At 48.0% G+C, this 58,785-nt stretch overlaps 1 protein-coding gene across 1 annotated transcript; it reads right to left on the bottom strand.

Annotated features, from left to right (window-relative positions):
- Positions 1–17,953: 17,953 nt before the first annotated feature.
- SEC11C (SEC11 homolog C, signal peptidase complex subunit) lies at positions 17,954–33,890 on the bottom strand. Its single transcript, XM_045457561.1, has 6 exons — positions 33,334–33,890; positions 26,054–26,163; positions 22,735–22,884; positions 20,600–20,719; positions 18,816–18,873; positions 17,954–18,151 (listed from the first exon to the last, which is right to left on the bottom strand). Exons 1-6 carry the CDS (start codon positions 33,418–33,420, stop codon positions 18,098–18,100), a joined length of 579 nt encoding a protein of 192 aa, XP_045313517.1. The 5' UTR covers positions 33,421–33,890; the 3' UTR covers positions 17,954–18,097.
- Between the last annotated feature and the right edge of the window lie 24,895 nt (positions 33,891–58,785).

Below are 58,785 nucleotides of genomic sequence, written 5' to 3'. Positions count from 1 at the left end.
GAAATTAACTGTTAATCCTGATGAATGGAGTGGGGGTTATAGACCCAGCTTCAGCTTGGCTGGAGGGGCTCCCAGGCACCTTCTATAATTTTTGAATCGAGGCGTAAATGTAATCACAACTCAGACTCTAAGTCTCCTTGGTGTTGAGCTTTCATTCTTCATCTGAGGCTTACATATCCTAAAGAAGCAGGTTGAATTAACAGTAGAGTTGGTTCATGAGGAAATTCTTTAATTGGAGCCAAAAAAATTCACGACCTTTTAACTTTCCTATAGTCTGAAGAAACCAGATAAACCAGTTTCAGTTGAATTAAGAGTATGAATATCAAGGAATATCCCCCCCCCCCCCCCCAGGTTGAAGGAAGATGCTTTACTGTTTTTGTTTTTGTTTTTTCCAACCTCAGGCAAAATGATCCAGGAGTGAGCTTGGGGACATCAATGGCTTTCATGTTGGCAATTTCATTGCTTTGCCATTAAAGTGGTATGTAGGGAGATGACAAAAACAAAAGATGAAAACTGCCACGTGTTTGTCGTCATTCAACTTACAACATTGTAGCTACAGTGACTTCCAAAGGATGGGGATGATATGAACTGAATATGCGTTAACGGACACAGTTGTCTACACCCGCTTGATGCAATGGAGGGAAAGAGCCACAAAATGGAGTCAGACAACATACCAGGTCAAAGTCTTTTTTTTTTTTTCCTTGTGTAGACTTATTGTCTGATTTCCCAGAAGTTTGTGATCTTTATGGAGAGTTGATTGATGTATATATTAACATATAAATATGTATTATATATATATTAAGTTTATTTACTTATTTTGAGAGACGGTGCAAGTGGGGAAGAGGCAGAGAGAGAGAGACGGAGAGAGAGAATCCCAAGCATTCTCTGCACTGTCAGCGCAGAGCCCAACGTGGGGCTCAATCTCACGAACTGTGAGATCAGGACCTGAGCCGAAATCAAGAGTCAGATGCTTAACCATCTGAGCCACCCAGGTGCCTCCTTATCGTTGTTATTAGCTGTAGAATTTGTTCTCACTTTATTTTTTTATTTTTTTTTTATTTAAAAAGAAATTTTTTTTAACGTTTTTATTTATTTTTGAGAGAGGGAGAGACAAAGCATGAACAGGGGAGGGTCAGAGAGAGGGAGACACAGAATCGGAAACAGGCTCCAGGCTCTGAGCCGTCAGCCCAGAGCCCGACGCGGGGCTCGAACTCACGGACCACGAGATCGTGACCTGAGCCGAAGTCGGCCGCTTAACCGACTGAGCCACCCAGGCGCCCCTGTTCTCACTTTAAAGAGCAATCAGGAAACCTTCCACCGCACCTGGCCCTTCCCCACTCCACCTTCCTCGACTCAAGTGCCACCTTTTCACCTGACAACACCCCTGCCCCATCCTGCGTGCTCCCCGAGCGTGTCCTGTCCTTGTGTTTTCTGAGGTGGTACCTCGGCCCAGGGGAACCCTGCTTTGCTCTTCCTGCCCCTTCTATTCTCTCAGCTCCTTCCCCGCCCCTCAGGAAACCAGTGCGTCTCCCCCAGACCCCCAGGAACCTGACTCTGAGCTGCCCCTTGCCAGGATCTTCGCTAGGTTCAGCTGGGACGGACGTGTCCCCAGCACCCTGAGACACAAGCAACTTCATCCGGGGGCAGGTCTCCCCACCATTGTTCAGACTCCCCCTTATTCTTGCTGTTCTGCCCACAGGAATGCTCTTTCCATGTGCTCCGGTGGTACTGACCCTACTCTCCAAGGCTCAGCCAGAAATGCCACTCATCCTGGTGGCCTCCCGCTGTCCCAGCCACAGGGCCCCTGCTCCCAACGCAGGGGCGAGAGTCCACTGCACCTTCCCAGTTCACCCTGCTGGTCTCCGTGTTCGGCCGGTACTTGACTTCCCCACTCTGACTGCATATGGCTTGAGGCCAGAGATCAAGTCTCAACCTGGGCTCTGTTTAATTAGCAGTTGGCCTGGGAGTGAGTTTCCTTTACCCAAGCGAAATATCCACGGAAAAGACTGGAAGCCGAGCCACCTGCTTCTGTGACTGACAACATGAAGATCCCTCGCCGAGTGGCTCATGGGATCCAGACGTACCTCTGGGCAGGGTGGGGAACCCCACGCATCTCTGCCCTCTGTTGCCAGCCGTGGTCGTCTTTGCTAACTTCCCCTTCTTATTCTCCCCCTTTGAGCCCCTCGGTGTCTTCTGACGCTCTCTTTGCTTGTCCTCTTATATAAATAGAGATCCTGTCATGTACCTGTCGATCAGCGAACCTTTGCCAGTCAGTGGCATGGGCCGGCTGCCAACAATTGCTATGTGTCGGTGGCTGACCAATATGACCGCACCAAAAAGCACATTGGCCCCTTTAAGCCCTACAGGAATCCCGTAAGGAAGGTGTACATTGGGGTCCCCCATCGGAGAAGATGAGGCTCAGGGAGTGACAGCGGTCACCTAGGAAGCGAACGGCCGAGCTGGGATGGATTCCAGGCCTCGCTGCAACCCAAAGCCTGTGCTTCTAAACCCCACGTGGGCTGGCCCTGCCGTGGCACCTGCTGTGTCTCAGGCCTTCTCGCAAATTATAGTGTAAAGGTGTTTATCTTTGCCGCAGACGTTTGAGGCGGTGACCAAAAGAGACATTGCCTTTTCACGGGGAAGGAGAGGGGGGCATCGAGGGGTTTCTGAAATTGTTACTGGCTGAGGTATGGGGGGCGCCTCAAACTCCCACGCGTTGCCAGGCCCTCTTACAGACAGGCCCCTGACCCACCAGGAAGCCTGTCTGCAGCTAATAACGCCTCGTCCTGGGGTTATGGGGGGCCTGTGTCCTTTTCCATGGTCTCTCAGCACCTGTGGCCCCCATGCCACCTCTACTCCCCACTCACTGCCTCACCCCTCCGTTCAAACTCCCCCAGCAGCTGGTTCCGAAATCAGGCCCCTCTCTCATCTCCGACCCAAACCTCCCTCCCAACCGCCCCCAAGACCCCCGGGTGTCGGAGGCGCCCCTGCACGTGTGTGATCCGACATCTACCGGCTATTCCTGTAGCCGACAAACACAAACACGCTGCCCGCCCCGCTCCCTCTCTGCCTCCCATCCTATTTCTTCCTTCGCCCAGGACATCTCTCAGAGGGCAGGCCGCCCCGACAGCACAGCCGGCTCATCAGCCAAAGCTCGCTGGCCTTCCTCCTGGATCCCACAGCGACGCTCGGAGGCTACAGCTCAATAAATGCCTCTTCGGGGCGGGATGAACCACAGCTCAGGGCAAAGCCGGTCTCTGTTTGCTACTGGCTGCGAGGATATAAAACCTGCACACACACAGCCCTGAAGGCCCAAGAAGAGAAACCCGCAAGAAACACATGTGTTTACGCCCCTGGCCAGCTACAAGCACAATAGGTTGTCATCTCGTCCCCGATGCATCCCGTCCCAGGCTTGGTGGGGGCTGGCGTCAGCCCTGAGTTCTTTTGGCGGCCACATCTGTGAAAGCCCCTCCTCTGGCGGCCACCTCCAGAGGGCGGGTTTCTGGGTATTGATTGCCAGCCTTGCAGCTTAAGAACTCCCGTTCTTTCCCTGTCTATAAACACCATCTGTTGGGGAGAAATGGTACCAGGAAAAGGAGAGAGGGCTAAGCGGTTAGAGAAAGGCGGCTGTGGGTATGAGGGGGTCTACTGCCCTTACCCGGAGGCTCCAGAAGGAGGGGCCCGGGGTGGGATTTTTCTAGACCAGAATCCCACAATGGGGCAAAGGTGGAGGAAAGCAGTGACATTGAATGACCTTCACTGGGACGTTGAGCAGGTCTGCGATAAATTAGAATGATTTCATGTTAGGATGAGACGGGGGGGGGGGGTGTCTCCACCTGTGTCTCCTTCCCCCAAACCCATCAGTTTCGCCCCTCCCCCACTGCATAGAGGGACCATGTGCCCAGGGGACTGGTCCTCATGCTCTACCTCCCACCACACACCCAAAGCTGGCCCAGGGATGGTGTCACGGTGGCATCCGAACACACATTGATGTCCCTCTTCTGCAATCATGTTTCCTCCGGGCGCTGTGCTTGGAACCCACACCCTCGGGCTCAGTCCTTAGCCTTGTGTTTTCCCCCATGGCCTCAACCAGTCTATGACCAAAACAGGTGCTTCTCAAGGGTGCTTGTCCCCTGGTGCTACCGGGAGTCGCTACTGCACCGGATGACACGGTGATCGTTCCAAAGGCCCCCCCAGGCTGGAGCTCAGGGTTGGGCTCAGTGGGGCGGAAGAAAGTGGGAGGTTCGCTAGGAGTGAAGTAAACTCAATTGTCGCAGTAGTATCTGCAAAACAGACAGAGATTTGGGGGACCGCTTGCTAACAGAACCTCGCTCTCTCCTACTGTCACGTAGCTGCTAGAGAAGCGAAGACCATTTTGGGCCATGTGTGGACAATTGTAATACTTGAATCCAGATTAACTAGGGTGGGACCAGTTCTTAATGCTGCTGAGATCCTGGATCATGGAGACGCATCTTGGCACCACGCAAAAACTCACCGTGAATGGGAAGATGTGGGTTTGCCATCCCAAATCTGCTACTCAAGGGTTGGTGGATGTCTTTGTGCCACCCATCTTGCTGAGCGTGTTTCCTGACCCACAGTATGTGAGTTTTGATGCCTTTCTTGCATATTCAAAGGGCCGGAGAGACGACCGAGTAAGCTAAAACATCACAAAGGGCTATGAGCTCACTGTGTCGTATCTGGTTCTTGGTATCACATCTCAGGAGCTTCATGTTAGAGCAGGAGAAGGCGGGGAGGGCTGCAGTGTCCTCTGAGGGCCCCACGTCTCACAAACAGCCTGGTTAGTGAGCTTGGCTCCTTTTTTTTTTTTTTTTTTTTTTTTTGCCTTGTGGTCTTAGGCCAACTTACTTAAATTCCCTGAGCCTCAGTTTCCCTATCTGTGATGTGGATAATCATGGGGAATTTGAAGAGTCTATAAAACCCTGGATATAAACCACTTGGCATATAAAACAGGTATTCAAGAATTGCCAGATTCTTTGCTTTCTGAAGGAATTGAGGGTGCATTACCAGGAGGAGGGAAATCTGAAGAGGGAGCAGATTGTTGTTTTCAAACATTTGAAGGGTTGTCATGAGGACGCGAGTAAACTTTTTATGTGTTGTTTTGGAGGCTAAAGCAGTGGGTGAGAGTCACACGGGCTTCTGTTCAATAGGAGTTGAGCACTTTCTATGCTCTTCCACGGAACACTCTGCTCCAGGAAACAGTATCAGTCACCATTAGGTGTAAAAGCAAGGCTTGATTCACTACCTGTCAGGGACGTTGTAAAACACCCCGCTGCCATGGGAGAGAGCGGATGAACGGGAGTTTCCTTTCTACCTTAAAATTCTATGATCCATAACATTATGTTCTTGTAATTCCCTCCTATATGTTTTCACTCACAGAGATAAAACTTATAAAAGCCATCCCTTAGAGGGTTATGAACAGCTACCTCCACGTACACGTGGCTTTAGAAAATAAACTCCCTCAGCTCTACCTATAGGAGGATTGCCAGAGTCATCGGGGGACCTTCTTCTGTCACCTTCTCTATGGCAAGAATAACAGCCCTGATGTCTCTGATGAAAATCTGAAGAGCAGACCAAGAGCCAATGGCCAAAATCAGACTCTGCCATTAAAAATCTGGAGTAAACTCAACCTGGGCAAACCGTGATCTAGGCAAAAGTATATTTTAGCCCTCTCACCCTCAGTGTTTTAATTTACTTTTTTTAAACACACAGAAATGTACAGAATAATATAAAATACACTTTATGTATATATCAGGCAGATTTACCATAACTTATGCCATATTTGCTTTAGATCATTTAAAAAAAAATAGCACTGATCCCTCTGAAGCTTACTTGGGACTCCTTTCCAGCCCCATCTCCTTTTTTCTATCCCTAGAAGTATCGACTATCCTAAAATAGAAACCACAGCCATGCATGTTTCCCTCCGTTTTCATTACATATGTATGTATCTATAAGCAATGCGTATGCATTCCTTTTCCACTTCTGTGTAAGAAAGTGCCCTAAAACATAGTGGTTTAAAAGGACAATAGTCACTTATTTTCTCAAAATAAATTCCATGGGTTGGGAATTCAAGAATAGCTTGATTTGGCCATTCTGGTTTGGGGTCTCTCTTAAGGTTGTAATCAGATGTTGGCTGGGGCTGCGATCATTTGGGGGCCGGAGGCTGAGGCTACAGGGTCCACTTCCCAGGTGGCTCGATCACAGAATGAGAACGTTGTTAGTCATTGGCAGAAAACTTCAGTTTGTCTGTATAGGACCTCTCCACATGGCTACTTGAGTGTCCTTATGGCATGGGAGCTGGCTTCCCCAGACCAAGTGATGAAAGAGAGAGAGAGAGATGAAGGGACAGAGAGAGAGACAGAGACCCCAACGCTTGGTGAGATTAGTTCTGTTGCAGTGTGCTTAGGTGGGAATGTTGGACTGGATTTATCATGTGAAATCTGCACCCCCACTCACCCCCAACTACTTTCCACAGGAATGTCCAGAAGACCCTCTCAGCTGAGGCTTTGAGAAATACCTAAGTGAGGGAAGAATCTGAACCCTTGAAAAGTACGTGGTTGGTCTCCTTGTAGAATAGGTATGGAAGCACTGGAAAACACCATTGAGTTGGGTTCTGCGACCTCAAGGGTGATAAAGGAACCCTAGAGTAGCAGCAAGGAGGTGGCTGCCTTTAACTACCAAAGTCGAAGTGGGCACCTCTGTAAAGGGCAGCAGGGATGTACCGGTGATAAGAATGCCTTGGACTTCAAAGATCTTTAGTGGTGGTGAATTGATCCTGATATCTCTAGGAAGACAATAGATAGCCCACTAGAGTATTGTCCTGGGTTATGTAACAAGAAAAACAAAAACAAAAACAAAAACAAAAAAACAAAAAAACCTCTAGGTCTGGTAGCCCAAAACCTGACTTGAGTAACCAGTCATAATCATTCACTGAATTTCCAGATATAAATCAACGACCAGACCCAGAGTCCTTAGCTGCGGGGAAGCTGTGTCTCCTTGAGGAAGTACATAAATATACACATTATAAATGTACATAAAAGTACCTATTATAAATGTACAAATAATTGATATACATGTTATAAATCTTCCTTAAAGCTTTCTGCAAAAGGATCTGAAACTATTTACTAGAGAGACGGTGCATTGGGGAAATGGAAGTATCTAGACTTAGATATTTTGGAACTTACTAGACCCTGGCTCTGAATTGACCTTGATCCCTGGAGACCTAAATGTGACTGTTCTCACACATCAAAGTGAGGGCTTATAGTGGTCAAGTGAATGATTGGGTCTTAGCCCAAGTCTGACTCACAATGGAATTGATTGGTCTACAGACTCAGGTTATTTCCCCAGTTCTTAGATGTATATTTAGAATGGATGTACTTGGCCTCTTCAGAATCTCCAAATAGTCTCTGACACGTAGAGTAAGGGTCATTATGGTAGGAAGGGCTAAGTAGAGGCCTATAAACTCTCCCCTCCCTACCAAGATAGGGGAAGCATAGAGAGCAAGGCCATCATCAAAAGATTGAAAGAAATGGTGGTGGGGGGGGGGGGGTGATATTTATCACCATTTAACTCACCTGTTTGTCCTGTGCAGAAGTTGGGTAGGTCTTGGAGAAAGTCTATAGACCATTGTAAGTTAAAGCAGGTGGTAATCCAATTACAGCCCCTCGCCCAGATGTAGTATCTTTACTTGAACAAATCAACAGAGCCCTGGGACTTGGCACACATCTGTTGACCTAGATAATGCCTTTTCCTCCTTACCAACGTGCAAGGACCATCGAAAGCAATTTGCTTCTACCTGGCAGAGCGAACAGCACACTCTTACGGTCTTGCTTCAGGGCTTTGTCCATTGCCCCCTGCCATAATATGGTCCAGACAGATCTTGGTCATTTTGACAGTCCACACAGCGTCCCTGGGATACCCACACTGACATGCTGATTGAATCTGATGAGGAAGAAGTAGGAAGTGGCTTTAGATGCCCTTACTAAAGGCCCACGCACCTCAGAGGGTGAGGATAAATCTCGCGTGATTCAGGTGTCCCCCACTTAATTGATGATTCTGGGGGTTCGATGGCCTGGGACATGTCAAGCTTTTCCCTCTCTAGTAAGAGATTAATTGCTACACCTTGCATCTACTAGGAAAAAGGAGGCACGGTGTTTGATTAGCCTTTTGGATTTCAGAAGCAACGTATACCACATATGAGTGTGTTACTTTGACCAACCCACAGAGTCTCCAGTTAGGCTGCTAGTTTTGAGTGGAGACCAGAGAAAAACCAACATTTTACAGCCTATTTGATATATATATATATATGTATATATATATATATATGTTGACCATATATATAATATGTTGACCTATCAATAATCCAAGAATTCTGAAACAGCCAACTGAAGCCTATCACACTGTTGCAAATTCCAAGGGACAAAGTTAACGGAGTTTCAAGCAGGCTTCAAATATGATTTCATAATCTGCAATTTATTGCTATGCTCTGGCCTCTAATACTGTTTATTAACGTGCCATTTTCCTCCTGGTACAGGAATTTCACTCTCGTTCTTAATTATTTCTGCTTTAGTTGGGGCTGTCAGTAGTTATTTCCTTGTGATTAGAGATGCAAATAGCCTCCGCCTTCCTCAGAAGTGGAATCGCCCCGGGGATCTCACTGCCTTCCTGCTAATTCCTCTCCCCGGACGGATGGACGGGCTTCCAGAAGAGACTCAGAACTCACAGCTACATAAGCCAGTGTTTGGGGAAGAAATGACATCAAAGACACCCCCTTAGTGGCAGCTATCCTGGAGACGTGTGCGACAGGGGACCCTGCTTAATACTTCCTGTTAAATGACACCGCTGTGTCCCGAAGCCGGTTCTTCCGAGATGTTGAGTGGAATATTCAAGCGAATTCTTGTATTCACATTCCCCCAACAAATGTATTTATTGAGCAGCCACTCTCAGCTCAAGATTTTTATATACTTGTTTCCTCCAATCTCTCCTGGAGTGCTAAGGAAACACATAGGAACTGGCACTTGGGGGAAAGACAGGTGATGATGGCAGGTGATCACAGCACAAGCAGGTCAACGTGAGCTCAGACGGTAGCCTTACACGGACAATCGCAGAGGGCACGGACAGGAGAGGGACTGTCCTTTCATGCTGCCTCGAGGTCATGGTTGGTTTTCTGTGGATAAGCTTCCCAGCCCGGCTACCTGGCTAGGAGAGGACGCCCCCCCCTCACCTGGGCTCTGGTCTCCGTGTGGCCTCAAGACCTTGCCTGAGTCAAATCAGTACAGTCACATCCGACCCTGCCCAAGCAAGGATCCCAGGTCCCCCTCGGGCCCGCTTCCCTCACCTCTGAAGCCACATAACAAAGTTGGCCCAAATTTAAACTCCAGAAACTGCCAAGGAAGGGGTGGGAGGGAAGTAGCTTCCTATGGCCTTGCTCTGCCAAGAGGCCCAATGACCGGCACCAGCAGCCGGTATGTGTGTTAGGAATGCACGATCTCAGGCCCCACCCGAGTCCTCTGACTCAGAATCCACGTTCTTTTTTTTTTTTCTTCAATATAATTTATTGTCACATTGGTTTCCACACCACACCCAGTGCTCATCCCAACAGGTGCCCTCCTCAATGCCCATCACCCACTTTCCCCTCTCCCCCTCCCCCATCAACCCTCGGTTTGTTCTCTGTATTTGAGAGTCTCTTATGGTTTGGCTCCTTCCCTCTCTGTAACTCCCCCCCCCTTCTCCTCCCCCCTGGTCTTCTGTTGAGTTTCTCAAGATCCACATATGAGTGAAAACATATGGTATCTGTCTTTCTCTGCCTGACTTATTTCACTTAGCCTAACACTCTCCAGTTCCATCCGCGTTGCTACACATGGCCGGATTTCATTCTTTCTCATTGCCAAGTACTATTCCGTTATATCTATAACCCACGTTTCTGCACTGCAAAGGAAACAATCAACGAAACTAAAGGGCAACCGACGGATTGGGAAAAGATATTTGCAAGTGACATATCGGACAAAGGGCGAGTAACCAGAATCTATAAAGAAGTCACCACACTCCACACTTGAAAAACAAATAATCCAGTGAAGAGATGGGCAGAAGACACGAATAGACACTTTTCCACTGAATCCACAGTCTGACAAGACCCCCAGGTGATTCCTATGCACAGTCGAGGTTTGAAAGCTCCGACTTAGGGCCCCTCATGCAGGCGGGGAGCAAAGTGCCCACCCCCCTCTCCTCCCCAAGTCCCTTGTATACACACACCCCCTTCTCAGATGCTGAACTACTGTGGGCCTAGAGGGAGTTGGTCATAGTGCCCAAGGAGGCGAGTAAAGAAGCAGTTCTCCGGGAAAGGCATTTACGCCATGGTAAAGGCCAGGTGGGTGGATCAGGTTCCAGAAATTCTGGTGAATGGAGAGGATGCAGGGCTGCCTTGGCCTGGAAATCCCTTCTGGAAGAGGAATTCCTGACCTGCTTAATGGACACGCTTCCCACACAGGGGTGAGAAAACTGCTCTCACGTCCGTGAGGAACAGCCCTGCCCGCCCAGTTACAGTCATCTGGGCGCTTCACAAAATGCAATGTCTGGTCCCGCCTGCAAAAATGGGTGGGAAGGTTCGGGGAGGGTGTCACATATCGGGGGGGGATGGGCAGAAATTCGGTGTGCCCAGGAGATTCGAATGGGTGGCCGGGCCTGAAAACCGCTGATGATGGGAAACTTAGAAAATGAAATACAGAAACTTGAGTTTCTAGACCTACCCCAGCGGCCTCCTCCCTGCCACTGGCCTCTTGCCACCTCTAACTCCCCACGTGGCAAAAGCTGGAAATGGCAAGAGATGGGGAGAGAGAGGAGGGGGTTCCACAGCGCAATGCGGCTCAAAGACTTGGGTCCTAGTAGCCTAGTCCTGGTTGCAAGTGAGAGGCATTCTGATGGGAAAACCCATCACGGCCCTGGGGAGGGGATGGGGACAGTGTGGCTCTCCCTCCCAGACCTCCTTCCCAGACTGGAGCTGGGAAGAATTACAGGTGCTGTCTGGAGCTCCATTCCCAAACTGGTTCTTAACTTCTCTTTTTATCTGAGACTATTTGTTTTTCAAATTTCCCCTTAAAGCCCTTGATCTTCACTTTATATCTTACCTGTCAGAGTGCCCATTGGGATTCTTACTTTGCAAGCTCCTATCAGTTGCTTGAATGAGACAAATCTGTTATTTAAAAAAAATTTTTATTATTATTATTATTATTATCTTACCAATTTTGACCACAACTTTACACTGGCCAATCCATCAAAAACCACTTACAAGAGCACATGTTGTGAGGCGGGAGGTGGCAGAAGTGGGATGGCCTTTGCCAGTTGGGTCTACACCCACCGAAGGAGAAGTTGTGGGTGGGATCTTGGTGCAGGGCACTGGATAACAATCCCTGCTGCTTAATCAAAGCAAATGTGATTCCACAGCCCTAGGGAATTCACACTCCTCAATACCCCCAATTTTTCTACCTCACCTATCAAGGCATCTGCAGTGACCCCATTTGTATTAACTCTCTGGAGATAGAAGGCTCTCTTGTCTAAAAGTTCTACCTCCAGGATCTCAGTCTGGGAGGTAGTCTAGAAATGTCTAGGAGAGACCTTCCTCATGGGAAGAATACGGTCACACCCATCATCTATGAAGCATGGAGTCAAGAGATTCTTTGAACATAAAATTCAAAACTACAGAGGAGAACATTTTCCATGGGAATATTTATGCCACTTAGTTTCTGAACAGGCAAGACTACTTACAAGGACCTTTAAGGTAGCAGCTGACCTCACTCCTGACTTGCCAGAGGGCAAGTGACAAGTAAGCACTTGGAGAACCCCAACTTTCTACACTCATGTAAGGAAGCTCTTTTATGGGTCTTTGCTTGGCTTTAAAATGTTTCACCGTGGTTCATTCACTTTGCCATTAAAAATTGGAAAGTAGGAAATACAACACTGCAAGTATAAAAATGTGAAAAATGATCTTTTAATGCTATTTTCCATTTTGGGTTCCCATGTTTACTTGAAAAGGCATCTGGCTTATGTACAATGCGTGACGCGGGACCATGAAGCATAGCTTTGCACTCATAGGAATTAAATTACCCAGCTTAAGGATGATTTGTTAACTTCGAGAGTGAATCACCAGGCTCCCTTTGGGTCTCTCATCCACTACGGAGCTCCAGTCGAATGCCCCCAGTGCTACCAGGTAGGCGCTCTAAATGGCAGCCTGATTCCGTTATGATGCGTTTTTTCCTTAGAGAGAAGTCAGAGTCAATCCATCTGCCTTTAAATCCACTGATCTAATCAAGAGCTCTTGAAATTGATAACCAAGAGGGAGGGGGAATATGTATGCAGCCACGGCAGATAAACCAGATGCTACGGAGGATATTAGGCATGTCACAGCAAAACAGAAAAATAACAAAGGAAGCTCCCAGCGTATCTCGGGGGGAAGAAGAGGCTCAGATATTTCTATACCAATGCACAAATCGGGACAAAAATTAACTTGAGATTTAAAAGAAGGTAGGAATTCTTCATCGAGGGGGATGAGGAATGGAACTGACAAAGGAATACAGCAATGGAAGATTCTATGTTTTTTTTCCAAATATAAATACCTAGTAAAAATCCTGCAGTGTGGGTATTGACAAACTGATTCCCAACTTTCTATGGAGAGGCAAAAATGACCCAGAAAAACCACTCAGTATTGAACAAGTTGGAGGGCTGACACTGTCTGACTTCAAGACCTACTATGAAGCTAGAGTAATTAAGACAGTGTTGTATTAGTAAAAGATTGGACAAATGGATCCACGGAACAGAGTGCAGAGCCTAGAAACAGACCCATGTAAATATCGTCAACTGGTCTTTGACAAATGAGCAAACCCAATACAATAGAGCAAAGACAGTCTCTTCAAAACAAATGGTGCTGGGGCACCTGGGTGGCTCAGTTAAGGGTCTGACTTCAGTTCAGGTCATGATCTCACGGTTCGTGAGTTCGAGCCCCTCAAGGGCTCTGCTGACAGCTCAGAGCCTGGAGCCTGCCTCGGATTCTGTGTCTCCCTTTCTCTCTGCCCCTTCCCTGCTCGCGTTCTCTCTCTCTCTCAAAAATAAATAAACATTTTAAAAAAAATAAAGAAGAAATGGACCAAAGATCTTAACGAACTCCTCACCAGAGAAGATACACAGATGGGAAATAAGCATATGAAAGGTGTTCCATGTCATATGTCATTGGGGAAATGCAAAGTAAAACAACAATGAGAATCCACTTAACGATCATCAGAATGGCCCAGCTCTGGAACACTGACAACACCGAATGGTGGCAGGGATGGGAAACAACGGGGACTTTCATGTATCGCTGGTGAGAATGCAAAATTCTTCCCAAACTAAACACACTCTTAGTATAAGACCCAGCAATCACACTCCTTGGTATTTACCCAGACCTGAAAACTTATGTCCACACAAAACCTGTATATGCATGTTTACAACAACTTTGCTTATTGCCAAAACTTGGAGGCAAGCAAGATATTCTTTGGTAGGTAAATAAATACACCATACATCACTATATGGTGGTATATCCATACAATGAGATATTACTCTGTGATAAAAATAAATGAGTCATCAAGACAGATAAAGATACAGAGGAAACTTAAAAGCAAATGATTAAGTGAAAGAAACCAATCCGAAAAAGGCGACATGTTGTGTGATTCCAACCACATGACATTCTGGAAAAGGCAAAATCACGGAAGCAATAAAAAAGATCAGTGTGTGTGTGTGGGGGGGGGGGTGTGCCTGGGTGGCTCAATTCATTAATCATCAGACTCTTGATTTGAGCTCAGGTCATGATCTCATGGTCATGGGACTGAGCTCCGAATTGGGCTCTGTGTTGGGTGTGGAGCCTGCTTAAGATTCTCTCTCTCCCTCTCCTTCTGCCCCTCCCCCACTTGTTGGCACACGCTCTCTTTCAAAAAAAAATCAGTGGTTTCTAGGGGTTGGGGCGGGGGGGACGATGAAGAGGCAGAGCACAGGGGATTTTGGGCAGTGAACTTAATCCGTATGGTATTATCATGACGGATGCATGTCATTATACATTTGTCCAAGCTCTTGAAACATACAACGCCGAGAGTAAACCCTGATGTAAACTATAGGCTTCAAGTGACAATGACGTGTTACTGTAGGCTCATCCCTCGTTAACAAACGCCCTACTGTGCTGTAGATGTCCACAGTGGGAGGCTATGCGTTTGAGGGACAGGGACTATATGGGAACTCTGTACTTTCCACTCAAATTGCTGTAAACCTAACACTGCTCTAAAAAATGAAGTCTGTTAAAAGAAATTCCTGCTGTGTAGCGAAAGCTACACCCTGTGGGGAAAGCACGAAACCTGCCAAGAGGCTGCTGGTAGATGGCCTTGGGTGAGGACTGAGGGAAGCTTAGAGGAGACCCAACAGAGGCTGGGCCACAGAGGGCACGCGGAGGAGGCGTTCACGCCCACGCTGTGTGGAACGGGCACAGAACGGGCACGGGGGTGAGGTCAAAGGGATTTCTGCTCTCCTCACATCATGCTGCAAGTTCCCATGGCTAAAAGCTGATGCTCCGAGGGAAAATACCCCTGCCGTGGGGTCCGTTTGCGACAACATAGGGACGCAAATGAAAAATTCAAAGAAACTATAGCGAGAGTTCATGGCCAAAGATGATAGGAAAGAATGTTCCAGAAGGATTGGGAGGCAATCAATCAATCCTCAGTATTCAAACTCCAGCGTTCTTGGAAAAGAGGGTAAAGCTCTGTTGGACTAAGACAAGCGTCTAAGAGTTTGCCCTGCCTTGACAGTCATTCTCAAGAGGAGGAAGTGGAGTCTGGGTTCGTTACAGACTACACATCTAGAAAGTGGAGGCAGGGCTTAACCCTCCATGTGATTGCAAATCCCTCCTCTCACCGCACCCCGCCTCACCCCACACCAAGCCTCTTACTGGAAAGCCAGGGAACCTGCTGAATCCAGGGTGCAGTGGCTGGATCGCTGTCCTGAATTTCTGGGTGACACCTGTCCGTAGCCCCAGGGCCGGGAGGCTGCTTCGGAGGAAGAGGTGCCCGAGCAGAAACCCAGAAACTGATGACCATTGTCGGCGGCGTTAGCATCAGACTGGGAAAGGGGGGCCAGAGGGTGGCCCATCCGTATGCTGCGTTTCTGGATTTTTCCATCATGCTATCTGAAAATGACTCCACGAAGGAAGACACGAACGATCACGCATCGTAATCACATTGCCTCCCAACCGATTTGTACCGATGCTTCCCAGCGGTTCTCCACCCCGGCCGCATACGCATCACCTGGGGAGTTTTTTAAAGCGGAGACATCCAGGATCACTTCCCCTAATTTGAAGGTTCTCATACCCCGCTCCCTTAAAACGGTCAGACTTCCTCCACCTCAGTGCGAGGCTGGGGACGGTGGCAGGCCCCGAATTTTTACAGAGCGGTTTAAAGCCCCCAGTCTGGTTGCTGTGTGTGCATGCGTGGCATCTGAATAAGACTGGCGCATTCATCGTCAAAGGAGAAAGAGCTGGGCTGAGGCCCACGGGCTGGGAAACCAGAGGTTCTCCCGCTAACTTTTTAAAAAACCGGAAGCCTGCTCCCATAGTGGAAACTTCCCAGTTTTTTTTTTTTTTAATTTTTTTTTTTAACGTTTATTTATTTTTGAGACAGAGAGAGAGACAGAGCATGAACGGGGGAGGAGCAGAGAGAGAGGGAGACACAGAATCGGAAGCAGGCTCCCCGGCTCTGAGCCATCCGCCCAGAGCCCGACGCGGGGCTCGAACTCACGGACCGCGAGATCGTGACCTGAGCCGAAGTCGGACGTTTAACCGACTGAGCCACCCAGGCGCCCCGAAACTTCCCAGTTTTTGATGGAAACCTCTAGTGCTTTGCACACAGTAGAGCAAACACCATTTAACTCCGGAAGTCCTCTCGGAGCTGAGACCCGCGGGTCAAGGAACTTCAGTCCAACACGAATCACATCACTTGTGCTTCATAAAGGCACCAACGGCATCGAAGGGGCCCCAAGAGCTGGTGCCTGCTAATGAACCACAACTGAATGGCACCGGTGGAGCCACGGTAGGGTTCTCGGCTGTCTTGGTAAAGTTTACTCCAGGATGTCAGGTACGTGCAAAGAATTAACGATAGGCTTAGCCATGTCAAGACTTTTTTCAAGCTTATACGAACCAGCAACAGAACCCCGGGAAGATGATAAAATAATAAAGCTTTGACCCAACATTTTTATATTTCATTCTTAGTTAAGGGAACAAAAATCTTTGAGAAAAGAATTTATTAATGGGCACAAGAGAATAATGGTTTCAGAAAGTATCCTGTGAACGTTTTTTCTTTCACTTTGTTGATTTCGACAGGACGAGAGGGCCATTGTTGCCACAGCCTATTTCCGCAGAGATAAAGGATTCCAGGGCGAGCTGCTCCCCCGGGGATCACTCCCGCTGGTCTTTCCCAGATCAGGAGCTCACTCAGAGAAGAGCAGGTGTGTGACGAGGCACAGGTTGACGCTGAAAAGGACTTACGTAACAACAGGAACCGTTTATTGAGCACGCACTATGCACGTGTCGAGCACCCGTGCTGAGCATCCGGTAAGTTATGGGCACCTGTTCCTGGGGATGGTGGGGGGGGGGGGGGGGGGGCGGGGCTAAGTGCAGCAGCTGCTGTCCACCATCTGATGCTGCAGGAACTGAGCCTGCTCAAGGCCTATAGGTGGTTAAGTGGCTTTTAGGGATGCTCAACGCTTACCCCAGGTTTGGGCAGACCTCAAAGAAGGAGGCAGACTTGTAAGTTCTCACTGAAAGGATGTCACCATCGCACTGTCCAGTGAAAAGGGAACATTTGTGTAAAAGTGTAAGAGTGTACTTGAAAACGCCACTGGCCTCCTTTCTACTCCTCTAACACTGCTACGCGCGGGCCGTGGTCCGGGCACCAGCAGCTTCGCCAGCCCCGCGGAGCGGGAGCGAGTTAGGAATGCAGAGTCTCAGGCCCCGGCCCTCCTGTGTCAGAATCTGCATGGAACAACAGCCAGGTGCTCTGCGTGCTCGCGAAAGCTTGAGAACATCCTTCCCCTCTCCGGGGCCCCATGCTGGGCGGGAATGCTTTTCCCCAGGATTCCCCTGCCTCGTTTCTTAACTCTGCTCCGGGCCCTCTCCCCAGAGGCCTTCCCCGACCTCTACATGGAAAGCCAGAATTCTCTCTCGCTATCAGCTGACCCTGTTTAATCTTCTCCAGGGCAACTGTCACTCCTGAAATCACTGTCAGTTTCTTATCTGTTCCTTCCCCACGCGGCAAACGCCATCCAGGCTAGGACTTCATGTCCCCGGCACCTAAGGCGGTGGCTGGGATAGAAGTGGCTGATAAATGTTTTAGCGAAGGGGCCACCTTATACGCCGGACTTTATGGGGCGCACATGTCACTCAAACAGCGGAGACCCCCCCCCCCCGAGAGGCCGCAGAAAGGGATGAGCTCCTTTTACACGTCTGTACCTTTTGTAAGTTTTCAAAGGAGTTCGCACTGTTTTCATAATTTACAAAAAGCACCGTTCCAATAATTTATCCAACCATCTCAAGATAGATCGCACCACAAAACAAAGCAGGTTACCTCTTTCCTCTTAAAAAGGTTTTAGACTTTATTCCCTGATCGGAATATACTTTAATAAATGAGAAATCACTTGCTTTTGAGGGCCTGTGTGTTTCCTTCGGAAATGTTACGTGATGTGAAGAATTTTACTTCCGAAACCCAGACATTACAACTACACCATGTGGCTTGTGCGCTGTCCCCACCAGCAGGTCCAGCAATGGCCCGCCTGACTCCTCAAGTGGCACAGACCCCCGTGCTTGGTTTAGAGTGACTACGACGAGGGCCACAGAGACTGGGCAGATTCAGACCAGAGCCCACAAAAGAAAACAGTCTTTCCTGATGAATCATTTATTTGGACAAGACAAAAATGTCTCCACATTGTTTCCTTTTATACAGAAAGTGGAACATTTCAAATATATTAGTTTTTCTCTTTTGCAGCAGAATTCATTTCAATCTGGTGCCAGGAACTTCTCATCTTAGGATTCGCGTTTTAGTAACACGTATGCACCCATTACAGCCAAGAGAGCGTACTGGAAAGAAAACACAGTGGAAAATTACTGGGAGGTCTACAAATAAGTTTGCTCTATAAATGTATTCAGCTGAAGTCCGCTCAATACTAGGCTGGGGACAGAATCAAAAGGTGACCTCTTCTCTCATGCCTGCCCTGCTATGGTTTAAAAAGCCCCCAGTATATTGATGGACCAAGGATCAAGCACCCAACAAACACAGCTAATCCACTGCTCACTCTTGCGTCCATGTCCTATTGTTCTTCGAGTGGTTGTTAAAAAAAAAACATCGACACCATTTTTATTGAAGTAGGGAGATCAGCATTACTGAGTCTATTGCATCGCTTTTGGTTTTTTTTTTTTTTTGGTATGTTTAAAGGTTTTCATGATAAACAGCAATGAATATATAGGTGACATTTTAGAATACACCACGAACATAAAAGATGAAAGTAATTATTTTAAATAACTAATTTAAATGTTGATAATTTAAATGGTTATGTCAATTTGTAGTTCAATACAAATACTCTGCAAAACAGAATAACAAGGAAAACATTTTAAACAGACTGCATCTTTATAATTGCACGTGTAAAAGCGCCTATATACGTATATGTATATATATGTGTATATATATATATATATATATATATATATATATATATTTAATTCAGACATACACACAAATTCCTACCTTGAATTTTGGATAGTCATTCATTATTATGGTGACCATACCAACGTACGGTAAAAACCTAAATTGTGGGATGAAAAGCCAGAAATATAAAAACTGCTTGTAATACGATAGCAACATTTAAAAATACTCTAAATCAGCCTTGGGAAACAAATCTTCCTTGGGAATAAGCACTGATTGGGGCTGTAAGAATAATAGTCACTCCTGCCTCAAAAGGCTTTATTAATCAAAAGCAACACAACTAAGAGCCAGGACCATTTTTCAAGCAGGCACATGATTTCAACTAGAGATGCCACTTGTCTGTGCTCGCTGCATTCACCATAACAGAATTAAAATAATTAGTTGAGCTGCTTGTACAAATGGAACTGACAACTTTCATCAAGCTCGTTCTTAATTTTTTCAGGGGAGAAGTAACACTCAGATAGCCTATGTAAAGACCGCTGTTAGAGAAAGCTTTCAAAGTACACGGAGAATCAGTCTGCAACGGAAAGAACATCATCATTTTCATTTCACAGGGCTTTTCAAATATAACAAACACGCTCGCTGGGCAGTGAACACAGATGTGAATCCCATAATTTATACCCACATGTGACTATGCTCCCAGACACCGAAGGTCCGGGGCATAAGCCAGCCAATGACTCTGCTGACAAAGTTAATGTCAATATGTAATCAGTGTGACCCAAGCCTCCCCTCACTCACGGGAAACGCGGTTAACACATGGGTACCCTCCAATCTTATGTCAGTCAGCAGCTCCAACCTCCCCTTTATACACAGCCTGTCCCCAGGACAGGACAAGTAGAGGACTGACCAGCTGGAAGTCACTCCCATCTCCCCACAGATATTCAAGGTGCAACGCAGCGGTGTAAGATAGTTAAAAGGTGAGCCGAGGGAGAAAAGGAGCAGAAAGAGACCTCAAGAGACCTCAAATTGCAATCTGCTTAGTAGAGCTGAATCTGAGAAAAGGGTAACCAGTGTTCTCCAGCCTCCGACAGCTCATGGGATTTAGAGAAGATTAACAACAACAACAACAACAAAAAAGACACTTCTAACAAGGGTTAAACATAGAAAAGGGTCACCAAGAGAGGGGAAAAATTGCCTTTTTTTGTTTTTTTAATAAGAGGATACACGCTCTGCTGTGTCAGAAGCAGAACTCATTGCTGGCGCAATTATGCAAGGATGAATATTACAAGATTTATCACATAACTGTTTTGGGCAGTGAAAAACAGGAAATAACCTAAATGTGTCGCCCCGGGAAAGGACTGGGTACGTAAGCTGTGATTTTGTGATTCTCGGGAACAACGGTACGTAGCCATTTAAAACTACCTGGATGTAGATTTGACACAGCAACCAATTTCTCACTTCATGTTGGGTAAAGAAACAAAATAAAATCGTCCTATGTAAAGTCATGTATTATATATGCACATGCATCCGTATAAGGTGCAGGGAACAGTGTTCCACAGTGGTTATCTCTGGGAGGGTCTCTTGTAGTTGCTATCTAAAACCACAAATACCTAACCTCTACGGGGCGATTGCTTTCAAAAACAGGATTAAACCGATGATGCAGACAATATACTTGAACTCAGTTTTAGATTTTCGGTCCTTAGTTCTGAGCTGTATTTACACCGTGGACCCCATACACGGAGCACAACTCAGACTACTCGCAACTCTCCCGACATAGACTGTTTGTAACGAGTGATTCCATTTAGTTCTATTTAGCCTGTACATTTAGTTTGTTTCCATTTTTCTGGTTCCCGAAGCCTTTATGTAACTTAAAGGTTAATGCTCACCCTCTGGCTCGTCCCACCACATCCTTCTTTTCGAGCCAGTTTTGGCCCTCTTTGTACAGGCCTCTGTCGTCAACTTCATTATTATCTCCTTTAGTCAAAAATTTGATGTCTCCGTTATCTCTAGAAAGCAAAATAATGACTTTTCAAAATCGATTTTCAGCACGCCATCATTAGAAAGCACTTAGTTTACCCGGCACTTGACGGTCTGCTGCGGGCATTCGGACGAGCATTCCGCGAGAACTCGATCTCTCTTGGTCTGAGGGGATGGTTTACAGGGAACCATCCGACTACAACCATCCGACTAAAGCACGAATCTACTGGCGTTTCTGCAGCCTCAAGTTCTAAAACGCCCAAGCTTTCCTGCCAACCAAAAAGCATGGCAAAATGCAAGGGCCCCGGCAGGGCAACGATGAGCTTCCAGCAACTGCTTTCACTTTCTTAGTCCGCAAAGACCAGCGTGTCCCCGCGGATTATATTCCGATTCACTCTGGACATGAACTTGGTCCCGGATCACAGAGATTTGAGCGCAAGGTAATTCAAACCCCAGTGTGCCCTTACCCCTCCTCAAACTTATTTTTCCTCGCCAAGTGTAGAATGTTAATGCATTATCTCCTTCACCACTGAGCAAAGTGGTATAAAATCTGGTTTGCAGAGAAACAGGAACCACAAATGGCATAAAACCAGCGTGTTAAAGAGACATGTGGGAATCATTTTAAACACTCCAAACCGATGCTTACACGGCCCTGTCACTAGAAACACAACATTATAGCATTATAGAGCTCTAAAGAGGGTCTTCTTCCAATAAAACAAATGAAAAAATGCCCCATTATAATTAGATAAAATACTGAAAGCCCACAAAGATTTGAAGCCATGCCAAAGGCAGCAAGCTGATTTGCAGCTGTGGTTATAAAGGAAATCAAGAGGATAAAAATCCACGCGGCCTCTCTCACAACTCATGCAAACTATAGAAAATCATCATTATTTCCTCCACTTTGAATAAGTTCTCTTTCAACTTCTTTATCAATGTCTTCGGGGAACACCTGGAAGCAGGGAGTGGCATGGGAACCTAACACCGGAAGCGTTCGGATAGTTGCACTACACGTGTGCGCGTCCCCCCACGTCCACTCGCGACGAGAAGATGAGAAAGGCTCTGTTCTTTTAAAACCACAAGCACACACGTCTAAGTGCAATTCCATAACTCAGGCAGGTGGAAATGCTACACTAAGCTGCGTAAAGGTAAATGAATAGCCGAGTATATAAAATGTAACGTTTCCACTAATATTCTCTATTCCACTGATACTGTACTCTCCCATGAGAACTTAGTACATTTGAGATAGAAGCTTCTAGTTTCCCAAGCGTGTCTTCAGAGGCCACCGCTGGCATGTCAAGGAAAGGAAGCGCATCTGTGGGGGGAGAACCGGCATAGGACACATGCCGCCCGTGCCACGGGATGAGCCGGAAAAGGCATCTGCGTCCGTCCAGGGCTAGGGTGACCGCTGAGAGCGTGCCACTCGGTCCAAAGTGGCACAGGGAAACAGGCGGCTCTCTGCGTGTCAGAAGACAGTCCTATCAAGATCATCCTCAGCTGTGGTGGGATTGGATTCTCCCTGAGCCTCCTTCAAGTAAGTGTCAGGCTACAGTAGGTTCACCTTATGTCACAGAGCAGTTTAAGTTTCCGAGGCCTCAGGAGACACCTGTTCGTCTGGTTCTCACAATCGTCCCGTGAGCCACGGTGGGAAATGATAATGTTATCAGCCCCATCCTACAGGCTGGGCGAGGTAGCAGGTCCAAAGTCACCCAATTAGTGAGCGGCGGGTCTAGGAACATAATCCAGAGTTTCTGCCACTTCTAACCAGCCATTAAACCGGCTGCCAAAACTGAATTACGAAATTCTACACCTGAAATTATTATTACACTGTATGTTAACTAACAGGAATTAATATTACACTGTATGTTAACTAACAGGAATTTAAATAAAAACCTGATGGGGGGAACAAATGAAAAAACAAATAAATAGAAGTTTGATCACAATCAGTGCTAATGAAAAAATAAATAAAAATATATAAAAAATAAAACAAATAAAACCAGCTACCAAAATTCACAAACAACAGCGAAAAGAAGGAAAGCCTCCTTACTTTTCATGAACTTTGATTACTCTGTGAACTATTGGAATGTCTCGTCCTTCGACTTTAAAGACCACGATTTCCCCAGCTCTAATAGGGTCTTCTCGGAAGTTTGTCAGGAATAGAAGGTCGCCCCTGTGGAAGGCCGGCTCCATGCTGCCACTGGGAAGAGACACAAAATCACATCCAAATTAGCCTGGGTTCCCAAGGGCAACGTTTCAATTCACGAAGAATACAATAATAAACATATCGGTGAGAGTCTCAACTTCCGTCGTCACGTATCTAGGACCTGTGAAACCAGTCACCGTGGTTTCCTTCTGACTGCTCGCGGTGACGACACGGAGTGAGAAAGGAAAGGATTTCTTCTTAGATTTAAGTATGAAAAGGATAGTAGCAGGCCCCTCTGTACTTTGTATTAGGTAGAGAAAAGAACCAAGTGTAATGGGAACTCTTTGAAGTAAAAGCTGCCAAGTTTTAGCCTTAAAAAACAGTCCTACATCCACAAAGACATTACTATTTTCATTCAGAACTGCAGACCCTGAAAGCTGGTTGATACTCTAGGGCAATTCTTGCATTTTGTGGTTCATCCCCAGCACCTAGGACATGGCATTGCCATTCAAGGAAGAGAAACCAACAAACGAATGTCTTAGGAGAGCGATCTATCCGAAAACCAAGCTGAGGGTTGGGACAGAACTCGAACCCAAGTCTTTGGGCTCCTGCAGGATCATCATTTAGACCATACTCTATAGGGAGCCCAATTCTAACAAATGTTGACTGTTTCTGATGTGGAGGTCAATAAATAATCCCACACGGTACCAGTTTAAACCCATGCCAAAAATCGTCGATGGAGTCAAAGTAAATTGTAATCTAGCAGAAGCTGAAATCATCAAAACACAATTCATTTTACATATGCTCATGCTTTGTCTTAACGCATGAGAAAATAAATAAGACCTAAAAATATAGCAACATAGGGGCCATACAATCAAAAACCAGCGAGTCTGCTGAGGGCAGGAGGGGACAGGAAGAGCCAGACTGGTGAAGAAATGGTGTGCTTTATTTTATTTTATTTTATTTTTTTTTCAACGTTTATTTATTTTTGGGACAGAGAGAGACAGAGCATGAACGGGGGAGGGGCAGGAATCGGAAACAGGCTCCAGGCTCTGAGCCATCGGCCCAGAGCCCGACGCGGGGCTCGAACTCACGGACCGCGAGATCGTGACCTGGCTGAAGTCGGACGCTTAACCGACTGCGCCACCCAGGCGCCCCGAAATGGGGTGCTTTAAAGGAAAACGTGGGTTCATAACAGGTGCAGCTCAAGAAGGTGACCCTCCTGTCCTTCCCTGCACTGGAACACCTTAAGCTTGTCAATGAATGCGGATCAGCAAGGAGAGATACAGCAGGGACCGGCCTGTCACTAAGTACCTGCTGATGTATTTATTTTTAAGTTAAACCAATGACAGCTGAGGATGGTAACAGATCTAACAGGAAGTGAATAAAAAAACAGAGAGAGTGCTAGAAATATAAAAGACTGAGAGGGAAAGAAAGAGAAAACAATTAAGAACTGCAGCTAGAAAAACCTTCCGGACGAGTCTCAGAGGCAGCAAGAATACCATTTGCCACCAAAAGCCGTTATCATGGCCCATGAGGAAAGCACTTCTTTGAAATGTTTCACTAATATCAACTACACTTGCTTTCCTCATGGGCCAGGGATTCGCCAAAGGTCAATGTTCCCCAAGGTCACACATTTCTCATGATGTCAATAGTCTATGCTGACAAACCAGAGTCCTTTAGTACCATAAAGGAGGCTTAAAAAAAAAAAAGTCCCCAGATACTGCAATGTTACAACAATTTCTTTGTACGGCTGTGTCTGTGTGATTTAAGGAAAACCAGAACACCTGGGATCTGATTTTGGCTCTGCCAAGAGCAACTGTAAGACGCAAGTGGCTTGGCCTCGGTGGGCCTCAGGCTCTTTATCTGTTAAGTGAGAAGGCCCATCTGAATTTGAGGTTTTTTCATTTCTATTTAGGAAAAAAAAAAAAAAAAAAAAAGCCTTAAAACCCCTCCCTCAAACGAAATCTTACAAGGAAGCATCACCACCTACAATACATACAAATGGAGCTGTCATGACTAAAGCAAGGCTGGGGTGTCTAGAATCCACACACTTGATCCCATTCTCCCTCCTAACCTATCCGCTGGCCCCCCGGGCAGTCCTAGAGCGCAGTGTGAAAACCAGTGAATTGGGACCCCGTATGCTATCCGAAGGCTCCTACATTTATGGAAGCAGTGTACCTCTAGAAGTAGGCCCCTTGGCCGGCCACACAGGGGCAACCTGCTGAAGCCAGGGCCATGGCCGAAGCGCCATGATGTGGTAGCAGGGGAGGGAAAGGGCGCTGGTCTGTAAGCCAAGAACCCTGTGTGCTGACCTTGGCTCTTGCACTGGCCAGTGGTGACCCCGCTCATAAAACAAACGGGCTTCAGGGGCACCCGGGTGGCTCAGTCGGTTAAGCGTCCGACTTCGGCTCAGGTCATGATCTCACGGTTCACGAGTTTGAGCCCCGTGTCAGGCTCTGTGATGACAGCTCAGAGCTTGGAGCCTGTCTTGGATTCTATGTCTCCCTCTCTCACTGGAGCTCTCTCTCTCAAACATATAAAACATTTAAAAAAATTTTTTAAAAAATAACAGCCTCCATTCCCACCCACAGTAAGGCTCAATGGTCTAGGACACACGGACAGAGAGCATCTTGAGGTACCTAAGGACTCCCAAATATGGTTATTTAATTTCAAACTGTTTAAATTTTCCCCCTTGCCTGACTTTACGGCTATACAAAGTGAATTAAAGTATTAACTTTTCTAAATTTAACCTCCTGTGCTTTATAAGAGTAATAGTCTCAAGAGAGTAGCCATCTACACCAGTATTGCAGAAGAGGCTTGAAAAAATACAGCACGCTCCGCTAGGCACCAGGGATATACACTTCCCTGTCTGCTTGGTACAAAGAAAACCAAGTAACGGCTTTAAATTACTTACGTTTCAAAATCAATTAATGCATTAATAACATACGATTGTTATTTTAGGCAGATTAAAGCATTAAAATACAAAAGCAAATATATTGCACTGGAGCATTAGCATCAACACGATAAAAGCTCTAAAATGTCTGTTGAGAAAGACACGATTTGTCACCAAAGGTCAGAAACAATGAAAAGAGGTATTAGCGGAAAATTCTAACACTGTATCCAACCAAAATCCCCAGTCTTGGTTGCCGTGCAGGCTTTCACTCAAGGCGACGCTGCTCCTCTGTGACAAGGCGGCAGCGTAAGAGCCTGCAGAACCCACCTCAGCACCACCACGATCGGGCTCTCGCTGCCGGTGAGGACGATCAAGCCTTTCCAGATCATAAGCGCAGAAGACACGATCATGGCGAAGTTTAACACCTGGTAATAGAGCTGGAACGAAAAAGGCCAAACCCCAGTGAAAACCAATGGAATTCTATTCACTAGCCCTAAGCTGGGGATGAGCTGGTTTTTGAACAAACAAACAAACAAACAAAGGAAGCTGTGTTTATTTTAGGACATTAAACTAAGTCACGCAAACTACAAACTTAGGTAGCATTTCAACTTTTGTCCGTGGAATTAGCCTTCCATTTATTGTTTCTCTTTCAATGAGAGAAGAGAGAGAAAACAACAACAACAACAAACCAGAGCAATCCACAGGACCCACTTTATTAAAGCCTCGGTAAGACTCAACTTACCTCTCTGGGATTTCCCAGAACCCTCAACCTTGAAGAGTTCCTTACTCAAATTCGCAACTACTTGGATGGAACTGAAGGGTATTATGCTAAGCGAAATTAAAGAAGGACAAATATCATAGGACTTTACTCATAGGAGGACTTTAAGATACAAAACAGATGAACACAAGGGAAGGGACGCAAAAATCATATAAAAACAGGGAGCATGGGGCGCCTGGGTGGCGCAGTCGGTTAAGCGTCCGACTTCAGCCAGGTCACGATATCGCGGTCCGTGAGTTCGAGCCCCGCGTCAGGCTCTGGGCTGATGGCTCAGAGCCTGGAGCCTGTTTCTGATTCTGTGTCTCCCTCTCTCTCTGCCCCTCCCCCGTTCATACTCTGTCTCTCTCTGTCCCAAAAATAAATAAACGTTGAAAAAAAAATTAAAAAAAAAAAAAAACAGGGAGCAGAACAAAAACATAAGAGACTCTTAAATACGGAGAACAAACAGAGGGTTACTGGAGGGGTTGTGGGGGGGGATGGGCTAAATGGGTGAGGGGCACTAAGGAATCTACTCCTGAAATCACTGATGCACTATATGCTACCTAACTTGGATGCAAATTAAAAAAAAAAGAGTCTGTTACTCAAGTTCTACCCCGAGGGCCTACCGCTCTGGCAGAGAGAGGGCACGTCTGATGTGAGAGCCTGGCACAGAGCCTAGAACCACCCCTTGGCGCCCTGGCCAAGGAGGCCCCACATGAGGCTTCACAGTCCTCTAGCACTTAGCAATGAGGCTGTTCTGCATCTGAAATTACATTTCAAAGTGAACAAAAACTTTAAACACCTGGAAGTTTACATTTTCCATAAACGTTTTAAACAGTAAATGATATCTGGTCAAGAACACAGGCAGAAAGCCACTCAAGACAATATCGAGTTCGAAGCTGGCCTCGTCCCACCTTAGACCACTGAGTTAATATCCACCCGGCTTGTCCTGCTGAAGCTCAAGGCTCTTCCTTGCTGACAGCCGCCTGCCACATCCACCAGCCCCTGGCGACGACAAGGGGAAAAGCAACACCTGCCCACATCCCAACACCCTTCCGCTGTAGCTGAATTGTTGGGCCAGACGTCTCCGGTCTTCCAAGAGGCTTTGAGGACAGAAGTCACTGTGCCTACTACTACTCGAAATGTAAGTCCTTCAGGGCATTTCCCTTCAGGGCCTCCAGGCTGGCTCCTTACTCCAGTACCTGCCTCTATCTTCCTCCTCACGACCCCTGTCTTGGGTGACCCGACGAGCCACGTGGACGGCCTACCCAATACCCTAGGGTCTCAGTCCCTAGACATCCTCATTTCTAAAGACCTCCTTCCCCCACCTGAACCAACCACTTTTGGCAACACACGTGGAACTGAAACTGCTCAATCCCCACGTCTCTGATTCAACGACCCCCCTCTACCTGCCCGCATACACCTGTGCAGTCACCTACGTGGCAGGACTCTTGTTCTTTCAGGGGCCACCCCCCACCGACCCACCCATTCGCTCTACACAGTCTACTTTCTAAATACTTCTGGACCCTGTTCCAATCTCTCGATTCCCACTGGCTGCGCTCTCATCCAAGTCACCAACATCGCCCACTGGGCAACTGCAAGAGCCTGCTGACCAGCCTCCCGACGTCCACGCACACCTCTTCCGGTGCGTTCTCCCTGTTACAGCCCGTACTCATTTTCAGAGGCGCCTCTGGCCATCCGATCATCTCTATGCCCTGCTCCGACCGCATCCCTTCAACTGTGTGCCACCGCTCTGAGGATAAATACGGTCTCTTACGCCCTGTCTGGTACGTCCCCAAATCCCTAGCTTCGGCTGGTGAAGCTCACTGCACTCCGCTTCGGAGAGCACACGCTCCTATCCACTCCAGGACCTCACCTGGCTACTTCTTCTGGCCAGAGGCTCTCTCCCCAGACTCCTCAGCATACCTAATGCTCGCTCATCTTAAATCCTGCTTTCGACATCGGCTCCCCAGGGAAGCCTTTCCTGACCCACTAGAACTAGGAGTCAGCAAACTTTTTCTGCAAATGGCCTGATAATAAGTGTTTTAGGTTTACAAGCCATAGGGTCTCTGTTGAAGTGACTCAGCTCTGCCACTGGAGTGAGAAAGAAACTAAAGACAATATGGAAAAGAATGAATATGGCCGCGTTCTAATAAAACTTTTACATAGTCTCACTGCATCCTGTACTTCTTTATGCCATCCATCACTATTGTAATTATACACATCATTTTTTTTTTTTAGAAAGAGAGAGGGCACAAGTGAGCGAGGAGCAGAGAGAGAGAGAGAGAGAAAGAGAGAGAAGTGGGGCTCACCCGGGGCTTGTGTTTATACCGGAAGCGGGGCTCGTGTTCACCCAAAGTGGGGCTCAAGCTCCCCCAGGGTGGGACTTAAACTCGTGAACTGTGAGATCATGACCTGAGCGGAAGTCAGATGTTTAACGACTGACCCACCCAGGCGCCCGATATACATATCATTTCTAATGTGTCTTTCACGTTAGACTGTAAGTTCCACAAAAGCAAGGGTCATTTTGGCCTTGTTAACAGCTGTATCTTGTTCAATACAGGTCTGGCAAAGAGTAAGTACTCAATTTGTTGAATAAAAAGTGAGAAAATAAATATCTTTTTTAATGTTTATTATTTTGAGGCGGGGGGAGAGAGAGAGAGAGAGAGAGAGAGGACAAATGGGTGAGGGGCAGAGAGTGAGGGAGACACAGAATCCGAAGCAGCTTCCAGGCTCTGAGCTGTCAGCACAGAGCCCCATGTGGGGCTCGAACTCACGAACTATGAGATCATGACCTGAGCCAAAGTCGGACACTTAACCGACTGAGCCACCCAGGGCACCTCTGTTTTTTTTGTTGTTGTTGTTGTTGTTGTTCTTAATGCTAATACTCAGTGCTTGCCCAGGGTACACTGTGGCGCGATATGGACATGTGCAATGTGCATGTGGATACGATCATGGTGAGAGCAATTTGGCGTTAGTATCACAAGGTTACTTTCAGCCCAATAATCCTCCTTCTAGGAATTCAGTGTACAATAAAGGCAGATAGATATGCGTCACGGTCCCAGTTCTAGTAACAGAGAGAAGGAAATAAAGGAGCCACAGCAGAGAAATGATTGCGTAAATAATGGCAAGCTACTGCACTATTTAAAACCAAAGTGTATGTGGGCTGCAGGAGAATCTCCACAAACTACAACAGTTTGTCAGACAAACACAAGAAGACGCCCTCAAGTGCTGGCAGAGGCCATCTTAGCATGGTGGAATTCATGGCTGAATTTTCTTCTCTTAAACTCTTCTCTATACTTTAAAATAGTGATGGGCCGGGGCGCCTGGGTGGCGCAGTCGGTTAAGCGTCCGACTTCAGCCAGGTCACGATCTCGCGGTCCGTGAGTTCGAGCCCCGCGTCGGGCTCTGGGCTGATGGCTCGGAGCCTGGAGCCTGTTTCCGATTCTGTGTCTCCCTCTCTCTCTGCACCTCCCCCATTCATGCTCTGTCTCTCTCTGTCCCAAAAATAAATAAACGTTGAAAAAAAATTTAAAAATAAAAAAAAATAAAAATAAAATAGTGATGGGCCTAGGAGAATTCCAAAGTCTGGGGAAAATAAATGTTTCAAGGGATGTGACAGAATATTATGTGGCCATTAAAATAATTACTTTGAAGAGTGTGACAAAACAGGAAAACCCAATCTCACACGGCAGTGGGTGGGAAAAGCCGAGTTCCTATTGTTATGAGTATATGTCTGTGAAGTTATGTCATTGCAGGTGGTTATGAAGGAAACAACTGAGAGTGGAAACGTAAAAATGGATAAAAATGACCATGAAGATGTTTTGATGTAACAGTCGAAAAGAAGGTAAATCGAATTCAAAATTAAGGTTACACACCATATTTAAAAAACAAAACAAAACAAAAACTCTTTGGCAGAGCATCTGGGTGGCTCAGTCGGTTAAGTGTCTGACTCTTGGTTTCCGCTCAGGTCATGATCTCATGGTTCATGGTTTCGAACCCTGCATCAGGCTCTGCACTCTGAGCGCGGAGCCTGCTTGGGAATTCTCTCTCTCTCTCTCTCTCTCTCTCTCTCTCTCTCTCCCCCTCCCTCTCAAAATAAGTAAATAAAAACTTTATATATATTTTTAAAAATCCTCTTTGTCTACTATGTCAATAGCAAATTATGAAACTCTCAGTAAATTCCCAGAAGTGCAAATAAGGAGACTGGACTGCCAAGCAGATATGGTTAAGGTGTCGGGCTGCAATACATTAAATTGTTGCTTCCAAAGTAGAATCGGCCTTGCAGGGCACCTTGGTCTCAAGCAGCAGTTGTTCACTGTAGCTCACATTCAGAAACTTCTCCACCCACTCTGCCTTGAAGGATTTGATAAGTAAATGTTGTTTCGTTATGAATTGCAGATCTGCCCGGGAAAGCCACAAGCCACCATTTTAAACAGAAAGTGTCATTTGTAGACCAGTTTTCAAACCATCGGTCTCCACCCTGATAAAAGCAAAGTGTAAATCCTCGCCACTTATGTTATAAAGACCCAGTACTAAGACTATCTTTTCCAGTATGATTTTCTGTGCTTGCAAAATTCATCATGGGGAAGTAAAATCAAATCCCCCCCCCCACCAAAACACTTCCTTTGAGCAAGACATCGATTTGCTAAAGAAACGACCGATTATACAAAAACCTAATAATCAAGCTAGTTGCAAAACCACAGATCATACTTCAACACCCTACTTTTAAGAGACTAGCTAATCCAAGTCTAGGATTGAAATCCTAGAATCTAGAGACACAATTTGGATTGGACTGCTGACAAACTGGGATCTAACAGAATTGCCACCACGTTTCACTGGTGCCTCCTGTTAATTCATCTTCGCCTACCAATTTTATACGCTTGGCAATTCAGAACCCCAGCAAAGTTTAGAAGCAAGCCCACACTCAGTCTTTGTCAACCAAAAATGAAATAGCTAATGTCTGAGAGTTTTAAACAAACATTCCGGACCAGAGATTCTGGCCCACAAAGCAGCAGAAATGCCAGCCGCTGTATTTCTTCCTTCCTCTGTTCCTCACTGCAGAAACAAAGAATCCTTGTTTTTGCATGTGGCTCTTGCCTTACTTTAGAGCAAGCTGGGGCGGCAGAGAAAGGGGGTCCCACTTCCAAGATTGCTGGAGCATGCATGCCTGACAAGGTGTCAGAGAATGCTATTTTGGAGGGGAAAAGAAAAAGAAACAAAAGGACAAAGCTTAAAAGGAGAGGGGGGAAAAAAAAGAGTACCAGGAGGCAGCAGATTTGAGCCTCTGAATTTTAATGAGAAAACTAGCAAAACATAGACAATGCAATAGCCAACAGGCCTAATCACTGAGAGAGGGAATATACAGATTTTTCAAAAAGCAAACTCGTTTAGGAATTGATACATTCGTCAGAAGGCCTTCTCTGATCGTCTGCGATTATAACCACCCGCAATCAGTACCAGTTTTAGAGACATTTAAAAACGCTAGCCAATTAAGTCTAGATTTTTAAATAAAGCTCCCTTTCCTGGAGGTTCTTGGGAACAGCATCGGTGCTCAGGGAATTAGCTGTTGGTTTTTCAAGCTGTTGATAATCACTGCCACAACTCCTCTTAATCACAGAAACTCCCAAGGGCTCATCAGCTAGGCACACCTAGAAACAACCAGGTTCTAGACATAGTTCATGAAGTTCAAGTCACCAAACTCTCCCGCCACCGCAGTAGTATGTAATTCTATTTGGGAAAAAAACATAACAAACCATATGTCCACAGGAACACGTTGTGCCGTGCCACAGGCATCACCCGACTCCTCAATATAGTGGCAAAAATGACAGGATGTCTCAAAATCATGAGAATTTATACCATTTTCAAAGACAATCAAAATTACCAATAGGATGGTTCCATTTTTCTTAGCATAGTTTATTGTTAGTATCAATAGAAGAATTAGGATCCATTAGGCTCTAACGTGCCCTACAGGTCCCCTAAATTCTCTCTCTAGAAGCTTACACTGTGGCGTTTTTCCTGGCTGAGAGGGCCTGCTTTCCAGTCCCTCCTCCCTCTCGCCTTATATTGAAGACTCAAAGGCAGCGATGCTGGCCAAGGAGCTGACTAAGGAGAGAGCAAGAAGGAAGTTTTCCTCTGAGGTCACAGAAGAGCGAAAAGTCAACCCCAGCTGCCCAGGGGCCCCACGCTAACTGCCTCCTATATTCAAGGTGCAGCCAGATGACAGAGTCGGAGATTAGCGAAGAGTTCTGGAACACTGCATCAGTCTAAAATGATTGAGCACCACCAGTGAGATCGCCAGGCACAAGGAGCTTTGTTTAGTCCCGACGCACGGTGGGCAAAACACTTCCCAGAGTGCGAGGCAATTACTTCGGGAGGCAGCACTGGACAGTTCCCACTGCCAGAAAGTTCTTTCCTTTCGCCTGCCTTTCCGTTCCTTCTATCCTCGGGCAGCCTTCTTCTGGATGTCAGGCCTCGAGAGCCTCACAGAGAAGTCTATTCCCTCCTCCAGGGGGTGGCCCTTCAAACAACGTGCAGACAGCTGTCACTCACGGCCGAGTCATCTCTCGCTTTCTCCACCACATTTGACATCCACGGAACTAGATTTCTATCCTCTTCCCCTTCCCGGCCACACTCCCCTCACTGCGCTCGGGTCAGCGCAGGAAAGCGTACACCCGTGCCCACACGGAGGTTTGCGCGGACTTGAACCCAGGGCCTCTGAGAGCCGGGTGGGGGAGCCTGGGGGCGCGGGGCGCTGTCCTTGCCCGAGCCCTACCCAGGGAGCCCCGACTTCCCGCAGTCGCAGCCTTTTCTTGCTCCCGGACGCGCCCCCAGCGCGGGTCTCCCTTACCTGGCGCTTGTTCATTTTCCTCAGGTCCCCGAAGATGTCCAAGCCGGAGGCCGGGAGATGCGTGCCCACGGCGCCCGCGCGCACCATGGCGGGCTCTCCAGGGGCCGACACGGCCCGCCAGCTCGGGGTGCCACAGACAGCTGCGGAGCACCGGCCGGGCCCCCGCCCACCAGCCCCTCGGCCTTGCGGGCCACGTGACTGGCGACTCGCTCGGGCGTCTGGGGGTGGTAGTCCTGCGCGTCTTAGCCAGCGGGCCGCCGGGAAGGAACTGGGAAGAAGAAAACTACCACTCCCAGAATGCCGCGGGGCGAGAGGCTCGTCCAGTGAAGGCCCAGAGCTCCTGGGGAGGGCAGCGATGGGACTCAGGAGCCTTGTCCGACCCTTCGGAGCGAACTTGGAAAAGAGAGTGATCCTGCATATCGCAGAGACAACTCGGGGAAGTGACTATTCAAGAGGAACTGAATTCCCCAAGACTCTGGTCAGGCGCCAAAAGGGCACCTAAAGCTCCCTGGCACTCACCTAACCGTGTACCTTAGCCATTGGATGACTGCGCCGGGCGGAGGCGGGGCCTCTGCACTGGCAGCCGGCAGTGCTGAATCGGGGAGGAGCCTAAAGAAAGGCCAGGCGAGTGGGCGGGGCTTGGGAGAGGCGGGATTTTTGAAACCTTGGAGTTCTGTGCTCTGTAAGAAGTGGTAGGATTCTGAATGCAAGGAAGCATCTTTGTGTCCTTTTGACCGTAGTTGTGTTGCGCTAAATGTTACTTGAATGAGTAAATAACCACCTAATTTTGTACACGAGGAAACAGAGGCCCAGAAAGTCTATATGATAATGGGCAAAGTTAAGGGACAGAGTCTGGATTAGAACTCAAATTTTACAATTTCCAAATCCTGGATTACTGCTGTCCCGATCCTAGATTAGCTAGATCATTCATTGACTCAATTATGCAGTATTTGTTTCATTCGTTTATTCACAAATCTTTTTGAAGCATCAACTATGCACCTGGCCCTGTGCTAGGCACTTGAGAAACATCAGTGAACAAAACAAGCAAAGATCCCTGCCCTTATGAAGCTTACATTCTAGCAGAAGTCGATATAATAAATAAGTGAATTATATAGTATCTAGAGGGCAGTGGTGCTATAGAAGAAATAAGAAAGGCAGGTAAGAGGGGTGAAGGGCTCTGGGGGAAGGGGGCAGGTTGTAGTTTAAAATATCCCAGAAGCTAACTCACTATAAAGCTGATGAAAGGTAAACTCTGGGACCCTTCGCTCGCTCGCAAAGGCGCTTTCGAAGGACTTGGAGAAAAAAAATGGTCATATAGTTTTGTAAAGTTTTCAAAAGCAAGGTATTTGAATTGCTGTTGGTTGAGTCTTGTTTCTTTGCATTCCAATCTCCCCTCCACCATACTTCACGTTGGAAGGACAGGAGCATTTTGAGGATCCAGCTAAGGGGAAGTTGAGTTGGAAATATATTTAGTTTGGGTTTAGCAGATACATTTGTGTGGTTCACGGTCATTCCCTGCCACCCTGCTGTAGGAATGGCCTTAACACTAGGCTCTTAAAAACAGGGAAAGAGGCCCTTTGAAGAAGGAGATAAAGCAGAGGCTGTGACACCTGACCGGACATCCTGCCCAAGGGCAGGGTCCACGCTCAGCATCCACACATTCCCTCCGTGTGATATGGTTGTGACAAGTGTGACCTTGGAGATCCCTCGGGAATCAACTCCTGATGCTACTGGGCCCTCAGTTTTGTCCGTTTGTCTTTTTCTTACAAAGGAAGTCATTAAAGTAAGTGAGGTCTCGAAGTACCACTAAGCCACCCCGAAGTCTCCAACCCCACCCCCTGACTGGGGCTTTTGTCGCTTTGTCTCTGTTCTCAGCTCTTCATTCTCTATCTCTGGCAGTTCTGTGATATCAAGTAGAGTCTGAGCTCCCAGTAGCTTATTTCTTCCAAAGACCGAGGAAAAGGAGCAGAATTGAATTACCGTAAGCCCTGCTGCCAGTATCTGGGGAGATCTAGTTTCGTGCCAGAAATCAAGCATTCTTCTGCCTAGGTGTTGATTCTGGAGTTGCCTTGGATTTGCTGCATATCTTAAACCAAAATGTAATATTGCTTTCTTTTCCTTCTTCCATGGAGAAATAGGCATACTAATTTTCTGAATGAAATCACCTAAACACAGGCCGATCCCATACACCCTCCCTTCTATCATGTGGCATAATCAGAAAGAAAACTTTAAGAGATCGCCTATACGACAATCGGTTCACTCTCTTACCTACTGATTTGTCTGTTCCATTGAGCGCTAGGAACCCAGAGGTGAGGAAGACACAGTTCTTAAATCCAGCCAAAGCTGTATATGTGCAGACATGATTATCATACGGAGTAAGAGGTGAACGACGTAGGACGTAATCAAAGGTATGCACTCTAGTTTAGAACCCTCTTAGCACATCTGGGTAGCCCTTGTGAGTGGGGGGAGGGGGGCAAAGAATTGGTACAGAGTCAATACCAGCTAACATTTTTTTTTTCCATATTTACTTTGTATCAGATAAACGCTTCTTTATACTTATTAGCAATTACCAAAACCGTGTTTTACAGAAAATGGAAAACAGTCTCGGATATGATAAGCAGCCTTCCCAACAACACAGAGCTAAGAGAAGACAGAGCCAGGATTGGAATCCAGGTCTGCCCCGTCCAAACTCATTCTCTTGCTTCCTACACCACGGAGTCTCTGTTGCTTTCTGCCTTTTCAAGCCCCTGGGACTGATGAGCAGACACAGTTCCAGGCGGGAGTTTCAACTTTCAATTCCCAAGTCCAAGCTACCGCCTACAGACCGAAGGTATTGGAAACCGTCCTGAGCGCGGCAGAATCTCAGGGATCTTCATGTCCTTGGGCTGGAGGGAGAGAGGTAGGACTCGTTCTTAAGTGAAGACCGGGGCAGAATCTCAGGGATCTTCATGTCCTTGAGCTGGAGGGAGAGAGGTAGGACTCGTTCTTAAGTGAAGACCAAGCAGGAAGACATCCGATGGATGACTTGGAATCTGGTCAGCCCTCGCGGGAACACTGGAGCTTGGCTGGCTGGGCAGGAATGAGTCGCTTCGTGTCAGATCTGAATCAGCAGCACCTGGTTAACGGGGCCCGACACCACATTCTGAGTCGCGCTGTGCCCTTGCCACCTTTTGCATCCGTGGAAGGATACGCCTGGGAAGAGCCGCGCCCTCCCTCCGGGACGTCATCATCAGAGCGTAGAAACTTGGCTGCCTCTTCTCCTCAATCTATCTGCCACCTGCTGCCTAAGCGCTCTTGTCAGAATAAGCCACTTCTCCAGCTGCCACCTCTTCTGTCCCACCCAGCTCCTCTGATTACCTCCCTGGGCGTCACAGTTGCTACGGCCACCCATGAGGGGACTTAATGCTAAGTGTCAGGAACAGCGACGGGAAGGCAGGGCGGCAGACCACGTTCACTAATCAAAGATGCTCATTGCGTTGTATGTCCCACGCCACTTGGCTGTCACGTGACTGTCAAAAGCTTTTGAAACTTGGCTTCTTGGGGCGCCTGGGTGGCTCAGTCGGTTAAGCGTCCGACTCTTGACTTCGGCTCAGGTCATGATCTGGCGTTGGTGAGTTTGAGCCCCGCGTTGGGCTCTGCGCTGACAGCACGGAATCTGCTTGGGGTTCTATCTCCCTCTCTCTCTGCCCCTCTCCTGCCTGCTCTCTCTCTCTCTCTCTCTCAAAATAAGCAAAAACAAACTTAAAAAAAAAAAAAACTTAGCTTCTCAGTTTATCTCTATTTGAAAAAGAGAAAAAGCTAGGCAGACATTTTCTTACATTTGCTCTGTCCACGAGGCTTGGTACTTTGTGTGAGAGTTTGACAGACACAGGACAATGCCCTGTGGTGCTGGGCACCCCGGAACAAGATCCAGGAGATCTGTGCTGCCCTCCTTGCTGTGCCCCTGCAGGGCAGTATCACCTCGAACCACCCATCTTTCTCCTTGGGCCTCCGTTTCCTCATCTGTAGAAACAAAGTTGTGGCCTCTAAGGTTCCGTGGCAAAATTTCTCAGCCATGGCCTCCAGGGGGCAAAATGTAACTACCTTTTCCTATAGCCTGGAAAAGTTCTATTAAAGCCCCCTTCTGCCTCGTTTGCAGTAACTTAATATAATCACTTTCAGTTTTAAAACTGGGTCAATTTGAGAGTATTTAAATACTCGCTCCTACCCCCTCCTTTTCCTCCCCAGATGGCAACCGAGTTAAGGGAGGCATATCCTGACTTGCAGGGCCTGTAGTTTGCATCTGTTTCTCCTTGATCTGTTTCCCTCCTGTTCCAGAATCCTTGAAAATGTAGTTTGTCTTACCTGGTCCTTGGATGTGAGCTCTTCCCCCACGGAGTCACCGGCTTCTGTCCTTGCTGCCCCCATTGATGTGCCTGTCCTGTCCTCAGCCTTCATGTGCGCATGCTTCGCCTCAAGCCCCAGACTTACGGGATCTACCCGGTCTGCTTTTTGGGTCCTTTCTCGACTGTCTTCCCAAGTCTTTCTGATCCCGAAGTGGGTTTCGGTACATCACTCTGCGTCATTTGGCCTTAAAGCCCCGCGTCCCCTTCTCTCTGCTCTCTTACATCCCTGGAGCTCAGGGGACACTGGCAAAGTGCTCAGAGGCCCAGATGATGCACTTCCAGTCTGGAATGACCAATCTTTGAACAAAGCATGTATGGGCCGCCCGGGTGGCTCAGTCGGTTAAGCATCTGACTTCGGCTCAGGTCATGATCTCACAGTTCATGGGTTCGACCCCATATCGGGGTCGGGGCTGACAGCTCAGAGCCTGGAGCCTGCTTCAGGTTCTGTCTGTCTCTTTCTCTCTCTCTCTCTCTCTCTCTCTCTCTCTCTCTCTGTCCCTCCTCTGCTCGTGCTCTCTCTCAAAATAAATAAACATTTAAAAAAAGAAGAAGAACAACAACAAAGCATGTATCTTTCGACCTTGCTCGATCTTCAGGACTCAGCTGGAAGGGGGTGGAAACAGACAGCCTGGTAACCTGTAGCAGTTCTCCTCTAACTTTCCTCTCCATGCCCGACCTTAGAGGTTTCAAAGGGATTCAAAGAAAAATTGCTTATGCTAGAGAGCAGCCCCCTTCATACCCTTTTGTTTCTACATCTGAATGGTGCCTTTGATCTTAGAAATCAAGAATTCATCACCTTAACCTGAGATTCTGAAATGATCCCTTCTGCCCCAAAGGGGGTAACTCCCCTTTGGCTGTCCGTGTTGGGGCAAAGACAGAATCTTGGGGTACAAAGGAAGGGATTACGAAGTAGGACATGGAGGGGCACGCGGGTAGCTCAGTCGGTTAAGCGTCCGACTCTTGATTTCGGCTCGGGCCATGGTCTCACGGTTCAGGAGATCAAGCCCCACGTCGGGCTCTGCACTGAGAGCACGGGGCCTGCTTGGGATTCTCTCCCTCCCTCTCTTTCCGCCCCTCCCCTGCTCACACGTGCCCTCTCCCTGTCTCTCCCTCAGAAATAAACATTTAAAAACAAGAAGTGGGACATGGAAACGTGGAGCAAAACTATTAATAATATACATGATAATTCTGTGAAGGCATGGCCTGCCTCTGCTAAATGTGAATTCTAAGCTTAAAACTAACAGTCTGCTACTTTGGCAGAAACTCATTAAAATGAATTGCATTTATTGAATCTTTACTGCTTACGTTGTCCCAGGACCTAGGTGCTTAGCAGTGCATAATACTGACGGGGTTCCTGCTTGCATGAAGACGTAAACATAAATAATTAGGACAATTTTCGACATTTGTAACGTTACGAATGACTAGGGGAGGTCAGCCATGCCACCTAAATCGCGGGAAGATTTAGAATCCGGTTTTCTGTCAACCCTCTGGGGCAGGACAGCTGGAGAACGTGCAGTTACTGGGAGAGTACAGGGCAGTGCGGACGTAGATCAGTGTCCAAGCGCTCAGCTTGGGGGTCAGCGTCTAAGAACAGGGTGTCAAGAGAGGCGGGAGGGCCAGGAGCCGCCCCCCATGTTCCAACGGGATCCTGATCTCAGCCACGGGTCCTGGCACAGATTCCCGGTCACCATGGGCCGACCTCAGTGCCTGTCCCATTGTGGCCTCGGTGGTCCTGCCCAGGAATGGGCACCATACACAACTGGCACAGAAAAGTCTTTCCCTCCGTGTCTGGGTCTCCGTGCGGTCACGTTTCCTCAGGAACCACACAAGAAGAGACGACGTGTTTACAGAAAGAAGGAGAGGAGGACCCAGTGGGATGTTCCGGGCAAAACAGAGACGAGAGAAGGGGAGCCCCGACCACGTCTGAGTTCCATGTCCCGGAGGTCCCAGGCACGACCTGGGTTGCACGATGGCCCCGGTATTTTTATAATAAAGTCCCCTTTTGGTTTAACTTGGGGAAAACTGGGTTTCTGTCACGGGTTCCAATAGCCTTAACCAATACAGAACATTCTTACAACCGTGCAGGTGGACTCATGTGAAGAGGGAGAACGGGAAGGAGGCGGGCTGGCTTCCATAATAGAAGGAAATGAGGGGCTGTAAACATTCTTCCCTTCTGCCCTCCCTGACCCCTTCTCCCCACAGAGGCTCTCTGGAGCCAGAAGCGAGAAGCATCCTTCTTCCTGGGCCTCTATCCTGGGCCTCAGGATAGGCTCAAGGGCCAATCCACTCAGAAGCTGCTACACGGGTCACAGAACAGATGCTACTCGGCATGTCGCTTAACGTGGTTGGCGATTTTGTGTTTGCCCAAACAGGTTTTTGCCAGAAGTGCCGGCACATCAGGGTCGTGCGTTTGTTAAAGTCGCACGCGGGCCCAGGGAGGCTCCGAGAGGGTCACAGGCCACCGGGTCGATTGTCCCCCTCGATGCCCCACAGCGGGAGGAGCCCACGAGGCTGAGGCTTCCTGGGAGCCCGCACGCCCCTCCCTGGCCCACCCCGAGCTAGGTCGGCCACAGTGAGGGCTTGTCACGGGTGACGGCCCAGCAGGCTCAACGGGGCCACAATCTAACAGCCAGCAGCTGGGGGACGACACGAAGGAAAGACACAGACACGAAGGAAAGGAATCACTTCATTCCGGTGGGGAAATCATGGAGCACTCTAACTGGTTTGACATAAAGGCCGTCCCCTGAGGCCAGGGCTAAGGCAACTGTGACTGCAGCCCCTTCTAGATCCCTGTGATGGGGAGGTTACGGTGGGCGAGGGGCTGTTCTCTAAACACGTATATTGTCCCCATGAGACGGAGCAGGTCCCGGGCAGAACCAGCAGACACACAACGACTCTATAGGAGCCTCTGCCTCTTACCGAGGGGCAGGTAGGGGCTGGGAGAGTAGGTGACCCGTCTGTGCTTATCGAACCAGTAATGAGCAGATTCCACATTAGGAAAGAACTGCCTTCATCTGGGAACGCTGCTTCCTAGTTCGTTTCCAGTCCCCAAATGAAGGCAACCTTCTGACCAGTTTGACGACTTTGGGGCAGAATCTTTGAAAGCAGGACCATCTTGGAAATCTGACATTCCCCACCCCCCCCCCCCCCAAAGAAGCGATTACTCCCCCCAACAGCGCTTCCCACAGGGCAGTTGCTCAGACACATGGAATTTCACAACCTGCCTCTGTTCGATTTCTCCTTCTTCTCAATCTCTCCTCATTAGAGTTTGCGAGGCCATGCGTGAGACAAGCGTAAGGCTCTAAGCTTCCTGGGAGCGCAATCAGGCCTACAAGCCCGATCCCACAGCTCCTGGGGAGCTCAGTCCCACGGCTCCTAGGGCTCCCAGTCCCACGGCTCCTGGGGAGCTCAGTCCCATGGCTCCTGGAGAGCTCAGTCCCATGGCTCCTAGGGCACTCAGTCTCACAGCTCCTGGGGCGCTCAGTCCCACGGCTCCTAGAGCTCCCAGTCCCATGGATTCTAGGGTGCTCAGTCCCACGGCTCCTGGGGCTCCCAGTCCCACAGCTCCTGGGGAGCTCAGTCCCACGGCTCCTAGAGCTCCTAGTCCCATGGCTCCTGGGGAGCTCAGTCCCATGGCTCCTGGAGAGCTCAGTCCCATGGCTCCTAGAGCTCCCAGTCCCATGGATTCTAGGGTGCTCAGTCCCACGGCTCCTGGGGCTCCCAGTCCCACAGCTCCTGGGGAGCTCAGTCCCACGGCTCCTAGAGCTCCTAGTCCCATGGCTTCTAGGGTGCTCAGTCCCATGGCTCCTGGGGAGCTCAGTCCCATGGCTCCTGGGGCGCTCAGTCCCACGGCTCCTAGGACTCCTAGTCCCATGGCTTCTAGGGTGCTCAGTCCCACGGCTCCTGGGGCTCCCAGTCCTACAGCTCCTGAAGAGCTCAGTCCAACAGCTCCTGGGGCTCCCAGTCCCACGGCTCCTGGGGAGCTCAGTCCCACGGCTCCTGGGGCTCCCAGTCCCACGGCTCCTGGGGCGCTCAGTCTGCCAGACGCAGTCAGCCCCCACATCCCGAGGAGCAAGCAGAACCCTGAGGGAGTGAGCACCATGCACCAAACACCCCCTGTGCTGGGAAAACACCCAGGGCCTGGTGCCTCCAGCCAGGGGACAGCAGGGACCGCCCTGCCCACTGCTCAGGAGGCTGCAGTTTTATTCCTGCTGCTGTTCAGCATGAGCCCCTCTTTACCCTTAGATAGCTCTGGTCCCATTGCAGTCCCGAGCTTCACTACAGGGACTCCCTTGGGCATGGGTGTGGCCTTGCCCTCCTGCGGGGCTCTCTTCCTTCCTTTGCTTCTTCCCTCATTCACCGCCTCCATGTTGCCCTCTGGCCACCCATACCCTCCCTCGGTACCAGGCCCAGGCTCAGAATGTACCCACCCTTTCTTTCCTACCCCAGCCTTTCTCCCATCCTCCAGGGCCCCCCAGGATGAAGCAGAAGTACAGAGGATGGGGAACCCAGAGAGCAAAGAGGCCTTTTCCCGGCCCAGAAAAGTCAGCATAATATAATGAGCATCTAACCGCTAACAAATCAGTGGGAAGCACTTCTATTTTGATCACTATGGCAGCCTAGATACTCAGATCCCTTTCAATACAGCACAGCAAATTTGTTTTTTTAAACATTTTTTATGTTTATTCATTTTTGAGAGACAGAGAGAGACAGAGTGCGGGCCAGGGAGAGGCAGAGAGAGAGGGAGACACAGAATCCGAAGCGGGCTCCGAGCTCTGAGCTGTCAGCACAGAGCCCAACACGGGGCTTGAACCCACGAACGAACAGTGGGATCATGACCTAAGTGGAAGTCGGAGGCTCAACCGACGGAGCCACCCAGGCGCCCCTGAATTTGTTTTTTAATTTAATGCACAGTTGAGCTGTCAGGAAAATAGAGAAATTCCTCAGAGAGGAGAAAGGACAAACAAGCTTGGACTCAGAGGGCAAGCAGTTCTACTGCAGGTATTTTTTTGGTCGCCGGTGGCCTAGAGCTTGGACTTTAGTAGGCCACATGCACAGGGGATAGGAATATCCAAGTTAACTTTTCAAAATTTTTTTTTTTTTTTTCAAAATGTTCTTTAAAACACACATTCAAGGGGCGCCTGGGTGGCTCGGTCGGTTAAGCGTCCGACTTCGGCTCAGGTCATGATCTCACGGTTCGTGAGTTCGAGCCCCGTGTCGGGCTCTGTGCTGCCAGCTCAGAGCCTGGAGCCTGTTTCCGATTCTGTGTCTCCCTCTCTCTCTGCCCCTCCCCTGTTCATGATCTGTCTCTCTCTGTCTCAAAAATAAATAAATGTTAAAAAAAATTAAAAAAAAAAATAAAACACACATTCAAGGGGCGCCTGGGTGGCTGTCATTTAAGTTTCCGACTTTGGCTTAGGTCGCGACCTCAAGGTTCCTGAGTTCGAGCCCCACATTGGGCTCTCTGCTGTCGGTGTGGAGCCCGCTTCAGGTCCCCTGTCTCCCTCTCTCCCTGCCCCTCTCTTGCTCGCTTTCTCTATCAAAAATAAATAAATAAACAAATCAACAAGCAAACATTTTAAAAACACACACATTCAGGGATGCCTGGGTGGCTCAGTTGGTTAAGTGTCTGACTTTGGCTCAGGTCACGCTTTGGATTCTGTGTCTCCCTCTCTCTCTGCCCGTCCCCTGCTTGCTCTCTCTCTCTCTCTCTCTCTCTCAAAAATAAATAAACATTGGGGCGCCTGGGTGGCTCAGTCGTTAAACGTCCGACTTTGGCCCAGGTCATGATCTAGCATTCAGTGAGTTCGAGCCCCGCGTCGCACTCTATGCTGACAGCTCAGAGCCTGAAGCCTGTTTCAGATTCTGTGTCTCCCTCTCTCTGACCCTCCCCTGTTCATGCTCTGTCTCTCCCTGTCTCAAAAATAAATAAAAAACATCAAAAAAAAATTAAAAAAAAAATAAACATTAAAAACACACACATTTAAATACATAGGGAGCATATGTCAAAATTTCACTTAAGTCATTAATGAGAGAATCAGTAGAATGATAAAGCCAGTAGAAGGGAAGATACAAGAAATTCATGTGAGTGGAATAGACAGGTGATATATAGATGGATAGATAGATAATAGACAGAGATAGATAAAATACTGGATTGTGATTTCTGAATTATACTTTTTTAATGGCTTAATATCCTACAGGGCAAAAAAATAAAAAATAAAACAGTCATAACTTGTAGAATTATCTTTTACCAGATAAAAATCTTCCGCATCTCAGCAGGTATTTTTTATAAACATCTAAGTTTACAGAGTTGTAAGGTTTCTGGGTCCTAATCAATAGAAAATAGCGAAAGGAACAAAGCTATAATTCCCTACCCAGAGAGTCAGATGACCTTGAAGAAGCTTGTCAGACAATGCCCTAAAGTGTCAGTGACACGAGGCACTGTCACCGGTGGGTTTGTCATATCAGACGCAACGAGATGGGTTCTCTGATAGAACACTCCAGGCTTGACCCAGGTTGCACGATCAATTTGTCCAATTACATTCTGGCTTAAAAGAAAAAAGGAGGACATAGTTTTGTTCCACCCGTGTAGGTAAGTACATTGCCATGAAATGTAAAAAGACTCCATAAATGTAAAATAGTTGACTAAAGGCATTTTTTAAAAGTGGCATTCACAGGGGCGCCTGGGTGGCTCAGTCGGTTAAGCATCTGACTTCAGCTCAGGTCATGATCTCATGGCTCCTGAGTTCGAGCCCCACGTTGGGCTCTGTGCTGACAGCTCAGAGCCTGGAGCCTGTTTCAGATTCTGTGTCTCCCTCTCTCTCTGTCCCTCCCTCCCTCACAATCCGTCTCTCTCTCTCTCTCTCTCTCTCTCTCTCAAATATACATAAACATTTAAAAATATTTAAAAAAAAACCAAAACCTTAAAAGAAAAAGTAAGTTGCAGTATAATTATGTTTCTATAACTTTCAAAACCAGGCAAATTGACGTAATGTTTTGCTCAGGGATATATACATTTGTGGGAAAACTCTAAAGTGAAGAGAGTAAGCAGCGAACAGTTGGGAGAATGGTAACCTCTGAACAAAACGTGGGGCTCCTGTGAGACTCAAGGGGCGTGGTAACGTTTTACTCCTTAAAATGGTCGGTGGACACATAGGTGTTGACTTTATTTTCTTGAAACTCGAAAGGCACATGATGCGCTCTTTTGCAGGCACGACGTATCTCACGCACACAGACTTTAAGGTCAGTCGGTATGCAAATAAGCAAAGAAAGGCGGAGGGAGGTAGCAGGAGAGTTTCTTGGAAGCCCTTTAAATGATGCGGGGAAAACACTGCCTGAACACCTGCCATATGCCCGGAATGATGCGGCAGAACAGATTTCCCAGCTCGTCCTCCCCCCACGCCCTCTGGTGGACGCGAGAAAAGCCACTCATGTCCCGAGTCCCTGCTTCCTCCTGCTGTCTGTACTCACTACTCAGGCTGGAGACTTTTGCCACACTGGCTTGCTCTGTCCTTTGACTGTTTCTGCTTTGACTCTTTTCTTTCCCCAATGGTTTCCGAGGGTTGGGTCTATGCCTTATGTTTCTTCAGGAATTAGAATGCATAAATAGACATGTCAATATTAATTAACTGGGAGAATACTTTCCTTATTTTCTCCCCCCGGAATCTACACAGGAATGTGATTTTGGAAAGACTGGGTTCAGGCATATAGTTTATGGATTATTGATCATTAATGTCATTAATGATAGTAGAAGTGTCGGGGCACCCGGGTGGCTCAAGTCGGTTAAGCGTCCAACTTGGGCTCAGGTCATGATCTCACAGTTTGTGAGTTTGAGCCCTGCATTGGGCTCTGTGGAGCCTGGAGACTGCTTTGGCTTCTGTGTCTCCCGATCTTTCTGCCCCTCTCCAGCTAGCTCTCTCTCTCTCTCAAATAAATAAATATTAAACAATTTTTTTTTAAAGAATGATGTGGGAGAATGTTGTTATTATTTTGGTTTGGGTTTGGTTTAGTTTTTACCAAGTGGCTTGTATGAAAAATTTGTATATTTATTTTGAGAGAGCAGAGACAGCATGAGTGGGGGAGAGACAGCGAAAGAGGGAGAGAAAGAGAATCCCAAGCAGGCTCCGTGCTGTCAGCTGCGGAGCCCAATGTGGGGCTCAAATTCAGGAACTGTCAGATCATGACCTGAGATCAAACAAAGAGTCAGTCGCTTGCTTGACCGACTGGACCACCCAGGTGCCCAAATGGGCTCTATATAAAAATAACCATGTATATCTTAAATTGTGCATGATGCCATTGACAAGGAATGGGGTAGAAGTCATTAGAAAATACTTTACTTCGGGGTGCCTGGGTGGTTCAGTTGGTTAAGTGCCCAACTTCGGCTCACATCGTGATCTCACAGTTTGGGGGTTCGAGCCCCGCGTCGGGCTCTGTGCTGACAGCTCGGAGCCTGGAGCCTGCTTGGGATTCTGTGTCTCCCTCTCTCTCTGCCCTATCCCCACTCGTGCTCTGTCTCTCTGTCTCTTTCTCTCTCTCTCAAAACTAAATAAACATAAAAAAAAATTATCTGCACTTGGAACAAGGGTCTAAATCCACACATGCTCTCAGTATTTGAAGAGCAGATCATCTTTGGTGCCTTTAATCAGCGGAACTGTATTTGAATTTGTGAAATAGCGTATTTCCCATCACGTCAGTCGCCTTGCTGGCTGGGCGTCTTTACACTAGTATAGCCTTCCAACTATGTATCTGGCAAAAAGGCAGATAAAGCATTTAGGTGCGTTTGTCTCCACGAAGCTGCTGAAGGGCTATTAGCAGAAGTGTTTTCCTGAATTGAAGCGAGGACCTGAAATTACCAAGGACCAACCTTTGCAAACTGCAAATAAAGGCCAGCTGGTGAAGAGCAGGGACGAAACCGTGGTTTGTAATTACCTGTTTGTCCAGAAATTGTGTGGAAGCGTCTGGGGAGCCCTTCATTTAGAGGGCCCTCCCCACATGCCCGCTGCCCTTCTCGGCATCCGTCGTCAAACTTGGCAACAACTGTTCATCTTCTTGCTGTCTGTGCCAGGAAAACAGAAGGCATGGGAAACAAAGTCTTGGGGGCTCAATTCAGCCAACACTGCTTCTCCTCTTCCCTAGTGGTTCTTCTAAAACACTCGGAAGTATATTTTTAATGTGTTGTTTAGGACTCCGTCTTTCGAGCTGGCTGATGGCACGCCTTGTCCTCACAGTCCGAAGCAGGGACATTGGAGCCCAGCCTGGATTTGCTGCCTGGCTCCACCCCGTGCCCGGTGTATTCATTGGCAAGAGCCACCGTCCCGAAGGGTGACGATGGGGGGCTTAAGCAACAGAAATTTACTCTCTCAGAAGAAGACAGTTCTGGAGGCTGCAAGTCCAAGATCAAGGTGTTTCTAGCTGAAGGTTGTGAAGGAGGATCTGTTCCATGCCAATCTCCTCCCTTCTGGAGGTTTGCTGGCAATCTTGGGGTTTCTTCTGTCCCATCACCCCAATCTCTGCCTTCGTCTTCACAATGCATTCTCCCATGGGCGTGGCTGTACCCCAATATCCCACTTTATAAGGACACCAGTCCCGTTGATTAGAATTCCACCCTATTCCAGGATGGCCTCCTCTTAACTAATTACCTTCACAATGACTCTACTTCCAAATAGGGCCACATTCTGAAGTCTTGGGCTTCAGGCCCCATCACATGAATTTTAGGGAGATGTAGTTCATCTCACAACACAAGGTGAGTAACCCAGACAAGTTTCTCAACCTCGTGCATCCTCGGTTTCTTGTCTCTAAAATTAGGAGACTCTGCCCATCTTGTGGGGAGCCGCAAGGAGTGAACTTGATAGTTTGGCACCATACCTGGTTCCCAAAAGACAACTTAAGATCTCTTCAAATGATGGCGCATCTCCAAGCTGCTTACACCATAGCAGCTAGATCAGTTTGGCCCTTGATTATTTTATTTACCAAAAAGAATTACTGTATTCACTGGGTTCCACTTCTGTCTAGAGAAAAAGTCGTGCTCCTTTTGTCAAAACAAAACCCAAGCAAACTGATGGAAGAAAAGAGACACATTGTACGGTGAAGAGTCCTACGCTAGGACCAGAAGAAGAGGGTCCAACCCTACCCTAGTCAGGTGCCAACCCGCACGCAGGGTGACCCCCGAGCTTCAGCACCCTCATTCATGAAATGGGATGGCCACCAGGCCTCCCTACTTTATGGAAGAATGAGCAGGATCATTTATGTAAAAGCCATCCATGAAACGTATGCTGTGCAAAAGAATATATTGTGCTGTCTAGCCATGCTCTGTGATCAGAAATATGAGAGGAATTAATTCCACATCCACATCGGTTGTCCCCTATTTGTCAACTCTGCGTTTTATTGATCCCACTCACCGGTGCCTCCCTCGCTTGATGCTGATTTACAGGGGGAAGGGGGGACTCGTAACGCCTGTTTCGTTCATTATACCTCACACCGCTACAAAATCAATATAAGCGGTTCAGGAAAGATCAAAATTCTCCTGACTCTGGCCCACGCCCGTAAACTATGCAAAGTTCTGGAGACTGCCATTCGATCCAGTCGTAAGTAGCAGGAGAAGTGAGAACAGGAAGCCGAGTAGAAGAAAGGGAATAACCTCAAGAGAAGGTCAGCATCCCAAACACAAGGCTTTGGGACTCTGTTGCTCAGCACTGCGTTGTGGGGCTTGGTGGACTGTTGGATTTGTGACCCCCGATGATTCCATTTTTCCTGCCCAAAGCATCCATGTAACCCCAAAGACTCTCCAGGGAGAAGAACCCCGCCCTCCCCACCCCCTGCCCCGTTCTAACACAATTTAACTAAAATATTCCTTGGAGAAGGCCAAGCCAGTTGTGTAAATCAGATGCCTTTTCAACCACGACCAAGGTGAGCAGCCTTGGGAAGAAGGAACCAAGGCAGATCCGGTCTGTCTTCAGCACCCCATTGAGTGGTCTTGTATTGGAGGCACGTGCTGATCAGAAGCCAGGCTTCAAATACGACCTGAGACCTTCAGAAATCACTGCACGTCAGCAGATGTCTCTCTACCTATTTCCTTCAGATTTAAACACGTGTGGTTTCTTGCATACACCCACGCCAGCCCCAGCTCCCTCTTATCTTGGGTTTTTCTCAGATTTGAGATTTTCCCATTTCTTTGGCTCTGATATCACCATTGATTGTTGACATTTCCTTCCTGACCAAGGCCCTTCCTTCCCCCACTCAGGACTCTGCAGTCTGTCTACTGGCGTCTGACTCGGCACAGGTGTCTGTCTCTAGCTTCAATATTTCTGGTCAGTATACAGATTCTAGAAAGACTGTTTTCTGAGCAGGGGGATGACCAAAATCCGATTAACAACCGGGGCCCCATAGGAATGCGGGGTTTTGTTTTGTTTTTTCAACGTTTATTTATTTTTGGGACAGAGAGAGACAGAGCATGAAAGGGGGAGGGGCAGAGAGAGAGGGAGACACAGAATCGGAAACAGGCTCCAGGCTCTGAGCCATCAGCCCAGAGCCCGATGCGGGGCTTGAACTCACGGACCGCGAGATCGTGACCTGGCTGAAGTCGGACGCTTAACCGACTGCGCCACCCAGGCGCCCCGGAACGCGGGGGTTTAAGGCAAACGAGACAGAAGGTTGAAAGAGAACCTAGAGAAGAACATGGATATTGGGGAGGAAGGCAGGACCATCAGGGATTGAAAAACAGTAGGAATCCGGGATGAGCAGGAGGCCAGCCAGACTTCCCTGAGGTCCAGGAGAAGCAGGTTGGGAAGTGGGGAGAAGTCTGGCCACAGCCCAAATGCGATATTGCACGCACCGTTTTGAAGACTAATGACCCCGGAAGTGACAAACAAGAAGGCCTTGACCCTAAGGGAAGCATTTAGCTCATTAGAGGAACTTCTAGAACTCTTTCTTGGGGAAGGGTCAAGACAACGGAGATAAGAGGTGGGTACGTGCACCTGCCTGGACTTGAAGACCGGTAGGGACACCAGACTCTCCCTTGGTCCCTTAGCACTCAGGCAGGCCACGTGGGTGGAGATGGAAACAGCCTCACGCACAAGACAGCCCACAGCCTTATTCTGAGTGGGGGCTGTTGGCCACTCACCAGGTCCCAGCCAATTGCAGATCATCTCTTTGGGCCCCAACGGCTCCATTGATTGGATTTTGAGGAAGGGGCATTGCCAGCAAAGGTCAGCAATGTTCCATCCCACATGCCTGTTCTGCTGTAGCCGCGCTACGTTTTGGGGGACCATTCAAACAAGAGAGGGTGCCAGAAATCCTGTGTCAGAAACACAGGAGAAGCTGTGCCCCCAGACAAGGATGACTCCCTTCTGCAGGGCCCTGCTGTGCTCTGCTCCAGCCCTCAGTAGATCTGAGTCAGAAGTGCTGGCGGGGGGGGGGGGGGGGGTCCCTTACCTGCGGGGACAAGAACAAAGCACCTCTGGGGGCGCCTGGGTGACTCAGTCAGTTAAGCGTCCAGCTTTGGCTCAGGTCATCATCTCGTGGCTTGTCGGTTCGAGCCCCGTGTCAGGCTCTGTGCTGACAGCTCAGAGCCTGGAGCCCGCTTGGGATTCTGTGTCTCCCCACCCCCCCCCCGTCCCTCCCCCACTGGCACTCTGTCCCTCTCCCTCTCAAAGATAAATAAACATTAAAAAGATAAATAAATAAAGGGATTGTCACCTCTTCCGGTACATGGTAGGTCCTCAATCCACGTTAACTCCTCAATAGGCTCACTCCCACAACCTGATGAAAATACCACCCTCCTCCTCTCCTCTCTGGGAAACACCCCCCACCCCACTTGGCTTAACTAAACCCACTCGCCCTGTTTGCAGCAGCAAATGAAAGTTCTCTTTTTGCAGCGGTGAACCAGAGCAGGCCGCCCTAGAAATTGATTAGATATTGGCCCCACTCTAGTGGGGGAATGAAAGGAAATCGTGTTCCCATCTTCCCACGCCTGAGGGCCAGGTGTAGGTCCCCGCCGGTCTACGGGTTGGAGACTTAGGTGGCCTGTTCCTCCAGTGGATGCAGCCAGAGCATTTGTACGCTTTCACAAGACACGGCAGAGAAGTAATGTGAGAAAGCTAGACAGCCAGGGAAGCCCTGGGAAACCATAGCATTCTTTCCGAGTCGGCTTGTGTCTGGGTCGGGAGGAGTCCAGTCACTGCGAGGAGACAAATCCCTGTTGCTGAATCCACAAGCAGTCAGCTCATCTCTGTCCACACGGCCAGCCGCCAGGCCGCCTCTGCCTCCATTTGATAGGGCAAACGTGTCTGTCTCTACTTGTTGAGTCAGGAATACGAAATACGTATATTGGCACATTTAATAAACAAATAGGCACGAATTCCTGGTAAGCGATATTAAGGGACGTTTTTGAGATACCGACTTTTTCTTATACGCATGCCATTACTGAGGGATTTTTTTTTCTTTTTTATGTGAACCCCTAGGCATTTTTTTTTTTCAAATACCAAAGGAAAACATGTTCCTATATGTTTTTAGAGTTACCACTTGTAACATAAAAATCAACAATTGCAATGTGGATATATTAAGACACAAAGTGATAAAGTTACTCTGGAAGCCAATTTAAACAGACATTTAAATTTCGCCGAGGGAAAAGTGGATATGTACATAGAAACAAAATTCCTGGAAGTTTCCACCCCAAAATGTTAACAGTCTTCTTTTTACAGCTTGGGGAAGTAGGATTGTGAGTGATTTTATTGCTTCGTTTCATTTCTTTTCCTGTAGCCTCACTAGTCTAAGTTTTCTTTTCTTTTTTCTTTTTTTTTTAAATTTTTTTTTCAACGTTTATTTATTTTTGGGACAGAGAGAGACAGAGCATGAACGGGGGAGGGGCAGAGAGAGAGGGAGACACAGAATCGGAAACAGGCTCCAGGCTCTGAGCCATCAGCCCAGAGCCTGACACGGGGCTCGAACTCCCGGACCGCGAGATCGTGACCTGGCTGAAGTTGGACGCTTAACCGACTGCGCCACCCAGGCGCCCCTCTTTTCTTTTTTTAAGTAGGCTCCATGCCCGACATGGGGCTCAAACTCGCAGCCCTGAGATTAAGAGTTGTGCGCTCTACCGACTAAGCCAGGCAGACGCCCCTCTCCAAGTTTTCTGAATTGAGAACACGTATGGCTTCTTTTTAAGGATGTTATGAGAGCAGTTTTAGACTCACAGCAACTCGTTGAGCACATGTTCAACCTCCCCCATTGTGAACATCCCACCAGAGTAGAACATTTGTTAGTTGATGAACCCACAGCAACAGATCATTACTACCCAAAGTCCATAGTTTGCATTAGGGTTCACTCTTGGGGTTGTGCATTCTATGGGTTTAACAAACATGGAATGGCATTTATCTACCATTGTGGTCTCATACAGAGTAGTTTTACTGCTCAAAAAATCCTCTGTGCTCTGCCTACTCATTCCTCCCTCTCCACTAACCCCTGGCAAACTGCTGATCTTTTTTACTGTTCCTCCATAGTTTTGCCTTTTCTAGAATGCCATACAGTTGGACTCATACAGTATGTAGGCTTTTCAAATTGGCTTCTTTCACTTAGTAACGTGCATTTAAGATGTCTTTTCATAGCTTGAGAGCTCATTTCTTTCTAGCACTGAATAATATTCCGTTGTCTGGATGTACCACAGTTTATTTATCCATTCATCCACTGAAGGACATCTTGCATGCTTCCAACTTTTGGCAATTATGAATAAAGCTGCTATAAACATCCATGCGCAGGTTTTGTGTGGGCATAAGTTTTCAGCTCCTTTGGGTAAATACCAAGGAACACAATTGCTGGATCTTATGGTAAGAGTACGTTTAGTTTTGCAAGAAACTGCCAACGCATTGTAGTTGTACCGTTACACCATTTTGCATTCCCACCAACAAGGAATGAGAGTTCCTGTTGCTCCAAATTCTCTCCAGTATTTGGTGTCGCCGGTGTTCCAGATTTTGGCCATTCTGATAGGTATATAGTGGTATCTCACTGTCGTTTCAATTTGCATTTCCCTGATGACGAATGCAGTGAAGCATCTTTTCAGATCCTTATTTGCTCTCCGGATATCTTCCTGGGTGAAGCGTCTCTATGAAGGTCTCGGGCCTATTTTTTAACCATGTGGTTTGTTTTCTTCTTACTGAGTTTTAAGACTTCTTTGTATATTTTAAATAAGAGTCCTTTCTCGGATGTGTCTTCTGCAACTTTTTTCTCCCAGTCCATGGCTTGTCTCCTCGTTCTCTTGACAGCGTCTTTCGAAGAGCAGATACTTTTCATTTTAATGAAGTCGAGTTTATCAACTATTTCTTTCACCGATGGTGGGTGCCTTTGGTGTTTTATCTAAAAAGTCATCACCAGGCTTAAGGTCACTCAGATTTTCTACTGTGTTATCTTCTAGGAGTTTTATAGTTTTGTGTTTTACATGTGGGTCTGTGACCCATTTTTGAGTTAATTTTGGTGAGGGATGTAAGGTTTGTATCTGGAGTCATTTTTTGCCTGTGAAAGTCCAGATGTTTCGGCACCATTTGCAGAAGAGACCATCTTTGCTCAATTGTATTGCCTCTGCTCCTTTGTCAAACAATAGTCAACTATATTTATGTGGATCTATCTCTGGGCTTTCCATTCTGTTCCGATGGTTGCCAATACCACGGTCTTGATTACTGCAGATGTATAGTGAGTCTTGAACCCAGACAGTGTCAGTCCTCCAGCTTTGTTTTTCTTCTTCAGAAATGTGCTAGCTCTTCTGGATCTTTTACCTCTCCATGTGAACTTTAGAACTAGTGTGTCAGTCACCTGTGTGAGAGGCTGGAAATGGTAGTGATTCCTCAGCCCCCCAGGCCTCTGTGGGGTGATGGCCCCCAAACCACTGGCCTGGTGACTCCCCAGCCCAGGCAGAGGGGAAAATCCAGGAAGGAGAGAGCTGACTTTGGCACAGGGTATGGACAGACCCAAAGTAAGTGGTCAGTAAATACGACCGATCATTAATAGACTTCTTGTAGCACGGTGAAGTCAATAAATAAATAGTACAAAAGTGCACACACGCGCGCACACACACACACACACACACACACACACACAGAAGTCAGTGTGTTGCTATCCACAAAATAACTTACTGGGATTTAAGTTATTAAGTTATTAAGTGTTGAAGCTATAGATCAAGTTGGGGAGAACTGACACCTTGAAAATATTGAGTCTTCCTCAATAGGACATGGGCTACCTCTCCATTTATTTACTTCTTTGATTTCTTTCATCAGAGTCTTGTAGTTTTCCCCATATAGATATTGCACACACTTTGTTGGATTTATAACCTAAGTATTTCATTTTTCTGGATGCTAATGCACGTAGTATCGTGTTTTTAACTTCAAATTTCACTTGTCATTACCACTATATTGGAAACTGACTTAATTTTGTGTATTAACCTTCTATCCTGCAACCCCATTAGAATTGCTTATTAATTCCAGTGTGCCTTTTATAATTAGAAAAAAAAATATTTTTTAAGTTTATTTATTTATTTAGAGAGGGGTGGGCCAGAGAGAGGCGAGAGAGAGAGAGAGAGAGAGAGAGAGAGAGAGAGAGAGAATCCCAAGCAGGCTCCGCACCGTCAGCATGGAGCCCAACGCAGGGCCTGATCTCAGGAACGGGGAGATCATGACCTGAGCTGAAATCAAGAGTCAGATGCTTAACTGAGCCCCCCAAGCGCCCCAGAAGAAACTTATTTTTAACAGTTATCTGAGATTGATCTTCTGAGAGGGAGGCAATGAGGCTCATAGTCTCTCACTCCCGTTAACTAAGGTAAGGAGAGAGCTCCAGTGTTTATGTGATTGCCAAGAAGCCCCAAGCAGAGTTGGTTATAGAACCTTGCAGGTGGACGGAAGGTGAACACGGAAAAGAAAGAGCGTGAAGCGGCAGGAAGACAAGACGAGGGGGAAACCCGTATTCACTGGGACTACGTAAGGCTGCTGTAGCACAGAGACTCCGCCACAGAACGTGTTAAAGAACCGAAACTGGCTGCAGGAAGGCCCCCTTCTCTGTCTCCCACGGTGCGGTCACCCCAAGGACGGTCAAGGACGGCTCTCCGCCAGCTCTGGTTTCCAGGCCGCAGGAAGAAGGAGGCGCCCAGGAAGCAAGCACAGCGCATATCACGCATGCCTCCTGGCCGCACGCACGCTTCCGCTCGTCTTCTATTGGTGGGAGCTCGGTCACGTGGCTACACCTGCAAGGGAGGCTGGGAAACGGCGCCCAGACCCGCCCCCGCGTGCCTGGCTGCGAAGCGTCTGCCCTTGTGCGCAGAGGAGAAAGTGAGCGTCTCCCTCACAACAAGGGACAACCGCGTGAGGATGGAAGGCGTGGGTGTCCCCCTAGCCTGGAGAAAATCTGCCACATCCTTCCTTCGCTTTGTGTGGGGTTTAGCTTTTTCAGAAGGTTCTCACGGACGCCCCGTCGTGTCCTTCTCGCAGCAAAACTGCAAGGCGGGAAGAGCCGGCGTTAGTGAGGAGAAGCGCTGGGGGGCCCAGCCCGATTGCAATCCCAGCTCTGTCGTCTACTCGCCGTGTGACCTTGGGGCACTCGCTCAACTCCTCGCGGAACCTCACTTCCCTGAGCTGTAACACAGGGCTGTTGACTGTCGACTTCACAGGGTCGTTTACTCCCTGGTTGTGTGGATGAAAGGGGACAGTCCTGTCGGGCGTGTGTGGCGAGCACTTCACAGATGGGGAAACTGAGGCTCAACTCGCGTGGCTTGCCTAAAGATTCAAAATCCGGGCCTCTAACTTCCAGTGCCACTGTACCTCAAGGCATAGCTCTTGCGGGGCGCACAAGACGGGCAAGTCGCTTGCCCGATTGAATGAAAATCAAGAGTGTGAAAAGAGCACGAACTATGTGGATTAGAGCAGGAAATCGAAGGTGGCTGTGCAGAGAAAGGAGCAAGGAGAGAAGAGAAAAGGAACAGGGATGGGCGGAAGGGGCATAGGGCTATCGGAGGCACTAAGGCTCTGAAGTTCTCGTTGTCCAGAAAGGGAAACTGAGGCCTGAGGCAGTCACATGCACCTCCGGCAGCCAGAGAGCTGCCGAAGCCTGGAAGGAATCGCTTCCCGCTGGAGAACTTTCTCATTCTGGGGAGAAGTGCGAGGCAACCACCTGATCCGCTTCGGCGCCCCCCCATCCCCCACCCCCGGTTCATAGTGCTATTTTCTGGAATGACTTCGGACCCTTCCCACTGGCTGCCCACGCTGTGATCGGACAAGCGAGACTAGTTGAGGGAGGACAGAGCACCGCGCGCATCACAATAGGCCCTTCTCTCTTTTGTTTTATTGTAATCCCTCCAGGAACAGGCCCCAGATGACCTTTCAATAATCCGAAATCCCAATAAAGAGAAAGACTCTCTGACAAGTGCACAGTGTTTGGGAAGGCTTTAGTGTTTTGTAGCCTTTAAAGATTTTCATCAGCCCTCCGAGTGCTCTGTGTGCTTTGGAGGCAGTGAGGGGGGCAGAATTAGCTGGGTAAAAGGTCACTGCCACAAAGGTTGTCTTTGGCCAAACAAACCGGACACGGCAGAGTGGGAGGCTCCGGACAGATAGGAAGCTGTTGACAGTATCGCGAAGCAGGTGCAACTAGCATTTTCCACGTGCCCGTGCGGGCCGGGAGAAGCCCTTCCGTTCTGTGCTTGTTCCAAGGCGCTTTTCTTCTGTTTTTCGTCTTTCTCTATATTCTCTCGTGTTTCCTCCACAATTTGCGTCAGGCTTCACCTGGCTTGGCAGCCGTGAGCACTGCCACTGAGATACTGCTTTGCTGGTTCTCAGACTTGAGCGAGCATCAGAATTGTCTGGAGGCCCCGCGGAAGCACTACCTGCTGGGCCGCGTCCCCCCCCCCCCCCCCCCCTCCGGTGCAGCTGGTCTGGGACAGAGCCGGAGAATTTGCGTTTCTGACAAGTTCGCAGGTGCTGCTGCTGCTGGTCTGGGGGCGACGCTAGAGCAAAGGACTTAGATACACGTCCCTGGGCTCTGCCTCTGCCCCGGCCACCAAGTCACTCGGCACGCAGACTCCCAAGGGGGTTCAGGCTCCAGGTTTGTCCTTAAGTTCGTGATATCTCGGAGCTGGCCCCACAGTCGGGTCAGATCACAGGTCCTGGAACCCCTAGATCAGCCCCGGCCTGAGCAGTTCTCCCAGCTGTCCTCTGGACACCAGCGCCCTCCACCAAGATTTCCATCACCAAGGAGCCAGCATTGTCCTTAGCTTGGGTGGGGGATGGGGAGGGGTGGAGGTGGAAAGGACACATCTGGGCATTTGTCTGATGCACCAGGTGTGAAAGATCCAGGAATTTGAGGTCAAGTGTGACAGGCTGTCCTCATCTTAACAATTGAAAACCAAATGAAGCATAGTGTGCATTTCAACTTCCTCAGAAAAAAAAGGCAGTGGAAATCACTGAGAAGATTATAAGCTGTTTTCAGTTGAAAAGGACAAATAGATTCGATTAGAAGTAAGAGATACATTTCCAAAAGGATTCGGTGGAAACCTTATTCTGGTCCTCATGATGTTCTGAATTTCCTAGCAGGCTGGCCATTTAAGAGGACACCATGAATACTCTGACTCTTCTAATTAGCCCAGCAACAAGGCGACAGTTTTCCTAGGAAGCTTCCGGTGAGTTTCAACATGGCAAAGGGCCCCTGCACTGGTCTTTCGGGTGCTGCCCTCTCGTGGCCACCTGAGCACATGCAGCTAAAGCTTTCTTCTGGATTCTGTACATCTCTTTCTTCAAATCAAAGGGAGCAAGAGACCAGAACTGACTTCTCCCCCCAAAGGGGGAAGGGGGTGGAAGCCTGCCACACCACAGATGTTTCCCCGGCTCTGAAACTGTTGCTATGGCTGTTGCTTCGTAGTGTCTTGTGCAAAAAGAGGTAAGAGAAATCGTCCAAGCAGGTCATACTGATTTCCCTAGACTTTGTGAATCCAGATTCTGAATCTACTTAAAACAAAACGGAAGAGAAACCCCTTCCCTTTGCTCCTTTCGGACGCCCGAGCTGCTGTCCTTTGCCTCTCCTTCGCCTTGCTTCCTTCCTGCTTCTCTTCCCGTATTTTCCAGCAAAGAACTCCTTATGCTGTCATTCTGGCTTATCTACGTGCCGCCCTCTTTCTGAGATTTTCAGTATTATGTAGGGAGGTTTTCATTTTTCCTTTTGAGTCTCAGTCAAGGGTGTTCCGGTTGTCCCGTCTCTGTCTTTTCTCTTCTCCTTTGCCCCGTCCCCTAAGACTTGGTGTGCCTCCTCCCATGTCTGACATTGCTGTCAGTTAGAAGTTCCTGCTCAGAAGCTGTGGGTATCAGGCTACATCACGGAGCTCCTCTCTCACGCAGGCTAGACAACAGTCATTCAGTGCTCTAATTTGGATATCGATTTCGAGCACTGATTCTCAACGTGTAATTTGGGTACCCCCCCCCCACTTATACCCCAAGGACCTGAGAGCCTTCCAGGGGACCCAGAAGGTCAAAGCTATTATCATAATACCAAGACATTGTTTCCAGTTTTTACCCTCATTCCCTCATGAGTATACACTGGAGATTTCCACAATGTCCCTGACGTGCGATATCGCAACACGCTGTCAGCAGGGGCAGATCTAAGACGCGGATGTATCTTCTGTGAAGCTGGACGTGGCAGAGATTCCCCGACTGTAACGCAATGACACTCCTCTTACTATTATTTTTGGTTTTGAAAATATAGGTATTTTCCATAAAAATATGTTATGCTAGGATGTGGTAGACTTGCTGTTCTGTTTAAATGCGTTAGTGTTTAAATTTTTTCTCCGGTTTTAGTTTCGAACGCAGTGAGCCTCGATGGCTGCAACACACGTAATAAAGGCTCGTGGCTCCCAGACAGTTTTGAGGGTGCAAAGGGGTCCTGAGACCAAAAACAGGGATCGTGAGAATATCCGCTTCAAAGAGACTGGAAGCCTCTGGAAGCTTCTGGAAGCTGATGTGGAGAAACCAGGGGACGGTGGGGGTGCGCCAGAAGCTCGGTCGCTATGATACAGTGTGTAAGGAGAGGCTGAGGGTGGCTGCTTGTTCCCAAG

The sequence above is a fragment of the Leopardus geoffroyi genome, chromosome D3, assembly GCF_018350155.1.
Source record: "Leopardus geoffroyi isolate Oge1 chromosome D3, O.geoffroyi_Oge1_pat1.0, whole genome shotgun sequence".
Taxonomy (NCBI): domain Eukaryota; kingdom Metazoa; phylum Chordata; class Mammalia; order Carnivora; family Felidae; genus Leopardus; species Leopardus geoffroyi.
The sequence above is the reverse complement of the archived record's forward strand: the minus strand, read 5'-3'. Positions and strand labels throughout refer to the sequence as shown.

Bases quoted from the DNA above. Each gene is read 5' to 3' on its own strand.
- SEC11C (XM_045457561.1), bottom strand. From the start codon at position 33,420: ATGGTGCGCGCGGGCGCCGTGGGCACGCATCTCCCGGCCTCCGGCTTG. The intron at 20,720-22,734 runs GTAAGGAGGCTT...TTTGCTTTCTAG, and splicing joins GTAATCAAAGTTCATGAAAA to AGATAACGGAGACATCAAAT. The intron at 18,152-18,815 runs GTAGGAATTTGT...TTTTCTTTCCAG, and splicing joins ATGACTATCCAAAATTCAAG to TACGCTCTCTTGGCTGTAAT.